This window comes from Ochotona curzoniae, unplaced genomic scaffold (assembly GCF_017591425.1).
Source record: "Ochotona curzoniae isolate NIBS_2020 unplaced genomic scaffold, NIBS_Ocur_1.0 contig_3527, whole genome shotgun sequence".
NCBI classification, from domain to species: domain Eukaryota; kingdom Metazoa; phylum Chordata; class Mammalia; order Lagomorpha; family Ochotonidae; genus Ochotona; species Ochotona curzoniae.
The window spans coordinates 464,327-527,877 of record NW_024465897.1 but is presented as its reverse complement, the minus strand read 5'-3'; the positions used below and the strand labels follow the sequence as shown (position 1 = coordinate 527,877).

Sequence of the window (63,551 nt, the reverse complement as noted above, 5' to 3'; positions counted from 1 at the left end):
CAGCCTCAGACACTGACGAGTCCTCCGTTACCTTTCCTGATATCTTCTCCAAAAGCTTTTTCTCACTAAGTCTCCTCATTCTGTATGAACTCAGTTTTTGGGTTTTCTTTTACTGGTCAGTATGTGCTAAATACCAGCTGGTCTGTAATGGGGAAAAGGAAAAGGCAGGCAGTTTCTAGGCCCATCTATAGATGAGATCCAAGCAACTGAGATATGGAGAAAAGTGCTTTAATTCCTTCACAAGGCAGTCAGCAGAGACAGTTCCTCCAGGTCAGCTCTTAACCAGTGTAGTCGCTAATGTGAGCAGAAAATCAGAATCAACACAGGTATTCCTCCAGCTCTAGTTAAGGACATTGTTACACAGGCTTATAGAATCAGGCCGAAGTTTGAGGTCAGGCTTGTCAGCTCAAGGTTAGAATGAATTTCAAAAGGAGAGCATATTTTGTCCGGCAGAAGTCCCAGACGCAGCAGGGTGCAGGGGATATTTTTTGGCACATGCTGCTTCTGACTTATATGTTCTCCAGGACATCAGAGTATTGCACCAGGCAGAGGCCTAGGTCTAGCATGGCGCAGGAAACAGGAGCGGATTTTTCACTCCTGGCACATGCTGTTCTAACTGAGACGCATCCCATAAGGCGTGGGAGGTCAAGCGACGTGAGTCAAGTGTACTGACTTCACTCCCACCTCCCTCCCTACTTCTGTGGTCTTCAGAGTACACCTGGACGCCACGGGCTAGCAATAGGAGTTTTAAGAGACGTCTTAAACTCAGGAGAGATAGAAACTGAGGGACGCTTCTGTTTTCTTATCCTCTCTTCAGATGGGAAGCAAGCCATCCACCACAACCCCCCTGGGGGTTTATCCTCAAGCATTAGGATTCCTTTGATCCCCAGAATGTAAAGAAAAGGGCCTGATCTTTTTCTGCACCCAAGCCTTAGCTGCCAGTTTTGAGCTTTAGAGTGGAGAGAGTTAGTCTGGATGGGTCTCTTTGCATAACTATGCTGCTGTGCTGTGCTGGCTCCACCGCCACGTGGAGCACACAACTGGTTTTTACCTTGAGCCTTCCCTGTTCTGTCTTTTAGCTTTAATTGTTTCATTTTAGGCTTAATTGTTAGAGATATCTAACAGGAGGTAGAAGTTCATTTTGTCTCTCCTTGGTCACTGATCTCGGGAACCAACGGGAATATTGCTAGTTAACAATGGGCCAAACCCCAGACTCCTGCACCCCCGGAGAGAACTTAAAACTCATTAACTCTTTGTAGCCTGAGAGATTCTTTCCCTTTGCAGTCTCCTCTGCCCCCGACTACTAGTATTTCATTCTATGTGCCTTTTGCTTCATGGTGTATCTCACTGTTAATGCTGTGTTCATGTGCTAAATCAAAGTTTTTCTGTGTCATTGCAACTGGCTTCAGCGATGAGTTCTCAGTGTTTTTGCAATGTTTGCTGCTTTTGTTGCTGTTTGGTCTTGAAGTTTAACTATCTACTGATTTATAGTGCCATCCTAGCTCTGATCAGATCCGGCCTACAGTGAGCTTGTATGTTCTATTAAAGTGAATGAATACTTGCATAAATTACAAAGATTCTTAGTAAAGTTTCAAAAGTTACTAATGCATATACTGGTGGTTATGTTTGTGGTCAAACTGTCTTTTAATCGTGAAGCTGTATCACGTTGTAGAATTATTTGTATTCTTGCATTGTCAATTATTTATGTTTTAACTTGCAAAAAGCATCATTTGTGAGATTTTGTCTTACAGGAAGACAGCAAGTTCTTAAAGGATGTATGGTACAATTGAATATTGTGTACAACATCTTAATGTTTATCTTTGGGGCAATGGAATTGAAATCTGATTCTTTGTCAAAGCAACAGGTTTTTTGACGTCTCTTAAGTTAATCTTGTCTTACTTATTAGTGACTAAATCTGCTAGCTAGTTCCAGTATAATGAAATATTAACATAACAGACTGCTATTGGTACAAAAGTGAAAACATCACTAAAGCCTAATCTTATTGCATTATTGTTTACAACTGTTATCCTAATGAACAAGGCCTAAACAGTACATGTGTGTATAAGTCCTACAGGTGGTTCCACAGTGTGCTGTGTAAATAGATGTTTATATTTGTTATTATAATTCTGACAATGAATGCTTCATCTTCTAGTTCCAACAGATACTATTGCATCCATTGCAGATAGAACTAAAGCTAAGCAGTAAGCTACAGGTTCCAACTAAAAGCACCTTCAACTAGTGTTACTAAGAGCAAGATGTGGTAACTTTAAAACACTTAAAGAGATTTTTCAAAAGCTGTTACAAAAGTTTTGCTTTATAATGTATGTTATCTGGTATACGTGGCAAGCTATGTAGTCTATGTCAATTGACTGGGCAAATGTTCATAAATGAGAATTGCTAAGCTGAATCTTATTTTGATTTAAACAAATCTGAGATTAAGAGCCACAGAGAAATCCCCCAGCTTCTTAAACTGCTTGAGGAATGACTTTAAGTATATTCCACTAGATTCTATGTAGAGAAGAATAGGTGATATAGATAACAGATTCTTAACTGCCCTGGACATTAGGATAGAACTTTAGACAAATGGGACCTGAATGTGCCCTGATATCCTCTTAAAGGGGTCACCATGGTCTTTTACCTCAGAGACCAGGAGGGGATCCCATGGCAAAGCAGGATGAGAGAGGTGTGTGCTCCTGGTTCCAGTGAGACCCCCGGAGGCCTCCCAAGTGCTCTTCATTGCAGAAGCAACGGACACTTCATCAGAAAGGCCACCCAGGGCCATGTCCCAACTACCAAGGAGGTCATTGGAGATCTGACTGTCCTCGAAGGCCAAGTACTTCAGGTCAGTCGTCTCCCATTGGATCTCCCACATGGGACGGAAGCAGCCTGGAACCTGCACAGGCTCAAGGCCATCCACAGACTTCGGTGACACCTCAGAACAGCATCTAGGAGCCCCGGGTGCTTCTCACAGTGGAAGAGAAAACTGTAATTTTGTCTGGACACTGCCTTCTCTGTCCTAGCTAGCTTTGGCTTCTTCCCTCTCTCAGGGTGACCATCAGGGTCTCTCAGGAGTCCCAAATTAGCTTAGGTGACAGACTAATCTAGAAGCTCAGAAAAGCAGCTTTCCTAGGGAAAAGTTAGCCTGTAACTGCTCAGCCTGTATCGCTGACCAGACTCCTGACAGGGCATGTTTGCCATCGCTCTTCAGTTTGTACTAGACATCACTAGGTAGAACACCCTCACCATTCTGAGGCAGGGTTCATGTCTTCCTCATCTACTAAACTATTGGATCTCTCTGTTCATATATTTAAGACTCTTCTGTTCTCCAACTGTCAATGTATGGCTTGTTACAACTACAGGACTGGCTCATTGCCTTTGCCCTAATGTGTGGAGTTTTGTGAATTCTTACTAGAATGCCATAAGCTGCTGGGCTATTATAACTCACAACTAGTTTAGTCTTTTGCCATCTATGCTATGATCCAGATAAGTCTTGCAATGAAATGTTTTCAGCGCTGTGCTTTATGTTCTAGGCTCAATGTCTTCTGACACTCTTAGGGTTTCCAGCAACTGGTAAAGTACAATTGTTATTTTAAAAATCCACCATTTGTATACAAAGCAACTGTAGTATTTTCAAAAGTCAAGTAAGTTTAAATCTTAATTCAGAATCATCAATGCTAGACGAAATTATAACTCCATGGAAACTTAATGTTTACATGCCCTATATGGGTTCAAGTCCTAAAGCTACATGTTAACTTTCATTGGTTCTATGCCTTCTAATGGACCTAGATAGCAATTTCATGTAGCTCAGAAAGTTTCATGTGCTCTATAATGTTCATTGAGTTTAATTGTTTCAAAACTTGAGCTTAAAAAGAATTATTTCAAACTGAAATCTAGTTCATAGCCTTAAACACTGCAAGTCCAATGTTCAACAAAATGTTTCTCATATCTAAGTTCTAAAACTCAAGTATTTAAACTGATGTTTCCACCTATCCCATGACATACTAGGTTGGGAGAGATAATAATTGTCTTTGTTTTGTCATCTAGACTTCAACAAGAAGGAACATCCAGAGCCAAAACAACCTGCCAGGCACCTCTGATGACTTCTGCCAAGCGTCTCTGACTTCTACGTTCCACTGGGGACCCTTAGACCGACCCCCAGAGGAATACCCAACTGCTGCCTTTGAACTTCGTCCCATGTCAGCAGGAAGCAGCAAGAGCGGTCGTCGTCCCAGTCCCCTAACAGCAGTTAGGGTCACTTCTTCTGGGGGGCGGAATGAGAGAGGAGTTAGAGTGGGTAGTAGGCAGTTAGGGTATTCTGGGTCCCTGAGTAAAAGAGAATTTCCCCACCATGTCTTGAACTCACTCTCCCAGGGACAGGGGTGCTATTAGCATATCAATTCCCCACCAGAAGTATCGGCCATTACCTCCGGCCACTGTGGGAGGGTCTCAGGCCGATCTCTTTATCATTGAAAGGAGAGCAGGAAGAAGTAATACACATCTGCCCAAGGCCTGGAATGTCCTATGTCTGGCACCTCTGTGGCCTTTTGTCCCAAGGCCAGGTACCATGGAAACTAGGAATTTTCTTTGTTCATGGAGAAACATCTTTGAGGGAAACCTTTAAAAGGTGCATTCCCCACCATTAATACGGGTTCTTCTTCTTTGCCTCCTGCCACTATGGCAGAGGACTAGGGTTCTTATTTTCCTGCCACTATGGCAGAGCACTGAGGTCCTTTTCCTCCTGCCACTATGGCAGGAGGTAAGGGTTTTTTCTATCTCAAACCCCCTCCCGTCACTAGGACGGGAGTCTTCTCTTCTCAACTTTTCTAATAAATCTTGCTTTAAAACTAAACTGCGTCCGCATGAAAATTCTTCTTTCCTGCGAGACAAGAATTTGAGGTTGCTGCCATACTCGGAGTCAAAATTCCTGCAACAACATTAGCCCACAAAAGGTTCAAATATACAAAGATTCTTCAATAATTTTATTTTATTTTATTATTATTTTTTAAAATTTTATTGTTGTTTACATTGTATTATGTGGTACAGTTTTATAGGCGCTGGGGATTCCCCCCACCCCTCCCATACCCCTCCCCCCAAGATTCTTCAATAATTTTAAATGATTTTCAAAAGGTGCTAGGGGATATTAATTGGCTTAGACCTTCATTAGCACTTTTCCAAATTTTTCAAACACTGAAAGGAGATTCTGTTCTAAACAGTCTTGTGATACTTACTAAACAGGCTGGTCTGCATTACAATTCATGGAACAACAATTAAATCAACAACACTTATAGAATGGATTCTAATAAACTATTTTGATTGGTTGTTAATCATACCCCTCACTCGCCCTCTGTATGTATGTATATATGTATATAACAAACACCCTAATATTATATATCTATCTATATCTATATCTATATCTATATCTATATCTATATCTATATCTATATCTATATCTATATCTATATCTATATCTATATCTATATCTATATATACATACACCTTAATATTATAGTTGAATGGCCTTTTCTACCCAACAAGAATTGCAAATGTTTAATGACTTATGTAGATAAAGTTTCCATTATTGCTCAAAAGGCCCATCTCTTACAGAAATGTGGAATGGATTTTACTTGTGTTACTGTTCCTCTGATTGTTATATAATTTGATAGCTTATATCAGTTGAATGAAAAATGGAAACTAGCTCTTGCAGGGTTTAGTGGTCAGTTTTCTAATTCTTATCCTTATTTTCCTTGTTTACAATTTCTCAAAATCACAGCTTTAATATTAGGCTCCATAAACAGTGCCAAACCAATTTCAATTGCTGCTACATTTTTCATCCATGTCAATATGCAGGGCAGAATTGGATACATGGGTTCTGATGGAAGAAAGATCCATCAAACTTCTTACAACTAAGTCCAGCAAGCTGAAACAATTGCTGTCATTTCATTGCTCTATGATTATTCTGCTCCCTTCAATATTGTTTCCCATTCCCACTATTCTGTGTTTACTGTTCAAAATAATTTTATGGTCCAATTATCTTCAATTCTCTGCACTTTAGATACTCTATGAACCTTTTTAAAAACTTTATAGCATCTGGTGCGGGCCTTGGGGTTGGGGGCAGCTTGCAACTCCCTACGGTGTGGTGGCTGTGGGGATGTCCCTTCCAGGCTGGATCTAAGGCTGGGGACTCAGGCCAAAGCCACTGCTGGGAGGCAGTGAATGAGTCCTTGGCTTTCTCCAGGCCCAAGAGAGAACTTCTCCCCAGGGTGAGTACACCATGAGGAGAACTTGGGAACTGGATTAACGTCCTAGCTCTGCTCTGTTGATAAACCTTGTGGCAGGCTGAGTCTGTGCAGGGTCTGGACCTCGGGGTTGGGGACAGCATACAACTCCCTACAGTGTGGTGGCTGTGGGGGGTGCGCCTGCCAGGCCGGATCCAAGGCTGAGACTCAGGCCAAAGCCACTGCTGGGAGGCAGTGAACGAGTCCTTGGCTTTGGGGGGCTAGTGCAGCAAATGGTGCCAGGCTCTCTGTGCTGGCCTCCCAGCGGTGAGCTCTTGGGGTTTTAGGATATGAAATTGCTGCTTAGGGACACCCATGAATAAGGCCAGTTTTAGTGTAAGTGAGAGATGAATTCTGGGTGATTCCCGGTTATAGGTTCCTGGAACTTTCAGGCAAGCGTTGGGACTGAGACCTGATGGTTTAGAGGGGAGTGTCCATAAGATCTATTTTGGCCAGACTGATTCACTAGCTAAGTTAGGAATCCTGAGTTGGGCTGTTAGCATAGAGCATCACTGATGGCCACACACCAGTCCAAACCAAAGCTATGGATGGGGGCCTGTTTGGCAGGGCTAGGTACCATTACTTGACTGGGTGGTGTAATAGTGGACTCTTCCTATTTGGCAGGGTCAAGATGCTAACCAGCACGCGAGTGAGCTTGGTCCAAGGGTAAAGTGTGTGAGAGAAGTGTGGGCTGAACCCTGTGGAAAAACAAGTCCCACAGGTTAGCTCATGAGCAGGGATGGTGAAGGGCTAAGCTAGGAGTGACCATGGCACCTGCCATCACTTATGAGTAAAGGAACCAATGGCAGTCTGGGCAGGTCAAGGCAGCACCACCCAAAGCTGCATGCTAAAATAGGATGTGAGGTGGGTTGAGCTGCAACTGGAAGGGGCGGACTGGGCAGAGCCAAGCAAACCTGAACTCACAAAAAAGAAAAGAAATCAGGACGGAGCACATGTCATTGCGACCTAGGCTTTTACCCCAACTGGTCTTCATGAGGCATGAATACTAGGGCACAGTACTGAATGGAAAGGCTGAGACAGGTGAGGGGCATAACCAACTGGGTCAGAGCACCCACTGACATGCATGCATAATCTAGGGCTGGGAATAGACTAGGTTAGGAAGCTGTGAGAGTACACCCTTGTTGGGTTGGGGTTCTGACAGGAGGGTGCGGAGGCTAGAGTGGGGGCTGCATTCCAGTTTAGATATGGCTGCAATCTCCCTAGGCACAAATGTGGACTGGGGCTTGGTGCACCAAGCTGTGCTAGATGCCAGCACCATCTGGCACTCTGGAGAAACTGGGTAGATGTAGAACGCACTAGGCTGGGTCTCTGCCCCTACTGAGCCATGTGTGAGCAGTGTCTGGGTATGGACATTTTTGGCTGGGGTGAAACAGCTAACACCAAGAACTGGAATGGATTGAAGGCCAGTAATGAGGGCTGGCCCATGGAACCACCAGTACGTGCAAGATCTGGCATAAGGAGAGATTCTGAAGGAGGAGCTTGGGAAACTCCTCTGTTGAACACAGCCCCTACAGGTGAGCGCAAGAACCATAATATGGAGCAACCCAGATCAGGCCAGAGGGTGATACCCACCATCATACATATGGCATAAGTGGGGGGCAGACCAGGCTGAACCCGTTCACATCATCCACACATGAATCCAAATGCCAGTATAGAGTGTGGGTCAGGTCAGTTTCAGTCGCAACACATACCCGTGCACATTAAGGAATGCCAAGGGGAGGTGAGCCATATCAGATGTGTTTGCAGCACCCAAACAGCACATGTGAGAACCGGGGGGAGTGGGGAGGCAAAGCTGGTAAGGGAATGTGGGTTCCCCTGCTGACACCCCCTCCCATTGGAGAGCGTGAGTTGGGATGTGGGCAGACCAGACCAGGCAGGGCTACAAACCTTTGAGGGCCTCATGTGAGCTAGATTGGGGAAGGGCCAGATTGGGCTGACGTTTCTGGCTGGTGAAACAAAAACTAGAGTGGGTGAGGGCTGGTTCGACTTTGCTGCAGTTTCAGATGTTGGAGGCAGGCACTGGGGGCTAATTTTGTCAGGTTAAATGCTAGAACCACCTCGAGAGTACATGATCTGGAAGTTGGAGAGGCATAGTAGGGAGATAGTGGGAACCTCCCTCATGGGAAACCACTCCCACTGGAGAGCATGAAAATCAGGACAGGGGCAGGAGTGGCTAGACAGAAAGGCACCTGCCAGTATGTGTGTAGGCTGGATAGTAGGTTGGTTGGGTTGAACTAGGCTTTAATGTCCATTGACAAGTACGAGAGCTAAATGGGAAGTGGCACAAGTTGAACAAGCCTGCAATACATACTGGCAAGCCTGGGAACCAGGGTAGGGGGCAGGCCTGGTGGGGGTAATGGGGAGTCACCCCACCTAGGCTACAGCTCCCACTGGTCTGTGTGAGGTCCAAGTATGAAGTGGGTAGGATCGAGCTGGACTACAACACCTATTGGATCAAGTGGAAGACAGGGCTGGAAACAGAACTGACCCAGCAATTGCAATGACCAGCATGTGCATAAGCTGATTGGGGCGATGGACTGTGCCGGACCCTGTACTGGCAAACTCACACAAGAATCAGGTTTGGGATCATCTCAGATGAAGTTTCTTTGGAGATCCCTTCAACTGAACTGATCTCAGAAGCTCAACCATGAAAAGACTATGTCAGCCAGTGGATTCTGAATAGTTTTCATCGCTATTGGAAAGGCAAGATTGGCAGCAATTCAGACTTGTTGAACTGTCAAAACGGCTTGAAGAGGACCCTCAGTGCCTGCCTCACATCGGAGACCAGGTATGGGTAGGAGGTTGGGTGGGGCTTTTCCCTTTGTTTCTCTCCTGACGCCAGATGCAAGGGAAAAAAAATGATATTGGTGAGGAAAGAATGATATAACACACATTCCTGTAGCCGTTGATCATTTGTTCCCTAATCAACTAAGTAAGATTAATTAAAAGTTAAAAAATAAAAAAAATAACATTAAAAAATCTTTATAGCATCTACTACATACTCATTAGTCTCTACTCTACATTAATCATATTTATGCTCATTCACATCTTCCAGGACCTTTAATGAAAGGTGGGTAAACTCATTGCTTCATGCCAGCAAGCAGAAAAATTTCATACTTTTCATTAGTGTAATTGGAAGTTTCCAGTATATTGTTTCCTGGTTACTCAGCAACAAGCTAAAAATATAGTTTCCATATGTTTCTTTTGTCAGGAATTTACAACATCTTCAATTTCTATGCCAGCTCACAATCCTCATGGTCTCACTCCAAGTTATATTTAGCAGACGGATGTTAATTTCGCTCATTTGGTAAACTTAAAAACACACATCATGTTGTAGATATATTTTCAGGTTTTTAATGGGTTCTGTCTTTTACATCTACCTCTGCAACGTCTGTTATACAACATCTTACTGAAGCTTTTAGTGTCACAGACATTTCTGAAACCATAAAGATAGATTAATGCTCTAGCTTATACTTCCAAAAATATTTACCATTTTTTTGCACAAAAATGCTTAACTTCTTTTTTTAAACTAATGCATTTCTTTTTTTAACATTCTATTATTATTGCTATCATTTTATAATACAGTTCCATATTCCCTTATCCCCTCCCCAATTCCCTCTTCCCACGTAGTTCCTTTATATCATTACTAACATATAGTCCTTCATACTCAGTCGTATGTCCATCATTGTGGGAAATGGACAATATCAGAGGGTCCAGAATCCTATTGTCAAGATATAGTAAACAGTTTCATTGTAAGTCCATCTTTTCTGGACTCAGAATTGCGTACCATGCTGCATCCTCTCATCTGGATGTTAGTCTCCATTACACAACTACTGTACATTACCTTAAAGGAAAAGTCATGATACAAAATCAACAACAGAAAGAAAAATAGAAATTGACAATGCCATGAAGTTAAATGACATGTTACTAGATATGACAGTCTCCATTACACAACTACTGTACATTACCTTAAAGGAAAAGTCATGATACAAAATCAACAAGAGAAAGAAAAATAGAAATTGACAATGCCATGAAGTTAAATGACATGTTATCAGATATGAGAGTCTCCATTGCACAGCTACTGTACATTACCTTAAAGGAAAAGTCATGATACAAAATCAACAAGAGAAAGAAAAGCAGAAATTGACAATGCCATGAAGTTAAACAGCATGCTATTAAATGACTAATGTGTAGCTGAAGAAATGAAAATCAAGAACCTTCTTGAAGAAAATGATGCCACTGCATGATCTATGAGTCATTGAATGATTTAATCAGAAGAAAGTGTTTTGTAGAGATGAAACCAACAGAAAACAACAAAATGCATGTGATATAGTTTCTGCTGATCTTTGTTTAGTGTGTCTCCTCCAGATAATAAACAGATGGGTTTTGTTTTTTAATCCAGTCTACTAATCTATGATGTTTGATTGAGCTTAAGCCATTTACATTCAGAGTTTAAAATACATGGGTGTTACTTTGGTCCTGTCATGTTAGGAATGGGTCGTTCATTGGTTTAGTCTTCTGTTGTCATTTTACTGGGATGTTCTTCACATTTGCCTTTGGCTTTGGTGGGTGCTATTGCTCTTCTCTGTCAATAAAACATCTTGAAGTATCATTTGTAGGGCAGGTTTGGAAGAGGCAAATTCTTTTAGCTTTTCTTGACTGTGAAGAGTTTTATTTTATTTTCAAAGATGAAAGAAAGCTTTGCGGGGTATGTTATCCTAGGCCGACAATTTTTTTCTTTTAGAATCTGGAATATGTCACTCCTTTCTCTTCTGGCCAATAGAGTTTCCTGTGAGAGATCGCCTGTGAGCTTAATTGGCATTTCTTTATATGTCAATTGATTTTTTTCACGTACACATTTAAGGATCTTTTTCTTATGTTCAATTGAAGAGAGCTTGATTATCATATGTTGAGGTGAAGATCACTTTTGATCAAGCCTGATGGGAGTTTTGTACCCTCCTGAATGTTGTATCTCAAATCTTTCTCCAGGTTAGGGAAATTTTTCTTGATTATTTCATTAAATACATTTGCAAACTCAGCTTCTCTTCCTGTGCCTTCTGGGACTCCCATAATTCTTTTATTTGGCCTCTTAATAGTGTCTTTCAATTCTTGAACACTTTTTTTGGCCTGATCCAGCTCTGCTTCCAGCTTTTTATTTGCTTCCCCCTGGTGACAGGAAATATCTTCCAATTTTGAGATTCTTTCTTCTGCTTGCTTCATTCTATTTTGAAGACTCTCCATTGTACTTTTAATTTGCTCCACTGTGTTCTTAATTTCTGATATATCTGCCTTGATTTGCTTTACTGCTTCCTTAAATTATTTGGATTCTGGCATGAGCTTCTCATTGTTGATCAGTAACTTTAAAATCATTCATATGGATTCCGTATGCCCCATTTTCTCAATGTCTTCCTCCTTGAACTCTGAGGTTAGCATAGGGTTTTGCTCCTTTGCAGGGGAGTTTTCTGTCATATTAATTGTGCCTTTGTCTCTTCTTTTGCTCTTGATCGTTGTACTTTTGGTTAGCAGAGTCTTCTCCTTCGGACAGATTTCTAAGCTGTTTCACCCACAGGTCTACAATGTGATTTTACTTATTGCAGTTGGTACACAACTTTTTGCTTGCAGCCATTTGTGCCACAACCTTCATCGAGTTCCAGGTCTGGGTTCTTATGTCAGATTCCACCATGATCTCCACAGCCCCAGCTCTTGGCTCGACACTCTCTACCTCGTGTGATACTGTGCTGAGGCTGCACCATTGTCTCTGCAAACTTTCTCCCACTTCTGGTTTGAGTAGGTCCCAGGATTAGAGAGACATCAGGTATTCTATCTAGTTAAGTTGTTGGTGGCGCTGATTTTGTCAGAGATTTTGGATGTTAGGTCTGGTTATCATATGGGCCTATTTTGACCCATATGATGCCAGTCAGTATTATTTTTCTGTGAGACCTCAGAGATTTCTTGTGAGCCTTGTACATGCACAGTTCACTGTTTTCCCCTGTAGTCCCAAAGCTATTGCCACAGTGTGCAAAATCGTGCTGTGGTGCCACCATTATAACTCTTGATCTGCTGGCCGTCGGATCCGAGGTCTACCCAGACCTGCCCTGGGTGAAACCTGAAGAATGCTATGTCGTTACTGTTCACCAAGCCAGAAATGAGCTCACTCTCATCTTAGTGCATGCTTTGTTCCTTTCACTTGCCCTTTCCTCCTGATGCGAAATGGCCCAAATCAGCTCTAGGGGGGCTGACTGGGCGATGAAATCTACTCTGTTCTCGCACTGCCCGTCTGATGTTTGTGGCTCTGTCTCTGCTCCTGGTCAAATCAAACGGAGCAGCAGGACGGACAGTTCTTGGTCTGGATTCCCCTCCAAGCTCCTAGTGAAAGTCCTGTCCCACCTGGTTGCTGGTGAAGTTCCGGTTCCTGGTGGAGTTGAGATCGCCATGCTGGAATTTTAGCCACTGCAACACCACACTCACTGCTGTGCCCGCTGCTTTCCTGTGTCTGCCCGTCTCCACGTATCCCTCTGCTGTTGTTCTTTCCCTTCCCATTTCCTGAACTGTGCCCTATCTGCTTCATCCTGATTAAATGTTTTTCTGTTCGTTTAAAAGTGTCCTTACCCTATTCCACCATATTGATTCTCCTAATATTTAACCATTTTTAAAACAATATAATATTAACCCTTCAATTGGTGTTCCTTATAATTTTCGATGCCTTGCCATTGTTGAATGTCTTATGCTGCATTAAAGCCCCAAGTTTTAAAACAAAAAAGGGGAAATATTGGGAATTCTACACACCTAAATACAAACTAATGAAAGTCTTATTCACTTAGTTTTAAAAAATTGATATGAAGATGGAAGAATAAAGTAGACAAACATTGGTACACTCCTTTTTCACAGACAGAACAACAACCAGTTTGGTATCATACAGAAAATAAAGAACGAAAAAGGGAACGATAAAAGTTTTCAGCCAAGGTTTTGCTCTTATCATTGCAGACAATGGAGAATGCTGACTCCCCACTAGATGGCTCTGTTGGAAACTGGAATAGAAAAATGAATGAAATTTAACTTTGAACATAAAGAGCCCCCTGTCACTGAAATGTGATGTTGTTAATCAAACTTTTGTTAAAATGTGACTTTTATATTACCCCTACCCCATGGAATCAAACTTTGTTCCCGTGGGATGTTATAAGCCATCATTTGTTGCATCACAGAAACTTTTCTGGCCAATTTTTGAATTATAAATGAGAATTTAGATATACCTTTTCAGAAAAGTTACAGGAGGTCTCAAGGTTAAGTCTTTTGTCTGATTTAACTGAACATCTGTCCTGTATTAGTTTTTACCAATAGTTATTTTATGGGAAAATAGGAATTATTTTTTGATTATAATAATATCATGCCTTTTTGTTTTATGACACTGTTTAGTGCAAAACAGATCCAACAATACCAGGCAATAATGTAACACCGTTATAGTGTCACTATGTTCATGATTTGTAATTTACACAAAGGGGGAAATTAAAGAAATGAAAGAATTAGTTGTAAAAATGAGTGTATTCTTGAAGTCTGGGTTTGGATTAGAGTGACACTGGTTGTTGTGGTTGCTTGGGGAGTGAATCATTAGACAGAGGATCTTCCTCTCTGTCTCTGCTCCTCTCTGTGTATCTGACTTTGCAAACAAAATTGAATAAATCAAAAAAAAGAATATGCCTCTTTCAGACCTACCTACAAAAAAAAGTTATAGATGTTCTCTTGAGAGAGAAAAGGAATAATGCCCAGCAAAACTAAAGGCTAGTGTGAAGAACACCCCAGTAAAACAGCAACAGAAGACTAAATCAATGAATCAATGAAATACCCATTGTTAAAATGACAGGAGCAAATTACCACCCATTCACATTAACTCTGAATGCAAATGGCTTAAACCCATCAATCAAACATCCTAGATTAGTATACTGGATTAAAAAACAAAACATGGAAGTTTGAAAAAATGGCCAACCATGGAGGTTTGATGTATGGGTGAAGGCAGAGTGATAGGGGCAAAACGTGCCAAAGGAAGGAGCAAGGAAAGTAAACAATTGTAGGAACAGGTATGCAAAGTTCCCAGGACACTGTGGAATTAGCAACATCCACACAACTTGGAGAATCAACCAAAAAAAAAAAAAAAAACCACAGAAAACAAGGAAAAGAATGCGTCACTCGGCTCGAAACTTGGTGAGTCACGTTCCCGGGCAGGGTGAAATTGGCGGGAATCTTAACGGACTGTGAGGAAACAAAGGCAATTGGAGGAATCCTTTACAAATACCCCCACCAATGGCGGCCATAGACGACCCTAGTACTAGTGGCGATATTGAACTTTGGGGGAACCCTGGTAAAGTTGGCTGTGGAGCAGAAGGCACCCCCCCAGCACTGCCCTGATAATAAAACCCCCTGTAGATGGCTGGCACCTGGACACTGAGCACAGTAGCCACCAGTTCCAGTTACTGGGAAATTCTGCTGCTGAGGCACCGGAATTTGCAGTGTATCTGAACTCATGGCCAGCCTGGGCAAATGTGGTGGCAAAGCAGGGGCTCCAATTTCCTACTCCCCATACAAGAAACAACCTCAGGGGCCCCGCAGCATGGCCTAGTGGCTAAAGTCCTCACCTTGAACACACCGGTATCCCATATGGGCACCGGTTCTAATCCCGGTGGCCAAGCTTCCTATCCAGCTCCCTGCTTGTGGCCTGGGAAAGCAGTCGAGGATGGCCCAAAGCTTTGGGACCTTGCAACCATGTGGGATACCAGGAAGAAGTTCCTGGATCCTGGCTTAAGATTGGCATAGCATTGGCCGTTGTGACAACTTGGGGAGTGAATCATCGGATGGAAGATCTTCCTCTCTGTCTCTCCTCCTCTCTGTATATCTGACTTTCCAATGAAAATAAATACATCTTAGAAAAATAAAGAAACAACCTCCATATAGGAGATTTGGGTGTCTAGGTGCATGGGTGGGAGCTGCTTGGCCACCAAGCACCGAGATCCTGAGATGCAGCAACGAGTGGCAGTGGCTATAGTGAAATTACCTGGGTCACACCAGAGCTGCCAGTTTGCAGCGTATCTGAACTCAGGGCCAGCCTGGGCAAAAGTGGCAGCACTGAAGGGCTACCAGATCCTGTTTCCCCAACCAGAAACCACCTCAGTATAGGAGATCTGGGTGTCTAGGCACACCACGCAGAGTGCACCCGGGCCCCAGCATGATTCCCTGCAGGTGTACTGTTGGCTTCCGAGGCCATGTCAGCGCCTAAGGTCACTGACTTGTGAAACCAGAGCCCTTGGCGACGTGACACCAACTCATGGAGTTAGAACCATTGGTGGTGGCAACAACTGACCAAGACCAAGAAGGCGCCTAAGGTCCCTGCAGTGGTGGCAAATATGGGCACCGAGCCACAGGAGGGGCACCCTCAAAATTGCTACCTCCCAAGGTGAATAGGGCCTGAGTCTTGCTGAGGGTCACCCAAATCTGCCCAGAGCAAAGACAAGAAATCCCAAGGCTACAAAGTTCTTTACCTGTTTCTGAACCCTGAGAGCACACTCGAGATAATACAGTAGCCAACAAACTGCAGGGGAAGCTGGTTGTAGAAGTATAAATCCAGAGGTAAACAAAACTACCCAACAACCCACCAGTGCATGCTATCTTCAATAAAGTACAGATAATTACACTCCTGTCTGCAATCCATACAGTAGGAACAGGTCTACACCTGCTCAAAGCAACTGTATGGAAGTCAAAGTATGTCCAAAATGACAAGAAACCACAATGCAATGGGGAGAAGTATCAGGAAAAGTAATGATTCAGACGAAAGAACCAGTACCTCCCCCCAAAACAACTAAAAACCGATCTTAGTTGCTGAGATGTGAGATGAAGCATTGAGGAGATACCAGAGAAGAAATTTAAGAAAATATTCATAAAATTCATCAGAGACAGTGAGAAACACTAGGATGAGTTCACAGACTTCAAAAATCACCTTGTGGTGGAAATAAAGCAAATCAAAAATGGAATCCTCTACTTTGAGCACAAAGTTGAGAGCCTAACCTATAGAATGAATTAAGCAGAAGATAGAGTATCAGAAATGGAAGACAATCAGAATAAAAACAAGGAGCTCATCATACAGCTGGAGAAAAACCCAAACAAAGCCAACAGGACCATTCAGGCAATGAAAGACAACTTCAAAAAGTCAAACATTGAATAATAGGTCTTCCCAAAGGAGTGGGAAGAGAGACAGGGTTAAAACAGGTGCTGAGTGAAATAATACAGGAGAACTTCCAAAATACCGGAAACATGAATCCACCCCAAATTGAGGAAGAACAGAGAACCCACAATTAATTTGACCCAAAAAGATCCTCAACCAGACATGTGGTACTCAAGCTCCCCTCTAGCAAATACAAAGAAAGAATTCTGAGACACGAACAAAGCATAGACAAGCTTACACTTAGAGGCAAACCAATCATAATCACTGCTCACTTCTCAGAAGAAGCTCTCCAAGCTAGGAGGGAATGGACAAAGAACTTTCAAATCCTGAGACAAACAATTGTCAGCCAAGAATAATGTACCCAGCAAAGATGTCATTTGTATTTGAGAATGAAATTAGATGCTTCCATAGCAAAGAGAAACTAGAAGAATATGCTAGCATAAAGCCAGCTTTACAAAATCTCCTTAGAAGTGTGCTAAACCCAGAACAAAAGGCAAATCATAAGCAAAAATGGTAGATGGCAAGACATCCCCACTAAAGCCCACACAAGGAAAGACAGTTAAGCAGATATCCACACCAACAAAAACACACACAGCAGGGCAAAATTGTAGCCTCTCAATATTAACTCTTAACACAAATGGCCTAAACTCATCAATCAAAAGACATAGATTAACAGATTGGATCAACAAACAGGGCCTAATTATCTGCCTACAAGAAACACATCTAACCAGAAAAGATGCAAAGAAACTGAAAGTGAAGGGATGGAAAAAGATATTTCACGCCAATGGACGAGAAAAAAAGGCCGGTGTAGCAGTCATCATCTCAGATGATATAGACTTCAACGTGACAAATATCAAAAGAGATAAGGAAGGACATTTTATATTATTGAAAGGAATGATCCAACAGGAAGTGATTACCATCCTTAATATCTACACTCTAAGCACAAATGTACCTTGCTACATGAAGCAATTACTGATGGACACTGTCTCACTGTCTACAATAATTGTAGGAGACCTCAACACCGCATTAACAGCAATAGACAAATCAACAAGATAAAAACTCAACAGAGAAACAAAAGAATCCACACAAACCATCGAACAACTGGACTTAGTAGATATTTACAGAACCTTTCACTCTATGGATGCAGATTATACATTTTTTTTTCAGCAGTGCATGGTACCTTCTCCAGGATCAACCACATGATAGGACACAAAACAAGCCTAACTAACTTAAAAAAAAAAAAGAAATCATACCATGCACCTTCTCACACCACTAAGGAGTGAAACGGGAAGTCAACAACTCAAAATGCCCCAGGAAATATATAAACTCTTGGAGGTTGAACAATATGCTATTAAATGAACAATGGGTCAGAGAAGAAATTGAAGATGAGATAAAAAAATTTATGGAACCCAATGAAAACTCACATACAGCATTCCAGAACTTGTGGGACAATGTCAAAGCAGTGCTATATGGTAAACTCATTGCAATTGGCGCTTATGTTAAAGCTCAAGAAAGACACCAAATACAGGAATTAACCACACACCTCCAGGAACTGGAAAAACAACAGCAAAATGATTCCACAAACGAAGGAAACAAGAAATCATCAAAAAAGGGAGGTGATAAACCAAATAGAAATAATAATAATAAAAAAAAACTACACACAAAATCAATGCATCAAAAAGCTGTGTTTTTGAGATGATAAAAAAATACACACGCCACTGGCCTGACTGACAAAGAAAAAATAAGAGAAAGCGAGAATTAATAGCAGTAAGGATGAAAGAGGCAACATAACAACAGAGGCTGAAAACATCAAGATAATAATGAGAGATTACTACAAACAATTGTACTTCAACAAACCAGAAGACCACCTGGAAATGGAAAGCTTCTTAGACTCCTACCACTTACCAAAACTTAGCCTAGAGGCAACAAAAGACCTAAACGAACCGATAACTGAAGCAGAGATTGAATCAGTGATCAAACACTTCCCAACAAGGAAAAGCACAAGTCCAGACAGCTTCACTACAGAATTCTATAAAACATTCCAAGCAGAGCTAACCCAAATCCTCCACAAACTCTTCAAAACAATAGAAAAGGAAGTAACACTTCCAAACACATTCTATGAAGCCAACATCACCTTAATCCCCAAACTGGACAGAGAACTAACAGAGAAGGAAAACGACAGACTGATCTCCCTGATGAACATTGATGCAAAGATTCTCAACAAAATCCTAGCCAAAAGAATTAAAAAAAAAAACACACACACAGATCATCCACCCGAATCAAGTAGGATTCATCCCTGGAAAGCAGGGATGGTTCAACATTCAGAAATCCAGAAATGTGATGCACCACATCCAAAAACTGAGGATAAAAACCATATAATAGTATCAATAGATGCAGAAAAAGCTTTTGACAAAATCCAACACCACTTCATGCTAAAAACCCTAACCAAGGTAGGCATAGAAGGAACAATCCACAACATAATCAAAGCAATATATGAAAAACCCAATGCCAGCATCATACTGAATGGAGAAAAACTACAACCATTTCCACTGAGATCTGGAACAAGACAAGGATGTCCACTATCTCCACTGCTATTCAACATAGTCTTAGAGGTGCTTGCTGAGGCCATAAGACAAGATGAAGCAATCAAAGGGATCCAAATGGGAAACGAAGAAGTCAAGCTTTCACTATTCACAGATGACATGATCCTTTACATGGAAGAACCAAGAGACTCAATACAGAGACTGATAGAACTTATATGAGAGTTTGGTAGAGTGGCAGGGTATAAAATAAATGAACAAAAATCAACAGTCATCATGTTTGCAAACAGCGTCAAAATGAAAAAAAGATCTATCCAGAGGGTACCATTCAAAATAACAGAGATAAGTATGAGATATCTAGGAATAAACCTAACCAAAAATATTGGAGACCTCTTTGATGGAAAACTACAAAAAACTCAAAAAAGAAACTGAAAAAGACTTCAAAAGATGAGAAACATCCCATGCTCCTGGATAGGTAAAATCAATATCATTAAAATGTCCATTCTATCAAAAGCAATATATACATTCAATGCAGTCCCAATCAAAGTACCCAAAACATTGTTGATAGAACTGGAAAAAATGATACAAAAGTTCATCTGGAATCACCCAAAAAGCCATGAATAACTAGATCCATTTTGAAGAATAGGCAGTTAACAGGGGAATCAAAGTGCCAGACCTCTGGACATATTCTAAGTCAGTGGTTATCAAAACAGCCTGGTACTGGCACAAAGATAGAGAGGAGGATCAATGAAACAGAATAGAAACAACAGAAGGGAACCTACACAGACACAGCCAAATAATCTTTGCCACAAAACAGATGACAATCCAAGCAAATGGGAAGGTTTCTTCGAAAAATGTTGTTGGGACAACTGGTTAGTAGCCTGTAGAAACAAGATAGACCTACATCCAGAAACTTTCAAACTTTTGGAAGAGAATGTTGGAAATACCCTGTAAGATTTAGGTGTAGGCCCTGACTTCCTAAAAAGAACACCAAAAGCAATAGCAATCAAAACCAACCAAAAACAAATGGGACCTCATCAAACTAAGAAGCTTTTGCACAGCAAGGGAAACAATCAACAAAGCAAAAAAAAAACAACCCACAGAATGGGAGAGGATCTTTGCACACTACATAGGCGACAGAAGGCTAATCTCCAGAATACACAAAGATCTCCAGAACAACCAAAACACCAAAACAAAAAAATCACTCAAGAAATGGGCTCAGGAAATGGGCAAACATTTCACAAAAGAACAAGCCCAAATGGCAAACAGACATATGAAAAAATGCTCCAGTTCCCTGGCAATAAGGGAAATCCAAATTAAGACATCAGTGAGGTACCACCTAATGCCAGTAAGAATGATTCATATACAGAAAAACCCACCAACCACACTTGCTGGTGAGGATGTAGGGAAAAGGGAACCCTACTCCACTGCTGGTGGGGCTGCAGGTTGGTACAGCCTCTATGGAAATCAGTATAGAGAGCACTTAAACAAATTAAAATCAGCATACCATATGACCCCGCAATAGCACTCCTAGGGATATACCCAGAACACCTGTTACATGAGAAACCAACATGCACTGCTATGTTCATAGCAGCACAATTAATAATTGCAAAAACTTGGAAGCAACTGAAATGCCCATCAGCAGAAGACTGGATGAGAAAGCTATGATTCATCTACTCTATGGAATACTACTCAGCTATTAAAAAAAAAAAAAAGAAATGCAGGGTTTTTTTTTTTTTTTGTGGCTAAATGGGCCCAACTGGAAACCATCATGCTAAGGGAAATGAGCCAATCCCAAAAGGTTAAATACCACATGTTTGCCTTAACTTAGGATAAAATAATGTCAATTTAAAAATAGGACCTGCAAATTGTAATATTATTTCAACCTCAGATAGCCTGTGCCAAATACAATGATTTTGTGATGTAACCAATGAACCAACAGCCAATATAATTCAGAGTGGTTATGACCTACATCAAAGAATTGTAAAAATATTCCTCGGTAATGGGCCAGGAGGGCAGAGAAATCTTCCATCTCCTTAGAATATGTGAGGATGACTTGAACTATAACATGTCATGAACAAAACATATAACTCATATACAACAGACTCGAATCAGCATTAGACAATAGTAAAACTAGAAAGACATATAGGGGGAGACAAAATTGATCCTGACAATCTCTTAATAGGACATCATATTCACAGAACGGGGTACCCCAGAGTGGAGCAGGTGGATAGGAGGAGGCTTGTATCCCAAATCTGGAGATCCCTGGATCTACAAAAGGGACTATCAGTACGGGCACCAAGGACTACATCTCAACTGCCAAAGAGATCACTTGGAATTGGAGTGTCCTTGGAGGCCGTGGACTCTGAGGTCACCCACCCCCATTGGGCTCTACCACATGGGATGGAGGAAACCCAAATCCTTCCACGCAGGACTGAAGGTCACTGGAACAACAGCTAAGAGCCCTGAACAGTCCATAGACACAGAAGGTCAGCAAACTTCCTTCAGGACTCGGGAGAGGAGATTTTTCTGGTCTTTACTTAGTTCCAACTTTGGATCCCCATCCTCTCTGGCAATGACCATCAAGGTTGTTCCAGAGCCCTCTCCCCCAAAACAAACAAACAAACAAACAAACAAAGAAACAAACACAATTAGAATAGACAGAGAACAATTAGGAAAGCATAGAACCAGACAGGAAACAGTCAGTGTGGAGTTACATGTACCTTACTAGGTAGGACACAGAGATTAGATACTCCTCACTGGGGAATGGAAGAATTCCTGCACACCCCTCCTGATATAGTCCTACACCTCAACTGTTGTCATATGCCTTGCTAGAGTTACAAGCCAGTTTAGACTATCCTGAAATCAGCCAGGTTCAGCACAACTGTGCCTCAACGCATTGGACTACCAAATACTAAAATGAGGATAGACACGAGAAACCTGAATAGTACCATATAGCCATTTTAAGGTATATAGAAGCTGGTTATATATAAACCAAAATGTCAATGAAGTAGTCACAGGATGAGGTTGAGAGCTTGCATCTTGTAACATATTGGTTACTCAATACCATGACAATTAATTCCATAATATTGTAAATTGTCATTGATGTTAAATTGGGGCTTTTATTGACCAGGATAATATTCTGCCAGCTCTACATCCAGACCACAGATTTCCCTAAGAAACCGTTGAATCTTTCTGGACAGTTAGATACAGGACTCTTTGCTTGGTATATGCTTGCAATGAAAGACTCTCAACTGAATTTGATTTGTAATACTGCAACAAGGTGGAGGAATACACCATGGGGGGTTTGAAGAACTTCACAGCCTATGAAACTGTGTCAAATAATGCAATGTAATTAATAATAACAACAACAACAAAAAAACAAAACCCTTCTATCTGTTGTCTATAGAAGACACATTTCGCCAATGAAGATCAACAGAAACTGCATCTTATGGATTTTGATGGATTTGTTTTTAGTTTCATTTCTTCAAAACAGTAGTTTTTTTTGTCTCATTAAATTCTTCACTGACTCATACATACAATAGCTTCATTTTTCAAGAAGGTTCTTGATTTTTTAAAATTTTTTCCAGCTACGCATTTATCATTGAGTAGCATGTTATTTAACTTCATGGTGTTGCAAATTTCTAATTTTCTTTTTGTTGTTGCTTTTGTTTTGTGGCTTTTCGTGAACAGAATATATAGTAATAGTGTAATGGAGACTATCATATGTACATGTGAGGGTACAATGCAGTATGCATCTCTGCTTCCACATCTAAGATGGATCCCCAAAATAAAACTGGTAAATATGTTTTGACAATAGGATACTATTCTCTCTGCCATTATCCATGCCTACAATTTGCTTATGTAGTTCTACTTTATGCAGAACTATACTATTTGTAGTACTGTAATGGAACTCAGAGATTGAGGGAGGGGATTTGATGCAGGGGTAAGGGAAATCTGAGAGCCCACGGAACTGTCTCATAAAATGATAATAATATAAAAATGGAAAAAAATGAAGATGGTTGGAGTGTGGCTTGTCCCCAGCCCCAACTCTCATTTGTGCCCATGAGTGCTGCAGCGTAGTGCAGCCCAGGTCTACCCACTCAACCTGGCTTTTGCATTCACTAGCAGGTATTTGACCTAGCTGGCTATCCCCAAAGATTCCTTACCAGGTCTGTTCCTAGCCCCAGTTCTTGGTGTGACAGTGAGTACTGGGCCCAGCTCAGGCTGAAAGCTCAAAGCCCTTACCTTTCTGCATACCAGAAGGTGCTACAGCTTAGCTTTTCCTCATCCTCATCTTTGGTGTGTGTTGGGGGCACTGACAATTTCCTGCCCTGTGATTGGTCCTTTGCCCCGATTGGTGTGCCTTGGGTATCTTTAAGCTGATTGGACAGGTTTGACAGTTAAGCGGGGGCTTGGTGGGGGAGGGGCTTCAGCATAACGGTCACAACTGTCATAATGGTTCACAACGGAAGATGGGAATAAAGCGCCTTGGAGACTCTCTCCAGTGTTGGGTGATTTCTTCCACAGGACAGGAGGACCCCCGATATCTGGTGCCGTGACTCGGATAGAAGATATCTGGTGCTGTGACTCGGATAGAAGATAATTGGTGCCATGACTCAGTTAGAAGATAATTGGTCTGGTGACTCGGAAAGACGATAACTGGCGCTTTGAATCGGATAGAAGTCAGCTGGTGAACGCCAGGAAGGTAAGCTGAGCAGATCATTCAGGGAGCTGCTTATAGCGGGAATTAGTTTACAACTGAGCTTTTTGCTCAGGAAGCTGAAGCAGCAGGGGGCCCTTTTAAGCTGAGGTTTCAGGTTACCTCAGGGAGCTGCTGATAGCAGTGGGGACGTGCACATCAAGTTCGCGGGTTAGCGATGAGTCAAGTTCGTGGGGTAGCGAGGAGTCAAGTTAGTCAAGTTCGCGGGGTAGCGACCATTAAAGCTGGGGTCTAGCGACTATTCAGATTCATTCAGGTTCACTCATGATACTGTTTACCGCTCAGTCATAATCGTGTTTACCGCCCATTTACGATTGCATTTATGGCCCATTCACAATCAATCACAGTTTACCGCCATTCAGGGTCGCGGTTTGCCCCCATTCAGCATCGCGGTTTGCCGCCATTCAGGTTTGTGGTCTAGTGCCCATTCAAGTTCACGGTTAACAATCAGTCAATTTCGCCATTTGACGATCAGTCAAGTTTGCAGGTTAGCGACGATCAGAGGTGTTACAAATATGGCCAATTTAACTTTTTTGGTGCACATGCAGCCTTTATTGCAGAAACTGCTGATGGTACTGTTGTTTTTGCAAACTATGCAGAGGATCGCCCTGTGGCTTCTGGAGGAGGGCCTTATGATCCTGCCATAATGGGAGCACTTAGGCAGAGACTTAGCTAGGGCTGAATAGCAGGAGCCCCTCGTTCCAGGAAAAGTCAGGTTCTGGACATTGATTAAGTCTTGCCTGACAGATGGCACTGATAAATTCAGAGGACGTATACAGGAAGGTGAGAAAGTCTTATGGAAATGCAAAAAAAAAAAATCAGAATGGATGGTTTAAAGACCCTTAATGATTTCCAGCAGGTATGCAGGTATTGGGGTATAATAATTGGATCCGACCATATTTTTGTATTATTAGACAATGCCAAAATTGTGTCCCATTTTTATCCCAGCCTTGCTTTGGGGTTAATCCCCGTGGTCTTATGCCTAATCATATATGGCAGATGGATGTTACCCATGTTCCCAGTTTTGGTCGCCTTTCTTTTGTTCATGTCTCTATTGACACCTGCTCTGGGGTTCTTTATGCCTCAGCTCATACAGGGGAAAAGGTGTAAGATGTTATATCTCATTGCCTTCAGGCTTTTGCAGCCTGGGGCATCCCCCAGGGTTATAAGACTGATAATGGACCTGCCTATACAGCCAAAGCATTTGATAAATTTTGTTCTGAATTTGTGATTAAACACTCTACTGGTATCCCATATAATCCCACGGGCCAGGCCGTGGTAGAGCATGCCCATGCAACTCTCAAAGCATTATTAATAAAACAAAAAGGGGGAGTAGGAGCCACCCTATATCCCAATAGTCCTAAACATCAATTGGCTTTAGTTACTTATATTTTTAATTTTTTGATTCTGGATTTGGATGACCATTCTGCTGCCAAACGCCACGCTGTTGGCACACACCCTTACAAAGATTGGGTGATGTGGAAGGATGTTTTAACAAAACAATGGATGGGCCCACATCCTGTCTTACGACGGACGTGAGGACCGGTTTGTGTTTTTCTGCAGGATTCTGACAGACCAGTGTGGGTGCCAGAATGTTTGACGCGAGTGATAAGAAAGCTGGAGCAAAATGAACCTGTGGATGTGGTGGATGCTGACCAGCCTGATGTTCATTCAGATACCAAGAGGAGACAGCCAGAATCTCTAGCTAAAACTGCACAATAAAAGGTGTGAAGCAAATATTGACTCGCAGTCTAGGGCCTTGGAAATGGCTCCCAGAATGGACTGCTGTCAAAATACTGTGACTCCTAGAAGAGATCTTGCTGTGACCAATTTATTTCCTACCTGTTCAAATTCTGCCTTTGTGGGGTATAACTATACACATGGTAACCTTGTTCAATCTGTTTCTGCTCAGTCTTGGAATGTCTGGGTACTTTGCACTAGTAGGAGTGAGTGTTCAGATATATCAGCTTTTGCATTTATTGATAAGGTAGTGATAAATTGTAATTATAATAGTAATAGTTCTAGAATATGGGAAGAGAATGTTAAAGTTAATTGCAGTCGTGACATTATCTATAATGCTATTTATGTATGTGTACAAGCTCCATTTATGTTTATTGTTTCCATGAGTGCTAATGTTACCCTTTTGAATTGCTCTGTAGTTAAGTGAGCCCTTAACCAGTGTTGGAATGGCTCTGGTACTGCAGTGGTGGTACGCATTCCACAACTTATTTCCATCATATGGGGACCTGCTGTGTGCTTAGTCTACTGGAATGTGTGTCACTCCCTCTATTGTCACCAATGGTTCCTGAGCATTGAATTTGTCCAGAGAGTTATCCGCTATGCTATCCCTTAATGGAAGCTGGTCCATACGATTTGACAATTTGACTTAGGAACTAAGATCCCAAATTATAGCCATAAACAGCACCAAAGTAGAGATTGCCACGGTAGAGCAATGGACAAATTGTATACTAAAGGATCTTTCTTTTGCACGCCAATGGGCCGGTATAGTAGGCCTGGGCCTTATCTTATTCATTATCATTGTTTGGGGTCTGTGGATACTTCATCCTTTAGCACAGCATCAGCAGCACTAACAGCGGCTGCTAGTGAAAGCTGTGCTTGCCCTTCACAACAGAGAATCCCCAGAAGTCTGGCTAGGCATGCTGGACCAGTAGCCAGAGATGGGTAAGTATCAGATATGGCTTCACCAATCTAAGACAGGTGCCACGTTCCTAGCCACGTGGTTAGCCCATGACAGGTAAGGGGAGCCCGAACTTGGAACACATAAGACAGGCACGGTCCCTTGCTTAATAAAACAAGAAGGGGGAGCTGTTGGGGCACTGACAATTTCCTGCCTTGTGATCGGTCCTTTGCCCTGATTAGGGTGCCTTGGATATCTTTAAGCTGATTGGACAGGTTTGACACTTAAGCGGGGGCTTGGTGGGGGAGGGGTTTCAGCATAACGGTCACAACGGTCATAATGGTTCACAATGGAAGATCGGAATAAAGCGCCTTGGAGACTCTCTCAAGTGTTGGATGATTTCTTCCGTGGGACGGGAGGACGCCCGATAGGTGTGTGCTGCCGAGTACTGTGTCCTGGTTGAGGAAACGCCAAATAGCTTCTACCACCTACCTACAAACATTGCTTTTATAAGCATCATTGGGTCTGTCCCCAACCTTGGCGCTTATGCACATGCCTAAGTGCTTTGACCTGATCCACCAAGGCAGGCCTCCAGATTCTCCCTTCTGATCCATCCTGCCTCAGGTCTCTCATTTACTTCTAAGTGCAGTGATCTGCTTTGTGGAAGCCCCTAAGAAATCATCTAATACATGTCAAAAAAGCCCTCAGTGGCCCTGATTCAGAACTGTCTGGTTTCCCACCCTCTAGTAATACACACTTTTCCACCCCCCCCCCCCAATGCGCACATGACAGTGGTGATGGCGGTGACAGTGGGGTGGCTCTGGCTGGTGCTCTGTCTTCTTTGCCCCCAAAACCTTTAAAAAAAGAATAGAATGGGCAGCTATGCTGAGAGACTGGCAGGGTTTCCACATAGAGAGAGAGAGAGATGAGCATTTTTTTATCCACTACTTCACTTCCCAAATGCTACCAGTACCAACATCAGACTAGGTTGAAGCCAACATCCAGGAGTTTCATCTGAGTCTTCAACATGAGTGTTAGGAACCAGAATCTTGGGTCATCATCCATTCCCTCTCAGGCATATTAGCAGGCAAGCTAGGTTGGAAGTGAGGAGTAATTAAGGTTTGTACCATCCTATGTGGTGAGGCTTGTGAGGGTATCTTGAGTGGCTATGTGATAAACACTGTCCTTCATGATAAGAATGAGGTGCTGGTTTTTAAGCAGCTTTGAATCATGGTTTATTTACTACTTCCTCCAGCATCGTATGTCAATTTTGCCTAATCCCATCTACCTCAAGAATCTTTGTGCTTTGAAAGATGAAGGTTAGTATTTCGTTACAGTGTATTTTCTTTCATCACAATGAAATTTGAACACTTTCCACACATTTATTATTCATGTTGTATTTTGCCATGAAAATTGTTTGTCCTAATAAGATGCGGGACTCTCCTGATGGTCCATGCCTGCAATGTTGGGATCATGACTGGTTATGAACTGTACTACTGTAACAATATGGAGGAATCCAATATGTGGGGAGGGCCTGGGGAGGGGTTGGGGGAATCCCAGAGCCTATAAAACTGTGTCATAAAAAGAAATTAAAAAAATTGTTGTCTTTAGTCTTTTCTGATTTTGTCCAGAAGCACAATTTTTCTCATAATGATATATGTTAAATAAATGTGTACCCATATTTAGAAGACATTTAATATAGCAAGTGAGCTTTAATATTTGGTTATAAATAAAATAAAATGATTCACATTTGTTTCAAATATGGGCTTTAGAGAATGCAAGGAGAAAAAAATTTCATGAGCCAAAGGAAGCCATTGCTGCTATTTGTTTGAATTTATTTTTTTACTGCATAAATTTTATCTTTGATAGTTTTTACATATATTTTTAGGGTGAGAAGGGTCAAGGGCTTTAGGAAAGTGGGTGAGACAGTTGTTTTGACATTGTCTTTTTCCGTCCTATATCTGGAGGGGAGGGAAGAGAACAAGAGAAAAGCCATTCCTAGCTTCTCAACCATCTCATGGTTTAGGGTGCTCATGTGGTTTTTGCAGCCTGGGCCTGACCTGCCTATTCCCAGCCACAGTACTGCTGAGCTTCAGTGAGTTCCATGGTCATGCCTAGCATAGCCCATCACCATCCCAACCCTTAAGTTAACTCATGGTACTTGTAGTTCTATAGGTTTTGGTCCACATACCCCCACAGAATCCACCTCTGGACTTAGTTCTCTTGCATAATGGTAGGCGTCCTGACCCAGTCTAATGTGACCCATTTGTTGATCCAACACTCAGTGTCAGATACTGGGATCTAGCCCTGTGAGACAGGCTTCCAGCCATAGCTTGCATGTGCCCTGGTATGTGGTGGTCAGCCATGTTCTATGCTATCAAACCCAACTCAAGACTTCCATGTGGGCTGGTGTATCATTCTAACTCAAATATATCTTCAGGTCTCTCCCTTCCAAACCACCGGGTCTTAGTTCCCTTGTTTACCTGCAAGTGCAGTGACCCTGTCATTTGATGTCTCTCAGGAGTTATTCCTCACTCACACATACTATGACTTTATCTATTGGGGTCTCCCGTCCCACGGAAGATATCACCCAACACTGGAGAGCATCAGAGACACTTTATTCTATTCTTCCATTAAAAAGTGTTACACTGGAGCCCCTCCCCCGCCAAGCCCCGGCTTATATGTCAATCGTGTCCCATCAGCTTAAAGAACAAAAAGGCACACCAATGAGGGCATAGAGCCAATCACAGGGAATGAAATTGTCAGTGCCCCCAACATTTATCCATAGATATCCTTAGGCAGTCATTCCATACTCCCAAGATCCCAGAGCTTGCTGTTGGGCAGCCAGCAGGTGGAGCCTGGTACTAGATTGCAGTCTGGCTGCCTACAAGCCCAGGACATTCCAACCACCTAAAGTGGTGGATGAGGAGCTAGGATCACCTGCAGGAAGCCTGGGCTGGCACACTTACCCCCAGTCACCTGTGCTCAGACTTATCTGGACTCTTGGAATTTATTTCAGAAAAGGTAATTATTGTTATTCATTATATAATCTTTCAATTGAGAGGTAATTTTTGGTGGCAAAATTTCATGTATTGTTTGGATACCCAAGGATTTTTCTCTGGATGTTACGGCTTCTGCTCACATCTACTATTGCCATTTTGATGAATGTAATTAAAATAAATTCAGTATAAACTTCATTATATGTGAATACCTTTGTCACCTTATGATGTGCTTTTTCTTTTCAACCAGATTTATTTTAGAATTTGTGGAAAAATAATTTGTATTTATTGTATTACTGTTTGTCTTCTCATGCTTGGCATTTTTCACTTGTCCTAACATCCTCTAGGTATCCTCTGTTGCAAATGATAGGATTTTCTTCTTTAAACAACTGAGTAATATTCAGAATCTGTACCACCAAGTTTGCATCTGCTCAGCTTTTTACATTTAGTTTGATTCGACATTTCAGGTTATGAGTAGTGGTGCACAAACATGGAAATGAACATACTGCTGACACAGCAATCTAATTTCTTTGGGAAATACTTAGTGATGGGGTTTCTGAATCACACAAACTACACTGTTTACTTTTTTAAAATAACTTCGGCAGTTAATCATTTTTTGATGAATTTGGAGTTACTTTTCAGTTACTTCCCTCAAATAAATAATTGCTTCATGAATTACTTAAGCTCATAAGCAATTTTGGGCAAACAGATATATCTAGCTTGATGAATGGAAGAGATCCATTTGTTCATCACATTTTCCAGATTTCTAGATACATTGAAGCAAGACTGTTTTTTTTTCTCACGTTTCTCTGGATCAATTCTTGGGAGACCTTAAAATTGTGTTATTTTCAGGGAAGCATCTTCCTCCTTGATTTTTCTTGATTGCTTTTTGCTGGGAAAAGAAAACCAACAAAACCAAGTCAGCAAGGAAGGAGAGACAATATAGAATAACTGCATGCACCTGACAAATACATCATGAGAACCACCTAGTATACACGCACTACCATTTTTATAAAGAAGCTTTTCTGTATTCTCATATTTCTCCCCTAACTAAAATAACAAGCAAGTTTATGTGCATGAGGCAAACCCACTTCCTTTTTTCACATTTATCAAGTGCTCACTGGGTTGATGGATGGCAAAACCAGTGTGATGAGGAAGAACCTGTTTTAGTAGACACGCATGGAAAGTGTGTCTTGTCAGGGCAGAGCATGAACCACTCCTAACCTGGATATTTTTGGCTTTTTAACCACTAAATCTACTGGTGCAGCATAATCTCCATGACCTAGAGAGCCTCACAAGGAACTTGAAATTCCTGTGGGTAGGAGTGAGGCTGTCACTGAACAGGGACATAAACAGCCCAGGTCTGAGGCTACCAGGACAAAACCCAAGTGATCATTTCATTGCTCATGACAGAGCTGTCAGCACAGCAGCTCTCTGCTCAGATCAAGGGTGGAAGATTTACTCACGAATTTTCTACATCCTGAATGGTTTCGGGAAATGGCTGATTCCTGGTTTCTGGAAGGCAGAAGACAATTAGTCCAGAAAGCATGGGGAAGACTCCATACATGATCCAGGGTAGGTGAGGCGAGTACACGACTAGGGTCATCAGGAGGGGAGCCAGGACTGACCCAACTCCTGACAACAAATTATTGATTCCTCCAAATGTTGACCTGTGCATGCAAACAACAATACAAATAAGTTATATAGAGATAGCCATATACAACATCTTATTTATTGGGCCCTGTGGCGTGGCCTAGCAGCTAAAGTGCTCACGTTGAACGCGCCCAGCATCCCATATGTGCACCTTTTCTAATCCCAGTAGCTCCACTTCCCAACCAGTTCCCTGCTTGTGGCCTGGGAAAGCAGTCGAGGATGGTCCATGGTCCAAAGCTTTGGGACCCTGCACCTACATGGGAGACCCAGAAGAAGTTCCTGGATCCTGGCTTTGGATCAGCATAGCATCGGCCGTTGCGCTCACTTGGGGAGTTAATCATCAGATGGAAGATCTTCCTCTCTGTCTCTCCTCCTCTCTGTATATCTGACTTTCCAATAAATAAATAAATCTTAAAAAAAATTTATCATCTTGTTTTCATAGTGGAGGAATACTACAATAGAGATACACACACGAGCTCTGACAGTAAGCCCTTAATCATAACATTTTCTGTGCTGTCTCCCAGTTTGATTTTGGCAACTGCTTGAAAGTCTGTTTTATCACCTTTCAGGTCGATTTCTGCAGCATTGATCACAGAGTGTGGTTTTTAAGGTAAATGCAATGATGCATTACAGGATTTGGCACATTTTTAGGCACAATTGGCTGTTGTAATTATTGTTATTGGTCATTACTTATTATCTCAATTTGTTATGCTATTTACTAAACAGTCTGTTTTATTCCCTCAAATGAGTGAATGATTCCAATAGTCAAATTTGAAGTCAGAATGATTGTTTTTTATTTTTTGTACCTGCAAATTGTAGGGATGAGTTCATTGGAATAGATGGGGAGAAAGGTTAAAGCAGAAGAACCAGCACCAATTCCCAAAGTGGTTAAAGCCACACGTGCAGTCTGCATTTCTGGAGAGAAAGAAACCATGGAAAGAAAGAAAAAATTGAGTGACCACATCTGCACAACCACCCAATGATTTTGAGAAAATACTATTGGAGGAGTTCCTGGGTGGGGATGTTTAGGTCTATCATCTAACATAGAGAATCCTCAACCTTATGGAGTGGTCAATAGATTAATGTAACTTATAGGATGTCATGGCTTAAACAGAAAATGAACAATGTCGAGTTGCTCCAAGTCTTTCTGCACACCTGAGTGATTTCATTCATTTTATGTAGCTTTTCCTTTCTTTAAGACATGGCTAAATATTAAGGTAATAAATTCATATGCAGCTACCACTGGCAATTTGCCATATAATATAACATAGGTAATTTTATATGCAATTTATATATATATATACATATTTCTGATGATAACTGTATATAACCACATATTAAACAGCTTGCAATTAATAGTGTGCAGAACAATTTTAGATGTCAGCCCGGTATTTTGTCAAACCATTACAAATGGATTGTTTTATTGGGGAGTGGATACTGTGAATAGACACAGAATCTGGAACAGTAGTTCATGAGATAATTAGTACTTCCAGTTAATAATCAGCAGTGTCAACCTGGGAAAGATTAACAGTAAAAGTTTGAAAAGTATGTTATACAATTTATTAGAAGCATTGAAATAGGACTTTAACTTTGACATGAGGTACATTAATCCAAACAAATTCCAAGGACTCTGAAGAAGCCCATTCATCCCACAAACCCTTAACTTTCTTACCTTTGGGCAAAAATGTGCTGATTAGCATGCAAATTCCTACCAGGAAGAAAAGCAGGGACTGAGTGGTACGACGATTCAAGTGCTTCATTATAAAAATGACAGACAATCTGGGTATGAGTGGGACAGCCCCAAAGAGAATTTGTAGCATGAAGATACTGCCCCCCACTTCCTGGAGGTTGAGGAATAAGCCCATCATAGGTAAGGTGGCTCCCATGCTGAAATGTAGAGAGTAGTAAAGACAAATTTTATAAGCCTCAGTGACAAAGAAATTCTGCTTATGATTTTGAATGTAAACATTATAATTGAAGAAAATATCACTCAGTATTCAATGTCAGTGTTGCAGAAGAAGCTAAATAATGAAAAATTATAATATAAATGAATAGAGAAATTTACAATTGCTACTCATTTGCATCCTCTTTCCATAGAATGTTTTTAACGAGTGAAAGTATAATTTGTGCTAAAATTTTGCATCCTCCCTCTCTCGCTCCACAGATAAACTTAGTGCTTGGACTATCTCTGTAACCAGGTTAAGTAGGTGCCAATGAATCTTAGAGGGCAAGAATACCCTACAATGTTATCTGTAGACAATCTTTTTTAATCATTTGCTCTTTTTTTTACATTCAACTGTAACAAAAATGCTGTTAATATCAATATTCTAAGTCTGTAAGTTGACAAATGTAAAATCTGTTAACGTTTTGGAAATAGTTTTTTGAAAAGAAAGGAATTTCATTTCAGCATTTCAAATGGTTCCATCACCCCACGCACTTCACCTCATAAGGCCCAGGTAGAGGATTCTCATGCGCAGTTTAGTTGCACGCAGCATCTGAAATATTAATGGTGTTGTACTGGATTTGTCTGGCTCCTCCAGTGTGGTGGATCTCAAAGACTTCAACAATAGAGAGAAAAACAAGCATTATGAGAGTTCTGGGAAGTTTTAGTGATGAGTCCTGGAGGATGAGATGGGTATAAGAAGAGGCAATCACCACAAGGGAACAGTGGTGCCATCAAGTGTGGAATGGGTGTCTGGGTTAGCGGTCAAGAGGCCATGCACCACACAAAGTATGCCTGCATTTAGCTCATAGCTCAGGCCTGTGCTCCTGTATTGAGCTTCTGTTAATACAGCTCCCAGGGGTCAGTGGTGATGGTTTAAGTCATAGCGTTCCTGCCACCAACAGGCAGACAGACCTGGATTGATTTCCTGATCCTTGGTTTCATAGCCAACACAGCCCTGGCTGTTGCAGATATTTTAAGAATTTACAAGCACATAAAAGCTCTCATTATGTTTTGCTGCTTCTTCCCCATGTCTGTGGGTCTCAAGCTGCCACTCTGCTGTCAGACTTGTCCTCTCCCGTTTCCTGAAATCTCTCCTCATTGTTTCACTCTGGCTAATTATTCTCCATGCTTTTAAACCTGTTGCACATTTTATTTTTCTCTCCCTCATAGAAATAAACAGCAGTAAAGTCTCACTTGGTATTAAGGTGTATATATTATTAAGTCAGATTAAGTAGACTTTTTGAAGTGACAGCTGCAGTGGTCATCATTGAATCACAGTTCTCACTATGAGCTTCTGGTCTTCACACTTCTGTATAATTCAGTCACATTGCTGTGCTTGTTTCTAGTAAACAGAACAACTGGGTTCTGAAGAACTCAGTAAAATCAACCTGTAGAGCAGTGAGTACCACAGCTTAGAAGATGAACCCAAGAAGAGGAGTCTGCTAACCAGAAATGCAATGACCAAGATCAAATGAAGAGACAGAGGCACAATGAATATTACTGATGTCTCTCAACTGAAGTTGAACTGTGGTTATGCAACAAGGTGGAAGAACCCACCATGAGGGGAGGGCTATCGGAGTGGTGGGAAGAATTCCAGTACCTATGGAACTATGTTGCATAAAACAATGTTAGGAATATGTATATATATATATATATATGTATGCACTGAATTCCAATGAAGTTTATGGAAAATATTCATAATAGCACCAACTTCAAAAATAGGGTCTGAAATATATAATTTCTATTAGTATAACTGCATGAATTCTTAGTAAAATTACATGAATTTTGTCTGTACCAAACAAAACTGAAAGATAGTAATATGCTAAAATGAAATCAAGTATTCTATTAGCCTTGTGAGTTAGGATAATTTGTCTTTTAAAAATCCATTTAACTGTTTATGTTTCTGCAATAAAAGTACATTAAATAGAAAACAAAGCTGCATTCAGAGTCAGGGATGATGGCTGACTGTGGAGGGTAGGTGCAGCTGAGTGCGTGGAGAGCTAGGGACAAAACTGGAAAAATACAGAATAGGAAGAGGAGAATTGCTGGAAAAGTAATCTAAAATTCCCCAGAGTTGGTGGGATCAAGGCAGGGCTGAGCAGACATAGAGGACTGCAAAAAAAATTCTCTGGAGACAACAACACCAACTAGAATCAGTGGAAACGGATGCCATCGGGGTAAGCAGGGACACAAAAAAGAAGAAAAAGGGGGTGGAGAGGAATTGTTGAGTCACTATTCAGAGGCAAACTGGGTGGAATCTAAGCCAATCCTTACCTCAAAGTTCTCAGACCTGGGTCACCCAGAAAGACATTGAAATTGCCCAAAACAGAAATGTGCAGCTTGTATGGTACAGAGGTCTCTCCCATGGAAAAAGGCTTCTCTTAGTGACCCAGAAACAGGAGAGCAGATTCTGGGTATAAACTAGAGTGGTGCTTGAGCAAAGTGACCTGCCCTGTTGTTAGCAGGAGCACAGAACAGCGGGTGTGTGGGTGAGAGCAAGGCTAGCCCATCGTTGTTGAGAGAGGACATGGTACCCTCAGAATGTGGAAAATCTAGCTGCTGAATGTGCTGGGGTCCGTGCAGTGGGTGTGAATAACGTGCAGGTGTGAAGAGAACAGCTCCCCTGGTTGGCAGGGCCCAGGAGAGCTTCCAGATGTTTGGCTGGACCGGATAGATTTCTCTCTGACCACCTTGACACAGTTTCACCCCTTTTTGCATGGACACTCAAGCACCCCACTAAGAATTCTATAATCTATTGAGGCATTATTTGCCCCTGTGAGACGGCTTTTGCAGCCAACATGAGCTTGATAGTTAATGTTATTAATAATGTCTTGGTGAGTGGGCTTTTAACTGCACACAGCAGTACAATTAAACTCATGCCATTTCTGGACACTTTATTGTGTGCCTATCCATTGCCTGAAATCTAGCCCAGATATATAGCATGCCTTCTGGGAAAGGGCTTGACAAGAACTTTACAAACTAATGGAAGTGATGAGAGTATGGGCTGAAATTGCTATGACAAAAATATAGTTACTGGGATCCTTAAAGGCTATCCTATTACTGGGACACTAAAGGCCATCTTGTTACTATAACCCTAAAGGTTATCCTGCTATGGCAAAAAATATATAGTTACTGTGACCTTAAAAGTTAGCCTGTCCTTACAATTCTTTAGAACATAGAAAACATAGTTGTTTTAGCTGCTTTCATGATTTTTAAATAGAGGAAATATAGGATGATTTCACTCACATCATAAAGATATACTTTTGATTATTGTTTGGTTGTTTATGAGGTTGTAGAGCCTGCAGTTACAAGGGGATTTAATTTAAATCTTTTTGTCTTTAATCTTTATGTTTTTCTCTTCTGATGAATTTCTCCCAATAAATGATGGATAAGTTGTAAAATAAGAATTGTAATAGGAGTGTGTTACTGATTAATATGTGCTGTTTACTGAGGAATTCCCAGCGGCAATGTCAGAATGGATATTTCCCTGTCTTAAGGTGAAACAATTTGCAGAATTATCGTTGGAAGCACCCACTTGTCCGTTGTGGAGTTGAAACCAAAATAGAGTAAACATGGCTCATTGATAACTGCAATCATTTTGCTGTTATAACTCCTGCTTTACTTGCTTAGTTAACAAATGGTGTGAACTTACCAGCTCAATGTGCAACTAATGCCAATAACACCAATACTCATAAACCAAGACCCTCGCCTTACTACCCATAGATAATTCAATGTGGGGGATCTGGTTGTCATAGGCCGCAGCAAGTTTAAAGCTCAGACCTGAGGAGAGCAGGCGGGGCTGGCAAGCCGAGATAAGCAAGGCATGTGCAAGCCTTCATCACTCAGCTCTCAAGCTGTTTTAAATTATTCCCCCTTGAGGCTATGTCAAACTCCCCCTAAAGAAAACTATGTAGCTGTACTGCTTGGGGCCACCTTCCACAGTCAAATGGATGCAACACCATGACGTAAAAGGTCTGTGCCAGAACTTGTGACTGCTTCTGTATAAATAAAGCAGATAGCTTTCTTGCATTGTCCACAATGACCTTGGAATTGTAGTAGTCTGTTTCTCTTCTTTCTACGCCTATTTCACGGACCCTTCTCGAGCTCCGAACTCAGCTGGAAATGAAATCTGGCAAGAATGCACACTGCAGGGCCCGGCGTGGTGGCGCAAGTGGTTGGGGTCCTCGCCTTGCACGCCCGGGATCCCATATGGGCGCCGGTTCTGGTCCCGGCGGCCCCGCTTCCCTTCCAGCTCCCTGCTTGTGGCCTGGGAGGGCAGTTGAGGACAGCCCAGGGCTTTGGGACCCTGCACCCACGTGGGAGACCCGGAGGAGGCTCCTGGCTTCGGATCGGCATGGCATCGACCGTTGCGCTCACTTGGGGAGTGAAACATCGGATGGAAGATCTTCCTCTCTGTCTCTCCTCTCTGTCTCTCCTCTCTGTGTATCTGCCTTTCCAATGAAAAAATAATAAAAATAAATCTTTAAAAAAAAAAAGAATGCACACTGCATTGCGACATCTGGACCATTCCCTCTCAGGGCACCTGTTTGGTAGGCAGAGGCCAAGAAAGTGCCAGGCGGCAGGGAACACACTGGCCCTGATTAGCAACTGTATGGTCAGAACTAGTTAATCTATCCCAGCCCCATAACAACTTGGCAACAGAAAAGGTGAGTACCAAGGAGAGGGAAAGCACCAGTCAACCACAAGGTGGAAGCAGCCAACAAACATCCTGACTACCTGCCCAGAAGATGGGCAAATTAAGGTTGGATGAGGAGAACCACTATGGTGAAGTACAAGAGACAGATTACAGGAAAGGATAGGGGTCAGGCAGTTGGCAGGAAGGTACATGGAGACCCTCAGGACACAGGGAAGCAGCCGCGATGGCAAAGCAATGTTGCAGTGAACAGAAAGCCTATCAGCAGCTGGAGAGTGGTGGTTAAGATCCCAACAATAGTAAAGGATCCTGTGGCAGCAATGGCTCAACTCTTGTGGCAGCCAGGCAATTCATCTTAGAAATCTGCACTAAGGAGAAGAATCCGTCAACCAGAATTGCAATGTCAAAAGGTAAAAGAAGAGACAGGCATGATGAATGTTACTGAAGATTCTCCAGCAGAGGAACAAGGGCCCTGGCCACCCTCAGAATTAATTGAGGAAGACTTTGAAAAAACAGGAGCCACAGAATTCAGAAAACTCATTATAAAGTTTCTGAACAACAATGAGAAGCACATACAGGAGTTCAAGGAACTTAAGGGATATGTTACATAGCAAATGGCAGCAATGAATTAAATGAAAGCTGATATATCAGAAATTAAGAACATAGTGGAGCAAATTAAAAGTACAGTGAAGAGACTCAAAATAGAATAGATGAAGCAGAAGGAAGAATTTCAGAACTGGAAGATATTTCCTATCTCCATGGAGAAACAAACAAAAAGCTGAAAGCAGAGCTGGGTCAAGCTAAAAACAAAGTGTCCAAGAATTAAAAGATACAGCTAAAAGGCCTAACATAAGAGTTATGGAAGTTACAGAATGCACAGAAAGAGAGGCTGGGATTAAAGGTGTATTCAAAGAAATAACAAAGGAAAACTTCCCTAATCTGGAGAAAGATTTGGAAAAGAACATCCAGGAGGATCATAGAACTCCCAACAGAGTTGATCAAAAGCAAACTTCACTGCAACACATGATAATTAAACTCTCTTCAGTTGAACAAAAGGAAAAAAAATCCTTGAATGTGCACTTGAAAAAAATTATGTGACCTAGAGAGGAACCCCAATCAGACACACAGCAGGCCTTTCAGAGGAAGGTGTGACATATTCCAGATTCTGAAAGCAAAAAAATTTCAGCCTAGAATAACTTATCCTGCAAGGCTCTCCTTTGTCTTTGAAAATGAAATAAAATAGTTTCACAGTAAACAAAAGCTCTAAGAATTCACCTCTCCTAAACCTGCCCTACAAACAATGTTCAAAGATGTTCTCTTGACAAAGAGGAATAGCACTCACCAAAACAAAAAGCAAATGTGGAGAAGATCCCAGTGAAAACCAACAGAAGAGTAAATCAAAGAACAACACATCACTAAAATGTCAGGACCAAACTGTCACCTATCCATATTAACTCTGAATGTGAATGGCTTAAACTCACCAATCAAATGCCATAGATTAGTGGACCAAATTAAAATTAAAATGTATCTATCTGTTGCCTACAGAGACACATCTCACCCACAAAGATCAAAGAATCTGAAAGTGAAAGGATGGAGAAAGAAATCCCAAGTTGATGGTAAGGAAAAATGAGTGGGCGTAGACATTCTTATATCAGATGATGTAGACTTTGATGTGAAAAACATTAAAAGGTATGAAGAAATCACAACATAATGATCAAAGGATCCTTTCAGCAAGAAGAGATCAGCATATTAAATGTGTATGTGTCAAATACCAAAGCATCTAGCTATGTGAAACAAATACTAACAAATTTAAAGCGAGAAATAGACTCTGATACGTTCATAGTGTACCCGATTAACCTCAATGGACACATCAACGAGATTAAATCTCAGCAAAGAAACAACAGAAATCACCCAAACTCTAAAACAAAGGGATTTAGTTGATGTCCACTGAAGCTTTCATCCTGCAGAGAATACACTTTTATTGCTATCAGTACATAAAACCTTCTTCAGAATTGACCATGTTATAGGCCACAATACAAGACTCAGCAAATATTATAAGAATTTATAAGAGCATTTGTCAGCATGGCAGGATACAAAATTAAAGAACACAAATTGATGTCACAAGTATACAAAAATAACTCCATGGCTGAGAAAGGATATGTAAGTGCAGTTCCTTTTAAAATAATGGAGAGGATGCTCAAATATCTTGGAGTTAGCTAACCAAAGACATGAATGACCTATATAGTGAAAATTAAAAAGCATTTAAAAAAAGGACACTAAAAGTGGGGAAACTTAACATGTTCCTGGATGGGCAGAATCAATATCATCAAAATGTCCACGTTATTTATTGTAATATACAGATAATATACAGATTCAACCTGATCCCAATTTGAATGCCAAAAACATTCTTCCCAGAAATAGAAAGAAGATACAAAAGTTTGTCTGGAAACAAAGATACCATGAATACCACAGCTCCCCTGAAGAATAAAAATCAAGCTGGGGAAAATCACAATTCCAGACCTTAAGACATACTACAAAGCAGTGGTCATCAAAACAGTCCGGTACTGGCACAGAAACAGAGAAGAAGGCCAATGGAACAGAATAGGAACACCAAAGGGGAGTTCACACATGTATAGCCAACTGATTTTGACAACAGAAATGAAAACAATGCGTGGAAGAAATCTGGTCTCTTCAATAGAGGCTTTTGGGGCAATTGGATAGCAGCTTGCAGAGGTAAGAAGCAAGACCTCACTTGTCACATCATTCAAAATCAGCTCTAAATGGATCAAGGATTTCAATCTACACCCAGAAACTCTCAAACTACTAGAGGAAAACATGGGAAGAACTCTACAAGATGCAGGCATAGTTAAAACTTACTAGAAAAATCAGAAGAAGTACGCACAGTCAATTGAAAAATAAGTCCTTGTTACTACATCTGTACAGCAAAAGAAACTCAACAAAGTGAAGAAGGAAGCAACAGAATTGGGGCAAATCTGCACACTACACAACTGAGAGCGGACTAAGATCCAAGATTTACAAAGAGCTTCAGAAACTCAATGACAGCAAAACAAACAACCCTTTGAAGAAATATGCAAAGATAATGAACATTTTTCAAAAGAAAAATTCAAATGTTTAATTAACATATGAGAAAAGCTCAGTCTCCCTATATATCTTGGAAATATAAATAAAAACCACATTGCAGTTCCACCTAACTCCAACCAAGTTGACCTACATTCAGAATTGACTAACAGCGGGGCTGACACCAGGGGACCTTACCCCCGGCCACATGGCTGCCGGGGTCCCCAGGCTTGTGCCACTTCTTCTCCCGGGAACCAACAAACAATCTTCACACTCACTCGGAAGACTGCTTCAGGGCGACTGGACCCCCATGCGCAGCCCGCCTTGGGCTTAGCATGGGAAAGCAGGTACAGCTAATCCGATCCCCGGGGCCGAGGCCGCCAGGGGCATGGCTAGACCAAGCCCGGGCCAGGAAGAGGGGCGGGCTGACACCAGGGGACCTTACCCCCGGCCACATGGCTGCCAGGGTCCCCAGGCTTGTGTCACTTCTTCTCCCGGGAACCAACAAGCAGTCTTCACGCTCACTCGGAAGACTGCTTCGGGTGAAGACTGCTTTGGGCGGCTAGCAGGCGAAGCCTGGCGCCAACTGGCGCACTGGCCGCCCAGCCAGGGAGCACTGAGAAATTGGTTCTCTGTATGCTGCTCAAGACAGCTTCATGCTGAAACTGCGGTGTTTTGGGGACACCAAGCAACCCTAAAGATTTCCAATGTCTGTAAATCTTCCTCAGATGAATCTGCTGCTATTATGATTTCACCCTAATGTTCCGAATGATTGTAACTCCCAATATAATGCCAATTCCTTATGATACACAGTAACTGGGTGGGAACACAGAGAAATTCCTCATCTTCTTTTAAAAAACTAGGAACCCATGTAGTGTAACCTACAGGAACTGGATAGGTGTCTTAAAGTTGATAGATCCAGATCAGCATTAGACAATAGCAAAAGCTACAATGACACACAGGGGGAATTAGGAATGACCCAAACAGTCTATTAACAGGTGGTCATATGCACAGAATAGGGGAGAACCCCAGAGCGGAACAGAGGGAAGAGAAGAGGCTTATCCCCCACCCACAAGGACTCCTGGACTCCCACCAAAGTGAGTCAGAACAGACACAAGAATGCCATCACAACTGCCAAAAAGAACACGGGGATCTGGAATGCCTCCGGATGCAGTGAACCCAGAGGACAGACATCCCCCCTCTTTGGATAAACTACATGAGATGGAAGAAGCCTGAGTCCTTCCACATAGGAATTAACGACATCAGAACAACAGCCAGGAACCACGATCGATCATCAGAACCAGAAGATCAATAAACTTCCGGCGGGACAATGGGAGAGGAGCCTTCTCCAGTCCTTACCTAGTTCCAGCTCTGGGCCTCCACCCTCTATAATGACCAACAAGGTCCATCCTAAACCCCTGCCCACCTTCACACACACACACACACACACACACACACACACACACACACACACACACATATACACACACTAATAGGATGAGATAAGCAAAGAACAATAAAGAAAGATAGGTCATCAAGGACTCACACATGTCCTATTAGATGGAACACAAAGAACAAGTATCCATTAGCAAGGTATGACAGATTTCTCTGCAACACCCCCCAAACTCGTTGCACACCTCAATTGATGAGGTGTCATTGAAATAGTTGTAGGAGGTAGCCAAGAACTTGCATGTAATTTTAACATATTGTCTACTCAATACTATGTCAGATATCACATGTTTGCCTTGACTTAACCTGTAATTTATGCTAGGTTGTTTGTTACTTTTTGAACCTGTCATTGATACTGTCTCAACCCAGATGTTTTGAAGAATTGAACTTGCATTTTTTTTTAAAACATATTGTTCACTCAATACTATGTCAATTAATTCCATAATGTTGTATATTGACGCGGATGTTTTGTTGGGGATTTTAACTGACCGGATCTTTACTCTGTTAGCTCTACCTTCAGACCAGAGAAGGTCTCCCCAAGAGGCCACTGAACTTATCTGGACAATAAGATGCTGGACTTTATGCTAGGTATATGCTTGCAATGAAGGAATCTCAACGGAACTTGAACCGCTGTTATGCAGCAAGGTGGAGAAATCCACTATGGGAGGAGGGGTGTGGGAGGGGTGGGGGGAATCCCCAGTGCTTATAAAACTGTATCACATAAAACAATGTTAATAACAAATAAAAAAGAAAGAATTGACTAACAACACCTGCTGACACTGATAAGGGAATAAGGGTACCCTCCTTCACTGTTGGTATTCCTTTATGACCCCATCTGAAAAATAATGAAATCCTGGGACATTGTAATAGCCCACTCAAATAATTCTAATTTTACTCCAAGGTCTCATTGGAGTCCAGATTTGGGAGATTGTGAGTTCATGACACTTTGTACCAATAACCGTCTCCCCTTCCCAGATCACCTCAGTGGTGAGGATCTCTCCAGCGTTCTTCTTCCCATTTATGTATGCCACCCTTCTAAGTGCCTTCAAGGCTTCCTCTAGCTGGTTGGTGGTAATCAGCCACCGAGCCGACTCCACCAGCAACCTGTTGAAAGAACACAGAAACCACAGTAAACTCCACGACATAACTATCTCTTAACTTTTAACTCTCTTTCCCTTACATTGTAACACTAACATAAATTCTAGCAGTGTCACTAAATCAAATGTGCCTGACACCTTGTACTGGTCTTCATTAGGGGAGGGAAGCATGTGACCCTCAGTAAGTGGTTACACAGTCATAGAAATTTATTAGTAATAATCAATGGTATAATATACTTTCTTCTAACATGAACAAAGATTCTAGCAGTGTTGAGGTGTGCCTTACCCATTGTATTGGTCTTTGTAAGTGGCAGGGGTGGGTGAGTGGGTGGGAACTATATAAACATAGGAAATTGTGAGTAATAAGCAATGATATTTATCTTTCCATTTTCCGGGTGTACTTTGCATTACTTTTGTTAGTGATTTGTAATCTTCACTGTAGAGTTCTTTGACATCCTTAATAAACTTATCCCAATGTATCCCAAATGTATGATTATTGATGTTTTTTTGTCTGATTAGTGATACGTCTTTTTTCTTCATCTAAATAATACTGTAGCAATTTTATCTGTTCAAAGAATAACTCTTTAAAAGTAGATTTATTTATCTGAACAGCAGATTTATAGATACGGAGAGAGAACGTCACATGCATTCATTAATTTGCTAGAGACAGTTGCTACAGTCTTCCATCTTCCAAGGCTATTTTGGTTATTTTGGCCTAACCAAATATCCTGGACAAGTTCTTGGGCCATCCTCTACTGCTTTCACAAGGAGTTACTTTGGAGACAGAGCACCTGGAACTCTAACTGATGCTCCTATGGAATGCATGCTGTACACGCAGTAGCTTATCCCACAATAATCACTTCTTTGCTATTAACTTTCTAGGTCCTTGAGATGAATCATTATGTTGTTTATTTGAAAATTTTCTACTTTTTAAGGTAGGTACCTTTTGCTATACCCTTTCCTCTTAGTGTTGCTCTAGCCCATAAGGTGTAATACATTTTGCTTTCCTTTCAAGGAAATGTTAAAGTTCTTTATTCCTTTCCTCAATGACCCATTGCCTATTCCTGCTGTTCATATTTCATGCAGTTGTAGATTTTCGGTGGCTTTGTTTTTCCTAATTTAAACTTTCATGGAAAAGTGGTTGGGCTGCACCCTGGCTTCCCTGTGGCTGCAGGGCTTCCCGAACTGAGGGACAGACACTGAAACAGAGCCTAGTCTGAGGTATGGTGCTATGGGGTCAGGGGTGGTGATGAGAAAGGGGTGTCTGGTACAGGAGAGGTGGCAGTAGGTGTGAAACCCCAAGGGCCCTGACAGCCTCTGTAGGTGGTGGGGTGGTTAGGGGGGACCTGGGGCCTAGAGCAAGGAGTCCAGTGGCAGCAGCTCCCTTCCCCCACCTCAAATTGATATCTGGAAGGTTTTTACTCTGTTGATGTGGTGATAATGGCTGAGTCTGATGGGATGATACTGGGTGCAGTGTTGTTTATGATTTGTTAACTTTTTATAAGTCTTGTCAGGCATTAAACTACATGTTTTGGATAGTTTTAGTTAAATATTAATTATTCCTTTAACCAGGGAGTTTTGTCCATTTTTGTGCTGTGGCTTATTTTTTAACTTCTAAAGATTTATTTTATTTATTTGTAAATTGGAGTTAGAGAAAAAGAGAGACAGATGATGCATCCACTGGCTCACTCTGTAAATGGCTTCAATAGTCAGAGTTGGACCAGACAGGAGCCAAGCACTGCCTCCTACTCTCACATATTGAGACAGGGTCTAAAGCACTTGGACCATCTTTCATTGCTTTCCCAGGCCTGCCCAGGGCACAAGCAGCCATCTGTATGGGATGTTGGCATAGCAGGCTGTCACACATGAGCTCCTATTTTTTACTTGTTTAGTTTTGATGAAGGGTTTCTTATTTTTTATAATTTTGTACTGCTGTTTGTATTGACTGCATCAAATTTCATTAATAGGGTCAGCTTATTTTGTTGTAATTCATTATTTCATTTTTTAAAAAGGTAGTCTCAGAGTCTTGGAGTGACCTGTTTTGTCCGTTTTATTACTTGAGAGTTTCAAAGTGGTTGGAAATGACGTCCTCTGAACTGAGGAGGAAGGATCTTGCCATGGAGTTTTATTTACCAAGGAGATGATGGGGTAGAAGATACGGAAAGTACATAGGTTTTTTAGAAACTTATATTTGACTTTTATGATCCATCTCCTACCAGAGATGGTTTTGTTGTTGTTGTTGTTGTTGTTGTTGATGAATTTATTGAGTTCTTGTATAAATGGGATAGTAATTCTTTAGCTTGAAAATAGTTTCCTGCTATTTTGTAGTTGATTCTTACTAGGTTGGTTGTCACCTTTGCCATGGAGAGATCCGCTCCTTTGATGTAATCCTCCCTGCCTATTTTTACAAAATGCTGAAGTAGGCACATTTCTAGCAATGATTCTGTAATGTTTTCCCTTATTAATTTGATGGCTTCTAGGCTTAGATTTAAACCCTTAATTTGTTGTGAGTTGATTTCTGTATACATTTGAGATAGTGTTGTTGCTCATGGCTCCACATGTACAAACCCAATTTTTCCAGTATCATTAGCTGAGGAGATGATCCTTTGTCTAGGGAAGTTTTTCAGTTTTTTTTTTTTTGTCAGAAATTAACTTGTTGTAGATTCACGGTTTAATTTCTGGGAATTCTATTCTGTTCCATAATACACAAGCCTATTTGTGTGTTAGTGTAAGACTGTGTTTCTTCAACCATCACTATCTGTTTCTTCCTTCATGTAAATGATCATGTCATCAGTGATAATTTGACTTTTCTTTTCCAATTTTTACCTCTTTAATTCCTCTCTTTCCTAATGGCTCTGGCTAAAACATTTAGAGTATAATGGTGAGAGTGAAAACTCATGCATGCTTTTAGATTTTCTAGAAATAATTCTAGTTTTTCTATGTTCACTATGATGCCTTGGTTGCTCATATATTGTCTTTATTGTATTGATGTATGTTGTTTCAATTATTGAACAGGTGTTTAAAAAATGATGTATTTCATTGAATACTTTCTTTTAATCTATTGTGATTACCAAATGGATTTATTTTTTCAGTTTGTTGCATGTCTTGTATCATCTTTTTTGATTTGTGTATGTTGAACCATCCTTGCATCCCTGGGATAAATCCCTCTTGCTTTGGGTGGATTATCTTTTTGATGTGTTGCTGTGTTTGTTTGGTGAGTATTTTGCTGAGGATTTTGCATCCAAGTTTATCAGGGATAGTGTTGTACAGTTCTCTTTCTATGTTGCTTCATTTTCTGGTTTTGGAATTAAAGTGATTTGGGTTCATAGAAGGAGTTTGGGTTATTCTCAGTATTTATAGTGCTGCATAGTTTAAGAACAATTGCAACTAAAGTTTCTTTAAAGGTTTGGTAGAATTCAGCAGTGAGAGCATCCAGCCCTGGACTTTGTTTGGTTGGTGTGGTCTTTATCATTGATTTGGTCTTGGTTATTGGTCTACTTAGATGTCCCCTGTCTTCATGCCTCAGCTTTGGTAAATTGTTTCCAGAACTGTATCCTTCCCTTCTAGATTTTACGATTTGTATGCAGATAGCTGCTTGTAATAATTTCTGGTGATTCTTTGTCTTTCTGCAGTGTCAGATGTAACGTCTCCACTTTTGTTTTCTTCTCTGCATTTATTAATTTGGACCTTCAGCCTCCAAGTTTTGTCAGCTGAGCTAATTTTATTGATTTTAAGAAAGCAGCTGCTCATTTGGCTGATATTTGAATGGTTTATTACATTTCAATTCTCTTTAATTTTTCTCTAGTAAATGTTTGTTCTCTCCCATTAATTTTGGGCCTGTTTTGTATTTCTACATCTTACACATGCATTGTTCATTCATTTAATTGATACCTTTCTAAATTCTTGATATAGACAATAATTTCTATAAAGTTTCCTCAGTACTGTTTTTGCAGTATTTCATCAGCTTGTATAAGTTGCTATCATCTCATTCATCAGGTAGTTTTTTAACTTCAATTTTGAATTTCTGTATGCTGCACTTCCCATCCAGCTCCCTGCTTGTGGCCTGAAAAATCAGTGGACGATGGACCAAAGCCCTAGAACCCTGCACCTGCATGGGAGATCTGCAGGAAGCTCCTGGCTCATGCTTTCAGATGGGCTCAGATCTGGCCATGGCAGCTACTTGGGGAGTGAACCAACAGATGGAAGATTCTCTCTCTCTTTCCTCTCTATAAATCTGGCTTTCAAATAAAAATAAATATATTTCTTAAAAGCTGAATGCTTATTCTGCAGCTGTAGAGTGAGTGTTTGTAACCAAGAAACAGATCCGTGCCCCAATATTGCAGATTAGCTCTGTGGTTGTGGTTCTTTGAAACTGCTTAGGTGAAATCCATCATGATTATTGTATGGGGACATAAGCCACTCTGTGATTCAATACTAACTATTTTTTAATTGCAAAGGTACTCCAGCATTAGGAGCCAAATATTTACTATAGACACATGTTCTGCTTAAATCATTAATAATTTCCCTCTTTGTCCCTTTTAACAGCTTTTGTCTTAGAGATGACCTTTAATGGTGTTAGGAAAGCTATTCCTGCACATTTTTACTTTCATTTTCCATTCGTTCACTGTGCATCTTTACTGGAATGTAATGTCATTACTTCATGACTAAGTACATGTCGTTGTCTATTACAACTGATTTCATAAGCAATTCTCTCTCTGCTACACTGCAAAGAAGACTACCAAGTCTCAATCTTTGTGGTGAAGTGTTATGCTTTTCCTTGTTCTCATTTCAGGCATTTCAGAAGGTATGAACAGGAATCATGGCTGCAGTCAGGCCTAAATCAACTAAATGTTTATCTGACAATATTTACTTGAGTCTTACCAACATAGTTTCTTCTTGGGTTGTACATACCTGGACAGCAAAAAGCAGACAAACAAAGGTATAGATACAACCAGCTGTAATGTGTACCAGTCTCGAATGGCAAAAGCTACTCCCCCAAACAGCATCTGTCCGATGCTACAGGCACATAACATCAGTGTTACTCCAATATGTTGATATCTTGGCACTGTCCATTCTGATGCTGAAAAACATATGTGCACAATTTCAGACAAAGGGCAAACTCCCAGGTTAATTCAAGACACAAATATAATGGAAGTCACACATTGTTGACTTACTAAGGCTGATACTGTTTGACAAAATATTCATGACAAAAGTCCCAGCCAAGAAACGTAGGATGCAGAAGATGATGAAATTTGGAGCAAAGGCTGTGCTGGTTTCCATGATGGCCATCAAGAGGAGACACCATGTGTATATCAGCTTCCGCCCATATCTAAGAAATAAGATTACTTAGGCCGGAGTAATATAATGTATAATCAACGTAAAACACATGAAATATCTTGAAATTCAGAATGAATGTTCAGCAGCTGTAACACTGTATTTGAACATGGTGGAATACTGCAGTTATCATCAACAGAAACAGATGTCAAAATGTCAATTTTGTCTTATACATTACATTTTTTTGTACTCTGTTTGTATGTCTCCACAAAGTAGGGAAACCTGATATTTAAGTTATGGAAGACTTGCTTATGTCACTAAACACAATGATTTCCAACAAATGAATTTCATCCTGTTTTATCTCTCAATAGTATTGCATAGCAGCACCCCAATCTCATCAATCAACAGAATAATTAGAGAGAAAAGATCATTGTCATCAAAAGAGCTAAACTTCACTATTGATCAGATGATAATAACTGACATTTATAGAATATCTTGCCTCATAGCTATAGAATACTTTCTTTTCTAAATTGCATGGAAATTCCTGAAGGATACACTTCAGCTAGGTCATAAGGATTATCAAGAAATTAAAAATCTAGGAAAACATACCATGTGTCTTTTTTGACCACAGTGGAATGCAGTTGGAAATGAGTAATTCAAGAAAATATAGAAATTATACAGACAAGTGGAACCTGAATAATACCAACTTGTGAATTAGCAGCGGGATGTGGAAGAAGAGGAAAAGTAAATTAAAATTAGAAACAAATAAAGATAACAGTGATTAAGTCAAATTGTGGAATACAACAAAAGCAATGTTAATAGAAAACCTTTCATAATTAGTGTCTTCATCAAAATTTTGAAACACAGCAAATAAATAACCTTACAATTTATCTCAGAAATCCAGAAATTATAAGACAAATCACACCCTGAAAAATAGGAAGAAAAATCAAAATTTAAGAAAAAATAATTAGTGTCTAGTGTGGTGGTGGTATTACAGACTAATCCTCCACTTGCAAGTGCTGCCATACCACTACAGATAATGGTTCATTTCCCAGATGATTCACTTCTGATCCAGCTATCAAATTATAGCCTAGGAAATCAGTGCATGATGGCTAAGGCCTCAGGTTAAAACACCCACATGAGAGGCTGAGGAGAAGCTCCTTGCTCCCAACTGCTCCCAGGTTGGAATTACCTCAGCTCTGGCCATTACAGCTATTTGGGGGAAAATACAATCCCACTTTGCCTCTGCTCTCTTTAAAAATCTGGCTTTAAATAGAAATATTTTTTCAAAAAGAAGCAAATAGAATGGCACTTAAAAATTATACAAAAGATCAGTCAAAGGAAGAGCTGGTGTTTTGAAAAAAATAAAACTGCTAAGTCTTTGTCTCAGTTGATTAAAAAATAAAAGGCCCAAATTGCTAACACCAGAGATGCAAAGGAGATGCTACAAGTAATACCACAGAAATAGATAGAATCATCATACATACCAAAATTGGGGCACAAAGACATTGAAATGCAATTGAATCAGTACTGAAGACAGTACCAATAGACAAAGACTGTGACTGGATCCCTGCTGCATTTTACCAACTGGTTCCAGTTTTTCTTAGACCATCCAAACAACTGAAAAGGAATGAACTCTTCCAAACACTACTCATGTGATCAACATCATCTAAATTGCAATACCAAAAAATGACACAGCATAGAACAAGAACTATAGAATGATATTCCTGATGAACATAGCTGCACAAATTCTCAACAAAATATTGGCTAATGGAATTCAAGAAGATATCAAAATTATCAGCCATCTGGACAAGAGCGATTTATCCCTGTGATGCAAGGATGATTCATCACACACAAACCACCAGATGTGATATGTCACATTAGCAGATTGAAGAACAAAAATCATATTATTATCATTTGACAAGTTATATCATCCTTTTGTGATTATAAAAAGCTCAAAGCAATCGTGTATAGAAGGGACAAATCTCAGCATAAACAAGAAAAATAGGTGGGGCTTCTTTTTCCTTCTGCCAACAGCGTGGGCAGCTTGCTTCTAGCAGCCATGATACCTGTGCCAGGGATAAGAAAACAGAGCAGGCCTAGAAGCTTCTGCATATGCTTAGGTCCAAAAGGGCGGGAGGCAGGGAATGCTGCAGAGAGGAAAAAGTGTGTGGGGATGTCATCTGGAAGTGGGATCCCAGATAACATGCTGGTATTGTGTGCACATGAACCTGGATTGCGGACTTGTACACATATTGGGGCATCAGGTTAGCATGGTACCACTGGCTTGGGGCCCCATGCAACTGCTTGAATCCAGGATAGGTGGAGGAGTAGGATCCCAGGCTAGCACATGTGCTGGGCAGCCACTACATAGATCTGTGCATGTGCTGAAATTCAGGTTGGGTTGGTAGGACTCCTGCATAGCATGCCACCCCACAAGAGGGCCAGGCTGTGGAGGCCATGTGCTCTTGGATGTAGGGGTCTGGATTACCTGGAAAAGCAAGGCATGGAATATGGCAGATGGGACACCACTGTGGGAGTACACTACAGGTGAGAAATAACTTCTGGGGGACTTCCACTTACAAGACCACTATACTGGAACATAAGCAGGGTGACTGAGACTGAGTGATTCTGAAGAGGGAAGTTGGAGGAACTTTCTCAGTCAGAGAAACGTACCCACCCATGTATGAAACCTCAGTTGGGTTGGTTAATATCTACCACAGTCCACCAAAGCACTCAAAAGCTAGCACTGCGGGGGCTACTTGGTTAGACCACAGTAACCACTGGTGAATTTTGGAACAGGGAGTTGACCATGTTAGGCTGGGTTATGACACTAACCAGCACATGAGGAACCAGATCTCAGGGTAGAATCTGTGGGCAATAAGTAGGTTCACCACAATGAGGCAACAATACCCTCTGGTATCCTCAAGGACTGGTGGTGGGGAAGGGCCAACCTAGGCATCACCACAGAACTGACCTAGTTGGTTTTGAACAGACCAGGCTGTTCCAGGCTGTAATATCCATAGCTGCACCCAAGAACTGGGTGTAGGGTATACCAGGGACAACATCCACCAGCGCACACAAAGGCCAAGACAGAGGGGGCAGACTACCAAGTAAAGGCCTAGCACTCAGTGACAAAACCTGGGTGTTGGATTGGGCCTGGTGAGAAAACTTGGAAAACGCCCCTGGTGAGCTGCAACTCCCGCTGTCAAACACATGAGTTAGGGCTAGCTGCTATTCAAGCCAGAAAGGCTGCTTCACTTGTTGCCAGGTGTATTTGCCTGGATCAGGAGGTAGGCCAGGTGACGTTGGGTCAAATCATAACACACTGGCATGTACAATAGTCGGGATGGGGTGTGGCCCATGCTGGGCTAAGCTATCACACCTACCTGTTTGCATGAAAGTAGGGCTGCAACAGCTACTGTCAAAGGTCAAGACAGAGGATGGGTTGGAGCAACCTCTGGCAGCATGTGTGCCTGGAGGCAGGCCTGGACAATGAGCTAAGGGGACATCCTGAATAGGTTGTAGTGCCCATTGCTGAGCACAAGAACCAGAATGGGAATGACAAACTGGGCTGGACATGGTTGCAGCGTCTCAGTATGAGTGTGCACTGTGTCTGGGGTGTGCCAGATTTGACTAACCTCCAGCACCTACTGGTGCTCCTGAGAGCCACGGTGGATGTAAGACAGGCTGGGTATGTCTTAGCACATGTTGAACCACAAGACAGCTGGGTCTGAGGGTGGACAAGACAGAGCGGGACTGTAGCACCAATGGTTAGACCCCGAATGTGTATCTGCTGGTCATGCAAGGCTGTTGTACCTGCTAAGACAGGAGGTGGGCCAGTCAGGCTGAGTTAAGGACTCACTGACTGGTGTACATGACATCTTCCATTGGCAGGTGACCTGACAGAGGAATGTGGAGAGTTCCTTTGTCAGGATGCAGTCCCTGTAGGTGAGTGGAAAAATCAAGGCTGGGAGCAGCACAGACCAGGCTAGGTATCAACTGCATACTTGTGAGTCATGTCTGAGGGCAGGGCGAGCTGGACCAGTTCATAGCACACACCGGCAAAAGTGACAACCAGGAGGTGATGCAGGACATGCTGAGCTGGGCTGCAACATCAGATGTTTCACATTAGGGCCAGGACTTGGGTGCTGGTTGGGCTGGGCTAGGCTGTAGCAACTGCCAGCATGGCTTGAATTGGGGTCAGGCTGGATTGGTGTATGCCAGGCTGACCCAGGCTGCAACATTTCCCAGCAGATGCCAAGGTGAGGTGGGCCATGCCAGACTGTGGTGCACCATCAACAAGCACATGTAAGAAGCCATACAAAGGACAAGTCCAGTGGGGTGGGACTCATTTGCTGGGCCATTGCTCATTGAGTGAGCATGAAATTTGGGACTGGGGCAGACCAGGCTGTGTCAGTTTACAGAGCTGTTAAACTGCAAAGGGACAAGATGGCTGACTATGGTAGGCTGAAGTAACCAATGGTGCTGAAGGAAGGGGATGGGATTCAGTAGAGGAGAGGGCAAGAAGAGGATAATCATGGGGAAAACTGTGGGAAATGCCTGGGTGTTGCCAGGACTGAGGCAAGTACCACACAACTGTGAAACAGACATGAAAATAGGCAAACTGCAACTGCAAACCAAGAGGGTGAAGATAGACTCCGAACAGGGTAAACAGAGACTCAAGTGAAATTTGGTGAGTCACTGCTACAGGGAAAATCCCAAGGGCGCCTGCATATAGCAGGGGGAGAAAGGCATGAAGATCCTAGGGGCAAAGCACAGGTGAAGGGAGGCTGGACTGAAGAGACAGCGGCAGGCTCAGAGCTCGGTGACCTATCAGAGGAGTGAGCGCCATTGGCGAGAGGGCACCCAGAGAGTGAAACAAACGTTCCAGGAGAACCTAAGGATTGAAATCCTTCCACACCTGAAGGATCCCATACCTGCGTCACTCTGCAGGTCGCAGGAACCACACGAAAGGGAGACCCCAAACCTACCAGGACAGAAGTCCTCCTGACTCACAGAACCGCAAGAATGTGGAAAAGGGGGTGAGTGGGACCCGCGCCCTACTGGCCCATGCTGTTCTGGCTGGCAGGAAGGACAGGTTGAAGTTACAAAACCTGCTCCCAAGACCCAGATCAAGGAGAGCAATAACTCCAGCCACCCAAAAGGTGGCAACAGTGGGCAGGAGGACTATCAGGCTAGAAGACAAGCAGATAAGAGGGCTGGAAGAACATTTCCACAGGCTACAACTGACACCTAAATTTGAAAAAAAAGATAGGTAAATATACAAATAAAATATTGTCACTTTCACCCACTAAGAGGGTCACAACATGAGGGCCTCTACCCTAGTAACTTCCAGGACACCAATCAACTACAAGTGCCACAGAAAAGCCCCCAAAATGCATCAGAGACCTATACCACAAGGCAACAAGAAAACACACAGGCATGGGGAGAGGTAACAGAAAAAGAAATGAGTCAGATGAAGGAGCCAGTGCTTCTCCACAGATGACCAAAAGACCAGGACAATTACAGAGATGCAACAAAGGAAGCAACCCTTCCAAGCTCATTCTATGAAGCCAATATCACCTTAATTTGAAAACCGGATAGAGAATTAACACAGAAGGAAAATTACAGACTGATATCCCTAATGAACATAGATTCCAAGATCCTCAACAAAATCCTAGCCAATAAAATCCAAAAGTACATTAGACAGATCATTCATCCGTATCAAGTATGATTCATCCTGGCCATGCAGGGATGGTTCAACATTTGTAAATGTATAAATGCAATTCACCATATCCCAAAACTGAAGAACAAAAAATCATATGATAATCTCAATAGATGTACAAAAAGCTTTCAAAAAATTCAGCCACTTCATGCTAAAAATGCTAAATGAGGTAGGCCTAGAAGGAACAATTCACAACATATTCAAAGCAACATATGAAAAACCCAATGCCAGCATCATACTAAATGGTGTAAAACTGGATCCCTTTCCACCGAGATCTAGAACAAGATAAGGATACCTGCTATCCCCACTGCTATTCAACATAGTCCTAGAGGTGCTTGCAGAGGCCATAAAGACAAGAAAAAGAAATTAAAGAAATTCAAATTTGGAACGAAGAAGTCAACCTTACACTTTTTGCAGATACAGGAGCTTTTACATAGAAGAACCAAGAGACTCAATACAGAGACTGTTAGAACTTATACGAGAGTTTGGTAGAGTGGCAGGGTACAAAATAAATGAACAAAAATCAACAGCCATAGTGTATGCAAACAGCCCCAAGATGGAAAAAGAACTAACCAGCATGGTACCATTCACAATAATAGAGAAAAGAAAATGAAATATTTGGGAATAAACCTAACTAAAAATGTAGAAGACTTCTATAAAGAAAACTACAAAATACTTTAAAAAGAGAGAGAGAAGACTTCAAAAAGTGGAGAAATACACCATGTTTCTGAATGGGCAAAATCATTATCGAAATGTCCATATTACCAAAAATCAATATACACATTCAGTGCAATTCTACCAAAAGCATTCTTCATAGAATTGGAGAAAATGATACAAAGGTTCATCTGAAAACAAAAAAACCACGAAAAGCTAGAACCATCCTGAAGAATAGGAATCTGGTGGGGGGATCACAATCCCAGACCTCTGGACATACTATAGGGCGGTGGTTACTAAAACAGTCTGGTATTGGCACAAAGAGAGAAAGATCAACGGAGTCGAATAGAAGCAGCTGGAGGGAACCCATACAAGTAAAGCCAAATAATGTTTGACAAGAAAACAGAGGGCAATCCAGGAAAAACGGAAGGTCTCTTCAATAAATGCTGTTGGGACAATTGGTTGACAGCCTGGAAAAACAAGAAGCTAGACCCACATCTTTCACCATACACTAAGATCAAATCTAAATGGATAAAAGACCTAAACCTACATCCAGAAGCCCTCAAACTTTTGGAAGAAAATGTTGGAAATACTCTGCAAAATTTAGGTATAGGCCCTGACTTCCTAAAAATATCACCAAAAGCAATAGCAATCAAGACCAAAATAAACAAATGGGACTGCATCAAACTAAGAAGCTTCTGAACAGCAAGGGAAACAATCAACAAAGTCAAAACGCAACCACAGAATGGGGGAAGATCGTTGTGCACTACACAGGAGACAAGGGGCTAATCTCCAGAATATACAAAGATCTCCAGAACAACCAAAACATCACAATAAACAAACCACTCAAGAAATGGACACAGGAAATGGGTCCTTTAGAAAGGAACAAATCCAAATGGTAAACAAACATATGTAAAAACCTCAAGCTCCCTGGTAATAAGGGAAATCCAAATAAAAACATCACTGAGGTATGACCTAATGTCAGTAAGGATAGCCCTCATAGGGAAACCACCAACCACACTTGTTGGCGAGGATGCAGAGAAAAGGGAACCAAACTCCACTGCTGGTGAGACTGCAGGCTTGTACAGCCTCTATGGAAGTCAGTATGGAGAACAAACAACTGAAAATATGCATATCATATGACCCAGCACTAGCATTTCTAGGAATATATCCAAAACATCTGTTACATTAGGAACCAACATGCACCCCTATGTTCATAGCAGCACAATCAATAATTACAAGATCATGAAAGCAACTGAAATGCCCATCAACAGAAGACTGGACAAAGCAACTATGTTTCATCTACTCTAATGAAATACTACTCAGCAATTTAAAAAATGAAATGCATTTCTTCATGGCCAAATGGGCCCAACTGGAAACTATTATGCTTAGGGAAATGAACCAATTGCAAAAGATCAGATATCACAGGTTTGCCTTAATATAAGATAATATTATATCAAACCTAGAAATAGTACTTGTGAATTGTAATGCTATCACACCCTTAAACTGTCTGTACCACACAAAATAAGATATTGTTATGTAACCTATGAATCAATAATCAATGAGAAAGGGACTGCATATGATAATTCTGGTAAAAATGGATCTTTTAACACCTAATTTAAAAAATTGGCCTCAAGGAGACTTTAATATTCCTGATGATGAACACTTTTCTACTTTCTCAGATAGGACCTTACAAACACCTATGTAGATACAATAACTGACTGGTATCTGGAACATCCTTAATTCATGGCAAAGGTTATGTCCTTATCTCTGGACTTTTCTGAGGGATTCCCCTAAAAATCTGTGGGTTTCCCTATGACTCTTCTGGCACCAGAGATGCAATAACCACCTTGAATACAACATTACCCCTGGAGAAGACGGAATCCCCAGAGGAACTACATCAAAGAACTGAAAAAACATGATATGCTTTTAATATACTTTTTATTCCATGATAGGGCAGGAGGGCAGAGAAATCTTTCACTTTCCTAGAGTGTGAGAGGAAGACGTTAAGTATAATTTAAAAAGATTGCAGCAGGTGACTTATAGATAAACCACATTAGACATGAGCAAAAATACAGAGATGTTCAGGATGGAGGACCCAAGACAGTATCCTGACAGCCTCTTAATAGGAGGTCATATGCAAAGAGCAGAAGGGGACCCCAGAGTGAAACAAGAGGGTAAGAGGAGGTCTATATCCTAGTCCCAGAGACCCCCAGAAGCCTCTCAAGTGCTTTTGCCACAGAAGCAGTGGTTACATCATCAAAGATTGTTAGTATGGGCACAAAGGACCATATCCTTCCTGCCAAGAAGATCACAGAGAATTTGAATGCCCTCCTAGGCTGAGAACTCTGAGGTCAGCCAGTTTCTATCAGATCTCCCACATGGGATTGAAACATCCCAGAACCCTCCTCATAGAGTCTGATGACATTGGAACAACAGACAGGAGCCCAGGAGGTCCTCAGAGATAGAAGAATTGCAAATTTCCTTCTGGACTCAGGAGAGGAGATTTCTCTGGTAATTACTTAGCTTTAAACTTGGCTCCCCACCCTCTCTGGCAGTGACAATCAGGTTTGCTCAGGAGCCCAAAATCAGACAGAGAGAGAATAATATGTATAAAGATTTGGACAGGAAAAATTCAGCGGACTTATAATTGCTCAGCCTGTACCTTACTGGTCAGGTTCCCAACTTGGCTTTTCCTAGAAATCACTTGGTAGGATGCAGAGTTCAGTTATTCCTCACTAGCTAAGATATTGGAGATTTCTCTGTGCACCTGCTTAAGACTATTCTATTCCTCAATTGTTAATATATGGCTTGTTAGAATTATAAATCTATTTTGATTATCCTAAAATGCATGAAGTTTTGTAAAATCTATTTTGAATACTATAAACTGCTAAACATAACTATAATCATAAAAAAGGTAATAGCACTCACCAAAACCAAAGGCAAATGTGAATATCATCGCAGTGAAATATCAACAGAAGTCTAAATCAAACAATGAACAACCCTAAAATGACAGGGCCAAAATACCACCTATTTATACTAACCCTGAATGTAAATGGCTTAAACTCATCAATCCAATGTCACAAATTAGTAACCGGATTAAAATACAAAACCCATCTATCTGTTGCCTACAGGTGACATAACACACCAACAAACATCAACAGAAACTGTATCTCATGGACATTGATGTTTTTGCTTTTATTTTCATTTTCTCAAAGCAGTTTTTTTCTCATGAAATTCTTCAATGACTCATAAGTCATACCATTTCTTCAAGAAGGTTTTTGATATCCTTCTTTGTGGTTTCAGTTACGTAATAGTAACTCAGTAGCAAGTTGTTTAACTCATTGTACTGTAAATTTCTGTTTTTCTTCCTGTTGTTGATTTTGTATTATGGCTTTTTGTCTAAGGGGATGTATAGTAACTGTATAATGGAGATTATCATATCCAGATGTGATATCCAATATGCATCTGTACATCCAGATCAAAGATGGATTCCCAAAGATGGAAACCATTAACTATACCTTGACAATAGGGTGCTGGATTCTCTGTCATTGTCCATGCCTGCAATGCTGGATTTATGATTGTTTTTGAAGAACTATACTACTGTATTAATATAAGGGAAATCAGTGGAGGGAATGAACATTTAGGAAGGGAGTAAGGGAAATCCCAAAACCTGTGGAACTGTATCATGAAATTAAAAAAAATAAAAGGCTGTTAACCTGAATGTGTCCTGAGTTAGTGGAAAAGTCAGTCTAGGCTAAGCACCATATCTACTGGTGAATACATGAACCAGAGTAAGTGCAGGCTGCTCAGGCTTTGCTGCAACATCAGCTGGCAAGTGCTGGGATGGGGGGCAAGTCCTGTCAGGCTAGACTGCAGAACCACTTGGAGAGTGCAAGATCCACAAATGGGAGTGGACTTTGTAGTGAAATTGTAGCCAAATCTCTGATGGGCTATATCGCCCACTAGTGAGCAAGAGAAGCAGAACTAGTGGTGGGCCTGGCGGGGCAAGGGATAGTACCTGACAGCATGAATGTGGGTTGGATAGTGGGCTTGGTAAAGCTGAGCTAGACTACAACATCCACTGCTGTGTATAAAAGTGAACTAAGATGCAGACAGACTGCACCCGTTGGCTACACGTACTGGCATGTGTATAAGCTGAGGCTGGGAGTGGGCTGGTGGAGTTACTGAGGATCACAGTTGCCCCTGGTGCATATGAAGGCTGAGTGTGTGGTGGGCTGGGTTGGGCTAGACCACAAAATCCATTGGTTTGAATATGAGGTAGGATAGGGGTCTGAACTGACCCAGCACCTGCCAGCACAAGTGTGTGTGGAAGGTAATGAGGGTGACAGACTGAGCCAGACCCCACATTGGATGGTACACACAGGAGCCAGGTCATGGGTCATCTCTCTAAAGTTTCCTTGGTGTCCCCTTCCACAACTGGGCTGCTGGTCTCAAAACCCCAACCCTTCCTCTTGGGGAAAGCAGCAGAGAATCACCCTAGGTCTTGGGTCCCTACAGCCATGTGGAGACCCAGAAAAAGCTCCTAGCTCTTCCCTTTGGGTCGGCTCAGCTCTGGCCGACTCACTTGTAGCTATTGGGGTGTGAACCAGCAGATGGAAGGCTTTCTGCATCTCTCCTTTGCTCTCTGCAAAACCTGTCTTTCAAATGAAAATAAATAAATCTTTGAAAAAAATACTGGAAGGCATGTATGTATCCGATAGATGATTAATATCCAGAATATATAAGAAACACAAGATACTCAGTAAGTCAAACATTTCACTTAAGAATTGAGCTAAGAATATGAGTATGATTTTACCAAAATTGAAATACAAATGACTAACAGACATATGAAATGGTGCTCAGAATCACTAGTCATTAGCGAAATGCAACTTAAAACACAACAAGAATTCACTTCACATCAGTTCAAATGGACATTATCCAAAAACCAACACACAACAAAAGTTGGCAAGGCTGTGGTGATAGGCTGATACACTGTTGGTGGTAATGTGAACTTCTGCAAACACTGTGCAGTGCATTTGGGAGATTCCTCAGAGATTTGAAAATAAGTCTACAATATGACCTACTCATGCCAGGCTTGGGAATTTATCAAAACAAAATTATATCAACATACTATAGAGATTAGTACATCTATGTTTATTGCAGGTCAATTCACAATAAAAGTTATGGAATCAACCCAGATGCTTTTTTCATGTCTGTGAACAGAACAAATGATTCATAACAACAAATTACATTATCCAGGTCACATATAAAAACACTCTTATTTGGTCGTAGCCTCCTAAAATCAGAAAAAGCAGAGAGTATGAAGCATAAATTAAAGTACATCACATGAGCTTATCAAGGATTTCTAAAATCAGTATGTGCAGCATGTGATCAACAGGCCAAAAGAAAGTGAGATGACACCTGTCTGAAAGACGGCCAAGTATCAGGCTTCCCAGCAGTGACCCACTCATAAAGAGGGTTTGGACCACTGATTTTTGGGACTGATAATCACACACCAGGTCCCACTGGAAGAGGAAAGCAACCCAGTGGAAGTTTAGGAGAATTTAATCCCTTTTGTTCAACCTGATGACAAATTCTTACATATGACACATGGCCTCCTGCTATGGGGCTGCTCCCTCTCCAGCTTCACCTGCCATCACTCTCCTCGGGCTGCCCACACTCCAGAACTACTGAACCTACTCAGCTTTTGCCACGCGACTGCCTCACTCACCCCAAGCCATTCAGGCAATCTGCTGCCATGTGTCTGTAGTCTTTCTTCTCTTATATCACAAAATCCTTACTGTGTTACTGTCAGCACCTTAGAAAGAAACTATAATTTATACTGTTAATACCCTTAGCTTTTGTTTTCTAATTTTTGACTTCAGAATAATCTATATAAACTAAAAGTTTGGAATTATACCAAGTGTTCAAAAAGAGCCCACACTCAGATTTCACTATTATAAATTCCATAGATATTTTCCTTTATCCATTACCCAATGCAAATTTCTCCTATCTTGCTAAAATCAAAGTTCGCTTCCTCTGTCTCCCCATCTCTCCAAGTATGTAGCAAGCATGTTCATTTTATGTTCATCACTATGTTCACGATGAAAGGGGGCTCTGGCCCTGAGAAGTACTTAGCTGGGCACTGAAGGAACAATGATTTTTAAATTAATTTTGCAGTAAAGACCTAATCTTTCTTTTTAAAATGGATTTCCGGTGTCTTCTTTCAATTAACTTGATGTCCCTCATTCCACTCATTTGGATGGTAATGGTAGGACTTCAATCTTATAAAATAACGGAATGGAATTCTATTGTGTACATAACATTTTCTTTTCTAAAAAACATTAATTTATTTTGCCTTTGAAAGGCAAGTTATAGAGTTAAGGAGACAGATACACACAGAAAAAGAGCTTCCATCCACTGGTCACTCCATAAATGGCCCACTACAACTTGGACTGTTATAGTTCCAAAGCCAGGAGTTGGAGATTACTGGAGACCCCCATATGGGTGCCAGGACTTAAGGACATGAAGTATTAGCAGGAACATCACAAGTGCATGAACAGGGACTAATTCTGACAGGAGAGATGCTGATGCTCATTCAGGATTTCATCTTTCCAGAATACTTTTTTAACTCACTGAAATATGAAGATGGGCTCATATATTTTCATCATTAATTCATGTGCTGATGACAACCTTTCCTGATATTATATCTTGGCTACTGTGAACAGCAATAACCACGAAGGAAAAGGAATCACGGAATTATTCCACATCATTTGGATGAATACTCAATCACGAGTTTAGTAGGTTATATGGCAGTTCATCACCTGGTTTTCCAATGTCTGTACTATTTTTGATTTACATTCTCAGCAAGAAAAGAGTTCTGAGAAGAGAACTCAGAAGAGCTCTGTTTCATCTACTTACAGGTAGCCATTGCTATACTTTTTTTGAGACAGAGGTGATACCTCATTGTGGCTTGATTTTCATTCATTTCTGGAGTGCTGTTGTACTGAGCATTTACCCACCTATCAGTTGGTCTTTGTCACTGATTCCATGTTGAGTCAGCTGAAGAGATTCAACAACAGTGATGCCCTGATCCTATGCCCAGATGTTTTGATTCACTTGCTGTGTGTCAGTTTTGAAGTAAGTACCGAATGGCACCAATTTAGAATAATATGTGCCTAGTGTTACCTCAGTCACTTGTAACAGTGATCATCACTAATGATGACATGTGGTGGTAGGTTATGTTTAGTTTGCTCAATTCAACAAACTCAAAAATATAATCAAACACCTGTGATGATATTGTGGTATAGATGTTCAATAACTAACCTCTAAAGCAATGGGTACTACATACCCTTCTGAAGACACAGTGGGTAAGAGAAGTCCCAGTCCATTTTTACTTTTCACTCCAACACTTTCAGTTCTTATCACATCTCTATAGAGAGATCTATATTAAAACACGTTCACTTCTCTAAAGTGAACAGATCACTTCTCTAAAGAGGTTCACAAGAAGACTCTTACCTCTGTCACAATGGTGGAGAGGAAGTAGCTTTGGTCATACACCCAGCCATCCACACAGGGCTCTGTGTCTGACTCACTTATGTTGGGGAAGGTCCCATTCAGGTGAAGGAGCTGCCACTGGGGATGGATGAAGCGACGACACTTCTCTGGCTTCAGGTTTGAGTCGAGGGGGATGGAGACTCTCAGGAGATCATCCTGGCTGAGGATGCCAGTGTCATTGTGGGAGACAGTGTGATTGTCAAGGAGAGGGACCCAGCAGCGATGCTCAGGAGTGGCTGCAATGAAGTTTTCCAGGAGCATATGAGGGAATGCTATCATGTTGACAACAAAAAAGAAAGCAATCTGAAGGATCTGGAATCTTCCCAGAGTTCCAGCTTGATCCAGGAGCTCATTAAAGGCCATTGAGGCTGAAGGGCTTGTCTCCAAGAGGAAGCACAGCTGTTTTATGGAGAGAAGTTCAGAGGAGACAATGATTCCTTTCCCCAAGTTCACTGACACTGTGTAGACCTTGACTCCACTTTCTCCACGGCAGGCCCCTTCTCACACCTGCATAAGAGCAGAGATTAGAGTTTCTCCCAATTTTTTTTTTAGGTTTAGGCAGCTGCTAGGTTGAAAATTGAGGCACAGATGCAACAATTTGGCAAAGAGATCTGCACTTGTTAACAAGATGCTAGACAAAGTACTTCTCTGAATGAATCTAATCCTGGGCTTCATGAGACTTGTGTGAACTTGTTTCAATTGGATGGGTTAATATATGCATGCCCATAGATCTGTCTTTTTCTGAAAAGAGATTCATTTGTGTCTTCTACAATCCTTACAACATGTGGGGGGGTCAATCGTCATGGCCTTAAGGATAATGCTCTGTGGGAGATGGGTGTGACACATTATTCCTCCTTTGGCAAACAAAAGTATCTTCATGTCACTGTGGATACTTATTCTGTATTCATCATGGCCACCCCTTCAATGGGGGAAGAGTGTCCTCAAGGTTTTGGCCCACGTCTCATCATGTGTGTGTATTTTTAAATAATGGACCTGCCTCGTTCCATTAAAACTGACAATGGCCCCACTTACACCTTTAAAGGATTTGATGACTTT

General features: G+C 41.4%; 1 protein-coding gene across 1 annotated transcript; it reads right to left on the bottom strand.

The window, feature by feature from the left end:
• Nucleotides 1–30,234: 30,234 nt before the first annotated feature.
• LOC121157563 (steroid transmembrane transporter SLC22A24-like) lies at nucleotides 30,235–62,858 on the bottom strand. The gene is made up of 10 exons (XM_040981850.1): nucleotides 62,457–62,858; nucleotides 60,360–60,463; nucleotides 48,454–48,608; nucleotides 48,191–48,359; nucleotides 43,142–43,286; nucleotides 33,499–33,614; nucleotides 32,729–32,943; nucleotides 31,863–31,971; nucleotides 30,870–31,073; nucleotides 30,235–30,295 (listed from the first exon to the last, which is right to left on the bottom strand). Exons 1-10 carry the CDS (start codon nucleotides 62,856–62,858, stop codon nucleotides 30,235–30,237), a joined length of 1,680 nt encoding a protein of 559 aa, XP_040837784.1.
• Nucleotides 62,859–63,551: the final 693 nt, after the last annotated feature.

What these genes read in the sequence shown, in the direction of transcription:
- LOC121157563 (XM_040981850.1), bottom strand. Translation starts at nt 62,858, where the DNA reads ATGGCCTTTAATGAGCTCCTGGATCAAGCTGGAACTCTGGGAAGATTC. An exon ending in GTCTGCTTTTTGCTGTCCAG is followed by an intron (nt 43,287 to 48,190) that starts GTATGTACAACC and finishes TTCTTTCAACAG; the next exon opens with GTTGCTGGTGGAGTCGGCTC. An exon ending in CTCTACCTGGGCCTTATGAG is followed by an intron (nt 32,944 to 33,498) that starts GTGAAGTGCGTG and finishes TCTACATTTCAG; the next exon opens with CATGGGAGCCACCTTACCTA.